At 31.2% G+C, this 60,948-nt stretch overlaps 3 protein-coding genes across 4 annotated transcripts; 1 reads left to right on the top strand and 2 right to left on the bottom strand.

Annotated features, from left to right (window-relative positions):
* Window positions 1–980: 980 nt before the first annotated feature.
* On the top strand, window positions 981–2,891 carry LOC134699072 (uncharacterized). The gene is made up of 2 exons (XM_063560759.1): window positions 981–1,602; window positions 2,500–2,891. The coding sequence occupies exons 1-2, from the start codon at window positions 1,053–1,055 to the stop codon at window positions 2,889–2,891; spliced, it is 942 nt and encodes a 313-aa protein (XP_063416829.1). The 5' UTR covers window positions 981–1,052.
* An 11,762-nt stretch (window positions 2,892–14,653) lies between these two features.
* LOC134698913 (mucin-2-like) lies at window positions 14,654–28,005 on the bottom strand. Its single transcript, XM_063560591.1, has 3 exons — window positions 27,907–28,005; window positions 19,151–19,324; window positions 14,654–17,572 (listed from the first exon to the last, which is right to left on the bottom strand). Exons 1-3 carry the CDS (start codon window positions 27,958–27,960, stop codon window positions 15,245–15,247), a joined length of 2,556 nt encoding a protein of 851 aa, XP_063416661.1. The 5' UTR covers window positions 27,961–28,005; the 3' UTR covers window positions 14,654–15,244.
* A 27,055-nt stretch (window positions 28,006–55,060) lies between these two features.
* LOC134698877 (uncharacterized) lies at window positions 55,061–60,274 on the bottom strand. 2 transcript variants are annotated; one of them, XM_063560553.1, is made up of 5 exons: window positions 60,182–60,274; window positions 57,349–57,665; window positions 57,101–57,154; window positions 56,726–56,800; window positions 55,061–56,347 (listed from the first exon to the last, which is right to left on the bottom strand). In XM_063560553.1, the coding sequence occupies exons 2-5, from the start codon at window positions 57,644–57,646 to the stop codon at window positions 55,629–55,631; spliced, it is 1,146 nt and encodes a 381-aa protein (XP_063416623.1). In that variant the 5' UTR covers window positions 57,647–57,665; window positions 60,182–60,274; the 3' UTR covers window positions 55,061–55,628. The 2 variants fall into 2 exon arrangements, with proteins under 2 accessions (XP_063416623.1, XP_063416622.1); XM_063560552.1 differs by lacking the exon at window positions 60,182–60,274 and adding an exon at window positions 57,931–58,155.
* Window positions 60,275–60,948: the final 674 nt, after the last annotated feature.

The following is a 60,948-nucleotide window of genomic DNA, read 5'->3' as shown; positions in this document are numbered from 1 at the left end:
AACTGGTGGAGGATCCACTACTGCTACTATGACTGCTTGAGTAACCGGAAGTCCAAGCAACAACGGCTAGAATGACTAGAATATAGCAAAGACTGTAACGCATCTTTTCTTTTTTTTCTTTGAAAAAAGTATCATATACGTGTCATTTATAAACGAGAAAATGACTCAAAGTCATATTTGCGTATTTTGTTGGTATTTAGCTAACCGTTCATAAGCAGTTCTTTTAACATCGTTTCTTTATTGATTTAAGGATATATCGGATTAAAGACATGTACAACACAGCTGTGGAGTGTATTGAAAACAGACTGCTTATAGCAGAATTGCGTTTTTTTGTTGATATAAATAGCTTTAAATAAATTATACTTCTGTTACGATTGACATTCTTTTAAATCATATTCTACTTTTACTACAAAAAAATTGTTCTTTACTTTTTCTTTCCATGGTGGAGATAAAGTTTAAACTGCACACATTTCTTCGTAAATCAGTTAAATTCAACTGTTGACTTTAATTAAACACTTTTTATTTCTTTTTCTTAGGAGGTAATCTCGATGATAAACATGATAAAGTAGATGGCGTCGTAAATGAAATACTAAGTGTTGATACATATCACAGAGTCCATGCATTGTTAATTGTTTTAGGCTGATTTTTTATTGTTTGGATATACGTTTCAGTATTTCATAAATTAGATGTAAGAATTTGAGTCGAGTCGGTGAACATAACTTAAATAGCTAAATGCCCCTCTAAATGTCAGTAAATTCAAGGCAGGGTTTAATATGTTATCGAAGATCCAACGCTCTCCTTTTATATATCGTGGTACAAACTTCTATATGCAGTAGATAACTGAATTCCTTTATAGACAAATATTTTGAAAAATGAACCTTGTACTTTGAGTTAAAAATGTTATCAATGCAGGCTTCTAAATATAAACATACTGATAAAACATTTTTACTACCTACCGATATGTTCATGACAGTTTTTTAGCTTGCGTACTCTCCGTTTCTGGTGCTTTTCTGCTTGATTCCAGTACATCATTACCACCTAAAAATGGACTAATGACTGATGGCCACTACGAAACACTATTTAGATTCTTTCTTGATGAAAGAAAAACGAGAATGCAGTTGCAACAATATGTGTTAAATTTTGATGCAAAATTTGATAAATTGGCACAGCAGTGCAATAGCTGTCACAGCATGTCCACTCAACCACCGATGATGAAGTCAAGGAATGAGACAGAGGAACTGGAATCAAAATATCAGCAGCTGACTTTGAAATTTGAATCTATGAAACTCAAATTAGAACAGGAGTTGGCCTCTACCCAAAACAAGACCTCGTTGTTGGAACAGGAAGTTATGAATCTTAAACAAGTTAAATCTATCGACCAAATTCAGACGTTAAGCAACGTTAAACAGAAGGTTCAAACCTTGACAGCCGATGTCCAATCCGTAATGGTTAGTAACCAGGCACGTATCCAGGACTTAATTGCAATGTATAATGACCAAAACGCAACTAAACAACGAATTATCGTACTGGAGAGCATTGCCAAATCACTGGAAAATAATCAGAGTCTTATAAATGCTAGAATGAAAGAAAATGACGAATATGGTTAGTTTGTCGATATTTATAACCATAATAATTCATACATGTCACTCATAATCATAAGGGATTCATTGTTTAAATGAGCTAATACCTATTCTTTCAATTTCAATATATTGAGATATTGTCTTATTTAATAATTATCGCAATCATAAGAAACAGTGGTTTGCATCTGCCCTAAGTCAGGACACTGATGTTCAGTGAATGTCGTTTGTTGATGTAGTTCATAAATGTTTCTCGTTTCTCGTTTTTTCTGTAATAGATTAGACCGTTGGTTTCCAGTTAGAATAGTTTTACGCTAGTATATTTTTAGGGGCCCTTTATAGCTTGCTGTTCGGTGAGAGCCAATGCTACGAGTTGAAGACCGATAATGGTTAACTATTACAAATTTTGACTTGGATGGAGAGTTGTTATCAAGTCTTGGCTGTTATTCTCAAATGCCTTCTATCTAATGATTACTTATAGTAATAATTTCAGGCAATGATTTATTTTTGCTGAGTGGATAGGATCAAATAAGCCCTAAATATACCTTGTCCTTGAGACTTTTACAGGAAAATTGGTTGCGTTAGGTAATGTAAAAAATGCAAGTCAGGTAAAGAGTCTTCAAAACATCATTGCCAGGGTTCTTATCCGTGTAGATAAGGCGGCAATCACCAGAAAAAGGATATTAGATTTATCCCCGATCGCCATGTTTCCGATGATAAAAAATAATTTTAGTACTTTTATAAAGGGTAACGTAAAAATCAGAATTTAGAATTCTAAAACATTTATTAAATAAATTAAAGTGTTTGTTTGATTCCATAGACAAACATTTTTAATATTTGAAAATAACGTTTTAGTTGAATTAGCTTATTAATTATTTGATTTTGAAAAAAGTAATAAACCTTGCAATATCCTCTTTTTCAGTTGGTTTTACAGGATTTGGTACAGGAAATGGAAAGAAATCACATGGTTACCAGCTTAAATTCCCTTCGATCATATCCTCATATGGCATAGCTAATGTGTCGTCGATTAAGAATACTGGTACCTTTATTTGTGAGAAGAAAGGACTTTATATAATTCTTGTTACAGTGATGATTTGTTCAGAAAGCAATTCCAGATTTGCAATTTATATAAACAATCGACAATTCGAATATTACGTAGGAAGTTCATCTGGTTCTACACAAAATTGTAATTCAGGGACAGGAGCTGTAGTTGTTGAACTTCATGTTGGTGATGCTATTAACGTTAGAAATGTTGATGGAAGCGTTGGTCTTTACGAAAATTGGTCATCATTTTCAGCATTTAGATTAAATTGAATTAACGTCGAAAAGACACTATTTTCATTGGTCTTTTTCTTTAATAATGCTATAAAAAAAATGTATTTTTAATAAAACCTTTACATGCGTTCAATTCTAAAAAGCAATGATCATGCAGATCGCAACATTTAAACACATATTTAACAAAGTAGACACAAAGAGACCAAGAACGATTGGCATAAGCCTATACTCTATGACAAGCTTCAAATTTAAAAAGCACTCGTAAAAAAATAACAAAAAATATAATGCTGTGGCAACCAATATTTTTGAACAGACCAACTCATTTTTGTAAAAAGAGTCTTTGACACTCCGATGTACAGCAACATTGCTAATTCATTTAAAATCTATGGACCAAAACATATGGGACAGGGCCTTGAAATTGTCGTCAAACTTATATGGACTAATAGATATGCAACTTTATAAAATATAAAAAAGAAGATGTGGTATGATTGCCAATGAGACAACTATCCACAAAAGACCAAAATGATACAAACATTAACAACTATAGGTCACCGTACGGCCTTCAACAATGAGAAAAGCCCATACCACATAGTCAGCTATAAAAGGTCCCGATAAGACAATGTAAATAATTCAAACGAGAAAACTAACGGCCTTATTTATGTAAAAAAAAAATGAACGAGCAACAAATATGTAACACATAAACAAACGACAACCACTGAATTACAGGCTCCTGATTTGGGACAGGCACATACATAAATAATGTGGCGGGGTTAAACATGTTAGCGGGATCCCAACCCTCCCACTAACCTGGGACAGTGGTATAACAGTACAACATAAGAAGCGAACAACGCTTGTATCATTTTAAAACTTCAAAAATGACATGGGTAAACAATTTCCACAGAGACTGTATAGATGTGTCATTTCAAAGAATATTAATATGTGATATGGACTGTTACAATAATTCTAAAATTTCACATGTGACAAAAGTAAGGTTATAACAACAAAGCCTTTACAGAAAAATATTACCAATGAATAGCAATGACCGATTTAAGAGATAGAAGGGGTACTCTTCCGTGTGAAAATATTGACGAATGATTCTAGTCCTATTCATTTCTAGGAATTTGATTGGCTAAAAGCGCCCTCGTGGAGACCGTGTATATTTGATATTAGGTTAGTAGGGGGGCGGGGCTTATCTCATACACGGTTAGTAGTGAAGTTACGTCCATTTATATTCCATATAAGGGAGTAGGGAGGCGGGGCTTATTTCATACACGGTTAGTAGTGGTGTTACGTCCCTTTATAAAAACAAAACGGTACTGAGAAAAAAATCGTAAAGGTTTCAACAGACAAAGAAATTGATGATTAAGATTGAAATAAATTCATATAACACATTTAACCCTGAAAAGTTGTTATTGTTGGTATCTGTTTTTGTAGGATCAATAGTAGTAGTTTCTTAATGCTAACAGTATTGAGGACTTGCTCATTTTGATAAATTTCACACGTTAAGATAGTCGGTAAGATAAATACGTTGCATAGTGTGCTAGTGACCTAATACGGTATATATGGGGTCAGCAAATTCCATATGGGGTGAGAGCGAATCCCCATATGGAATTTGCTGACCCCATATATACCGTATTAGGTCACTAGCACACTATGTAACTAATTTCTCCAGCAGACAATCTCTAAGAATTAGCTGTCCGAACGATGTCATAAATAGTAGTTTATCCAAGGAAGCATTATATAGATAACGCTGACTTCCCTTTGAATATTGGGATCACCATATGCAATAACGAACATACAAATCAGTGATAAATTGACGTGTCAATGTCTTATCCATTTTCGTTTGACAAAGTTTGATACATGTAAGAGGATGGTCTTAAACACGATATTTTTGCCTATGTCAGAATAGCAAACACATTATCGTATCCTACAATAGTATGCGCATGCATTTGGTAGTGTGCTGTACATTATCGGCATAATGTCATTGCTTAGATAATGTATAGCCGGTCTCGCATTTTGATGAAAAGAGCAACGTCCTGGAACAAGAATGTTTGATATACGTGGAAAACACTCGGTGTACACATATTTATAAAACATAGAGTGTCTGATTTCTTGTCAATATAATGGCATTTGATGCAACTGTAAGTAAGATGTTTAGCTAGCTATAGAACCAGGTTCAATCCACCATTTTCTACATAAGAAAATGCCTGTACAAATTCAAGAATGTGACAATTTTTATCCATTCGTTTGATGTTTTGAGCTTTTGATTTTGTCATTTGGTTAGGGACTTTTTGTTTTGAATTTCCCTTGGTGGTCAGTATATTTTTGATTTTCCTTTTTAAATATAACCTGATTACAAGACAACAGTTGTAATAAAAAGTTTTTCTAACTTTTTTCATTGGCAAATTTCTGTGTTTTAATGCACTTACTAAAGTAAAGACAATTCCGGCACAGCGTAGCTTCAGTCTCTCAATTCAAGAAATTAAATCCAGATACAATATTGAGTATCGGTCGTGTAATGAGAATTCATTGCATAATAACCTATCAATCTGATCAAACACGATTATTGTCTGGTGAAGATTTCAAAATATCTCACAACAATCACAGTAGACCTAATAATTGCTTCTGTTGAATTATAGAATACATTGCACCGATCAAATACAACATCGTTTTCGGAACCTCCATTTGTTTTTAAAACTTGAGAGTTCCTTGTTATCATTTTCTATACAAAACATTTGTTGTCGACTAACTAAGAAAGCATTATTTCTTTTTCTTTTTGCAGATATTGTGGATTAAACCTTGTTTTAAAGCCAGATAAACCTCTTAATTGTACGACAGTCTCATATAATTCTATTATATTGACAATTATGTTTGAGAAAATGAAACAGACATTATAGATACAAATGTCAAAAATAGGGTTACAGCAGTTAACATTGTTTTACAATCGTTTTTACTATTAAAACAAACAACTATGTCAACAACAAAAATTTACAACAACATTTCAGATAATAACTCTATAGACAAATCAAATAAGCATAAAAGAAAGAAAGGAATACAAAAACTGACCATAGCACAATGTATTATAAATACCAAAAGTAAATGACCAAAAACAGATTTTTTTATATTTTTTTTATATTCCCGCTTCCCGCATCCGGAAATGTAATCATGTCAATTTCCCGCATCTGATATGACCAACTGATGTAATACTCGGATCTTCTTTGCATGATATTGTTTTTGTCTTGGAATGTTTTTCATATTGCTTGTTCTTTTGATTGTTTTTAAATTTTTAAGCTATCGTGGTCATATTTTTGTCACATGTTTTTCCGATTTCGGAATAGTCGCTCCTTTTCGATTTTTATGCAGTTATTCGTTCTTCCAGATGATTCATGTTTTCGATTTGGAAGATATTGAAATTGTAGCATGAAATAACAAACATCATGATTCAAATTAAGAATTTTAATTTATGAAAATCTTTGTCTCTTGTATAGACGATATACCTCTCTATATGGTGTCCTTCTATCTGAAAAGATAAGTATAATTATGTGATACCAATTTTCTACATAATATCAAAGCAAACGTTTTAATAGCATAGCTCAAATAAATGACAATACACAAGTGTACATATATCAATACTAATGCAATGTGATCAAATAAGACGAACAGGAGAAAAGCTGAATAATAGTGTGTGTTACAGTGCTAGTTCACATATTAATCTCAACATTCGTTTCGGCAGGGTGATGAAAATATTACATCCTATGTATAAATAACGGGAAAATTTACCGTTCAAAAAATAATTCCAATCGAAAACTCGAAATGACAAAAGAACAAATTCATGATAGAAAAAAACAACACCTATTTAAAAAAAAAACACAAAAAAAACAAGCAGCTTTCCATTTACGTCACCTGTTATACAACAAAAGATAGTGAAACAAAACTTCAAACATGTCCTCATTCCATAAAACAAGTACAAAAAAGCATCAGAGAAAAAAAACAAAGGGGTGAATAAAATATCACAAAATACAAAAAAACATTATCGTAAGCTTTCAAAAAGGCTTCATATAGATTTTACATATTTATTGGTATTATTTCATCCAAATAGCCTGCGAAATTCTGTTATATACAAGAAACAGTATTTCAATAATCGGTAAATAGATAAGATACAAGAATGATTTATTTATTAGCATTGTAGATTTTTAAAGATTTATCAACTAACTTATTTTTCCTATATGCACATTGTTTAAAAATTGATGCTATAAATTAAATTAAAAGGATGCATACATAAATTATAACAAAAATACAAAAGGCGTCGAGCTGTTTAAACTTTCTTTCTTTTGTTACCAATTTTAAGCACATAAAATAAAATGTTCTAAAATGACCCTCTCCATATCATTTCAAGCACTGTTAAAAATATTGACTACTAATTGACCATCCTTAAACATTACATATAAGTACATGTAGTATTAAAAAAAAGCGCACATCAATTGACCTAATCAAATTCAAAAGGTATTACAGACTTTGTCAAATACATACACAAACATATTTGAAACAGTCCAGGAAACAAATACAAATATCGAACGAGTGACACAACTCACATTAACCTTCATAACAAGGTCCATTGATAGTCTTGTCCTTCCATAATCCATTTACACAGATGGTTTTATAACATGTGTTAAATAGCTTAACATAAAACATATTATCAATTTGTCCGTCTTTACACTCTCCAATCGGTAATCCTATGCCACCAAAGTTTAAAAACTTAAATGCATCTCCTATATCCGGAAACTTTGGAAACTTTGGTTCAGCAATGTCTTCTTTAGATCCGGGATTTTCAGTATGGGTACATTTTCCATCATGACAAACCGTATTAGAATATTCTTTCTTACATTTGCCATCTTTACATTCAAGGGAGACAAACCCCCTGTTTTCGTCGGTTTTACATTTTCCGTTTATACATATTGATGACAAACCACTCTTGTGGCTGAAGCTCATACCCGTCTCTTTGCCAGACGTATAAGCTACGACGAACAATAGAATCGCTGTAAAGAAACACACAATGTACTTCATTGCTTTGCCTATTTTAGCCAAATTATCTTTTTAAAATAATAACGTTCTCTTATAAAGAGAAAATCATACAACACAATCTGCGCAGTTTTTCAGAACTCAATAAACCGTCAATAAGGAAAAACATTTAACATTTTTAAAACATTATTGGTGTATTGATTTACGGATAAACAAAACGGCTGAATACTTCCATAATAACAGCTGTAGAACATAAAGAAGATAAACGAAATCGTCTTAAAGGTTAAACGCCACAGCAACTTGCACGTTCCAAAACATACTAATTGAGCCTTAATGGGAAATAGAGACAACCACCTGAGCTAGATAGATATCAAAATCGACAACGAGGTTTTTTTTTATATATACAACGGCTTGACTTCCCATAAGGGTATTGCGCGGTAGTAATAATAATACACTTTTAGTTTTCCTTCACACGCTATGCATACTCCATATACCACTTTTTTCTTGACAAAAACAATGTCTTACAAGAGGATAACGTAGACATACATGGTAGAACTTTGATAGGATTAAGCGAAATCAAATTCTACTACATTCATGTAAATGTTATACAAAGGTAAAAGGATTAGATACATGTAAAAACAAACAGTGTGTATTTATTTTCGCTAATGACGAAAAAAACATATAATGTATGACATATATGAATATGATAATGCATTATTCTATTACATCGTAATATCATTGCAGGAATATAGAACAATTTACTACAATTTTCCTACTAGATTGTTTTACATATCTGCAATAATTGTAATCAGTTATTGATATAAATGACAAAATTACAGGCAATATTATCCTTGTTTAACTGAATGCATAACTCCTGGGTGATGCATACCGTGTCTTTCCTTACGACACATTACATGTGGATTATACAAAATAACTTTAAAAGCAAGAAATGTTCACTGGGAAGCAGCAGTTTATCTAAATTATGAATTCATTGTTAACTAAACAAATGAAACGGATAAAGTTTGCAGAAAACATTTTTTTGATTTTAAAACTTTTGTTTGAAGTTTCAAATTCAGCAACAATGATAACAAAGGTGAGGTGTTTGTGAAAACATTGCACAGTGGACATGTGCATCTGCTTGCTGAAGAAAAAAAATATGGGGATGTTTCTTCTGTCAAGAACGTATATAATTATTAGTTATATACCCTTGCAATACATTGTATGATGCTTATCTGCTAATCGAATCGCAAAAAGAAAAATGTTTATACTTTTTGGCGTTCTGTACGTGTACAGTGTAGATAACATTGTCCATGTAAAATTATAATTTGAACTATGTCAGATGAAGCCATTATATTTTCTTGTTTTCAAACGTCCACATCTTTGTAATAGAAACAAAAATATATTTATAACCATCCTATTTTGAAATAGAAACAAGATAAGAATTTATCTTTTGTGCAAAATTTATTCCAGATAACTTTTTCTGGATTATTCCTACTCTACTATTGGACTGTTTGTTAAAGGTATGTTTGGACTGCTAACAGTCTGGTAGGTAGTTATAATTTGACTTGGACCTTTTTTTTTTTTATTATAATTTATTTTTTTTATTCATGGATTAACAGGCATTTACATAAATTATCTATAGTGGCACATAATAAAGCAAGCAAGAAAAAACTTGGACCTTCTTGATATATTGACTTATTTACGTAGATTTTTAGAAGTTGGAACATAATCTATATTATACTAAAAAAATCGGGTGATATTCTAAAACTGATGATTATACATTTTCCAATGTATCACTACCAACTGCAACATATTGTGCGGGATGTTAATAACAAGAAAAAGAATTAACATACAAGTTCTAGAATCGACATATGGTATTATATCGTATGTACTAAGGTGTTATGAATATGAAAATAAAGTTTATATAATGTTAATAAGATTTACTACACAAGAAGCGTAAAATATTGTTACAAGTTTAACCATCTTATTAAATGTTAAACGTAAAACTTTCATGAATACAATGTGTGCAATCTTTCCAGTCATATATCATAATCCTTTCTGTAAGTTGTGGATTTTTTAAATAATTATACTATTTCTACACATTATTCTTTAGTCAAAACTTCTATGACCGAACAACCATACAGAAATAAACATAGCCATACAAAAGTACAGTAAATATACCTTTCATCAAAACTTATTCTATTCTTTTCTCGATTGCATTATTCTTGATCTCCAAATTTCCTCCAAGGTAAATTTTACGCCGGAAAAAAAATATTACGTATTCACTCGAAATGAATAGCTGTATAGCTTAAATAAAGTCTGCACTTTTTCGTTTTTTTGCCATGGCGTTGTCAGTTTATTTTCGATTTATGAGTTTAACTGTCCCTTTGGTATCTTTCGTCCCTCTTATAAAATTACTATACAAAAATAGAAAGTTTGGTTCATTGTTTGATGAAACCATGTAGCCGTGGAACATAATAAGAATACTTTTCTTTAACTAATATGGTAAATATATAACTCTTTCCGGAATCGTTATTGAAACATGATTTTATTCCAATCTGAGTATGAATGAGCAATATCAAAGCAACCTTTCTGCACTTTGGTCGGGTTGTGATCTCTTTGACACAAGCCCCATTTTCACATTCCATTTAATTCTAAATTTCTTACCTACTTATTTATGACAACGTCCCCGGTATGACTGATCCTTCCATAACCCATTGATGCATACTGTTTTGTAGCACCTGTTAAACATGCTTTCGTAATACATATCCTCAATCTGTCCATCATGACACTCCCGAAAGCCTCCAAACCCATACCCTCCACTTATATCTCCGAAGTCTGATGAATCGAAACCACCTCCCATATAGTCCCACTTTGGTTCAGGTATGTCTTTCGTGGGTCCAGTATCACCAGTATGGGTACATTTGCCATTTTTACATTGAGTGCTGGAATATTCCTTGTTACAGTTCCCGTTCTTACAGTCTACAGACACATGGCCTCTATCAGATACCGTTTTACATTTTCCGTTGGTACAGCTAGTTGATATACCACTCTGGTGACTAAAGTTGATACTAGCACCGAAGGTATAAGCTAGAATTGGTAAAATCGCCAGGATATAAAACGCAATGTTTTTCATTGTCTTGACTATTTTCATAGAAATGAAAGTAACGTTATCGAAAAAATACGAAAAAAAATATAATGCAGTATATGTTTGATATGCGTTGTTTGTAGAAATTAAATTAAGCGTATATAAGTAGAACTTTCTATATTGTTTACATATTGATTTGTGGATAACAACTTTCGGATTAATCTTTCTGCACCACAGCTGGCTGTTAAAAGTGCAAATATTTAGCATAAAATCTGAGAAAAAAATCGTCTCAATTACGTTTTTTATTTTTCTATGGTATTAAGGCTTTAAAGGGACAGATTTTTTTCGGAGGATTAAAATGATAAATGATAAATAAATGCCTATGACTTATATACTAAGTTGTGTTTTTATGTTATTTAGGGTTCCTATGGGCAGAGTATTCGTTTTATCAATGTTTTTCTAGGCACGCGTAACATATTGTTCATGCATTGCATTTTATGCATGAGGATATTAAGCTTTCACATTAAAAAATGTTAAACCAGTATTTTTTATCTTTTTACTTGTACAAGAAAAAAGATTAAAAATACTGGTTTTACATTTTTTAATGTGAAAGCTTAATATGCTAGTATGGTAGCAAACAGTAAGTGTTTACAGTGTACACACGATGTGATACATTACAAAAAAGTAAAACCGTCATTAATTCAGCATCTAAGTTCTTGTTAAGAACAAATAATTGACCTATAATATATTACGGCAGAGAAAGAAATAATAACGAATTAATACGAAAACTTATCCAATTAATGCATATAAGCTCCATGAGCTTGTTTAGAAACTTTGCCTAGTGTATCGTATCCATCTTGATTTATATCAAAGGCAGGATTGCATCACTGTTTCTTTAGTAATATTTTACTGGAGGCAACGATTAAAACGTCTAAAATTCAGTCCAAACTTGATAAAACTTTTTTGTAACTTACTTATTTGCATTTATATAAAATAATAAAGCGGGATTTCCATGTAGGCGTTAGCGAAGTAAATGCCAACACAGCCTCTGATGGATACGTTCATCCGACGCGCTTTTCTGGTATACTTTCATGAGAACGCTCAAACCCTACAATTAGAAAGAGATGCGTAAATATGTTGGGAAGTTAAAAGCCATATGACCAAAGTTATCGAATGTCTTTTTTACCTGGATATAACAAAAATATCTAGCTCCAAAGTAAATTCAATAAGGGAATAACATCAAACGTTATCAGTCAACGGGACGAGTGTGCACCCACTGTCACGTTACCAAAATTTTGAATATCATTTCTGACTTATTTAAAATTTAAAAAATGAAGAATGTGTAAAAAAGACAACAACCCCACCATAGAGCAGACAACAGCCGAAGGTAACCAATAGGTAGAATGTATTCAAAGAAAAAAATATGCACATATAATTAATGAAAAGCTCTTTATACACGTAGTTGTTACCTGTAATGTCCAAGGGAAACAAACACCGAAGAGTAAACAACAATAAAGAAGTATGAACATTATAAAACCTTTGAATGACTTCACGAAAAGTAGCATTATTATACTTTACAATGTGTGATAGCGTCTCTGATGGGTCTTTTGTAGACGAAATGCGCGTCTGGCATAAATACAAAATTTAATCCTAGTATCTATAGTGAGTTTATTTTGTATAATTAAAAGACGAACTGAACATATATACTATCTCCCAACCACTTTATATCATTTATTTTGTTACAGTCCTAGATAAAGCCGACGATAGGAGACAACACCCGAAAGTTTATGAAATAGCTTAGTTGAAAGAGGGGTCTTTGGTTCTGGACAGAGTGAAGGAAGTGATTTTATTCAAGTATAAACAGGTACTACGACATGATGTAGTATTGCAACGTTGTTTAACTGTTATAATACTCATATACTATGAAGAAAAATTGAAATTTAGCGTTGAATGTTTTACAACAAACAAAATGCAAAAATTTAATTCATTAAGTATAGTTAAGATCACTTCTTTTATTTTGATTTCATGTTTCATAAATATGTACAAGTCTAACGCATGATGAAATGTTATACTATATAGTATAAGATTTGAAAAGGAAGAATCAAATTACTATGCCTGTCAATATTTTCTGTTGATGATGTATTTGGTATTGTCTTTTGGTCTGGTATTTCGAAGGGATAAAAAACAATACCCTTACTAGCAGTTTGGAACCAGATTAAACGGTTGTTCCTGCCTTACTGTAATGCTTTGAAACTCTGGAAGATTCATTCTGGGACACTACTATTTCGCGTCTCCCTGTTTATAACATTGCTCTATCAAATCTACTCCAAAGCTCAAATTGATGTTCCCACCAAATGACTGTGTCGATTGATTCACTATAACATTGGCTTAGACCACATGGGGACACCGAATAAAATATACACATTTATTTGATTAAAACCGACCTTATATGGTCTAGGAACACAGTTATCGTCCTTTGATTTCGTTTGTCTACAAATATAGTCCCTAGTGTGGACAGTGTGTTTCTTGCCTATTTTTTCATATCTCTTCCAAATTTATTTATTTATGTTTTATTCCTCAAAAAGCAAGTAGAGGTTGAACTTCCACTTTTAAAAAACATTGGGTCATGAATTTGAAAGTCAAGTAGTTTTTTTGTACAGCTGAAAATGGTGAAAAATTAGCATTTTGGAAGCTGTCAACAGATTTCAAGACCCCTAAATATTATGATTGTCCATATTTTGAGTAAGAGCTTATGACGTTTTCTATAATTGTCATATAATTTGTACTAAAAGAAGTACAACACACTGTAAAAATAATATTGAGAAAGCGTGGGTTGGATTTTTGTCCCATAGAAATGCACTAGGACATGACTGTAGTGTCGGACCTTACTATAGAAGCAGGATACAGAAACAGCATTAGAATTTTGTATATCACAGGAATATCTGTGAAATTGATTGATACTCTTATTTGTAGATAATAAGATTGATGGTTGCAGGTTAAACGTTGGAATACCAAAGATTGTATTATAAATGCTTTGTAAAGCTGTTTGGTGTATGATGTTTATCTGTCAATCTCTAACTTTTTGTGTCAACCCAATGACAAAAAAAGGAAACAGGAATGTGAAATTCTTATAAATTGAAAAGAAAAACTAGGAATATGTCAAAGAGACAACAAACCGACAAAAGAGCAGAAAACAGCTCAATAAGAATACTTGAATTTTTAAAATATAGTTTAACAATACCAACAATTTACTAAGTTAAGTAAATAAAAAAAAAACTTGCCTACTAGTATATCAAGAAAATGTCAGAAAATCGGATTAGTGTCTGTACAGTCCATCTGTAAAATAAATAAGGGGGAATGCCATGCATAAACATGAATTCCAAACAAAGCGTTACAAATGTGTCATTACGGTCATAAGGTTGATGACAAGCGTCTGCTATGCATGCCTCATTCCCATTGCGCATCGAGACGACAGTCAGACATTTACCCATGCATTTTCACAATAACCGGTGAGCTTCAATAGATGTACAATCAGTCTATGACGTGTCAAAGATATGGATTGACAACTGAAGGCATATTTGATAGCTATAGTATAGTTACTCTCTTTATTTTTTGGGTGAAATTAGAACTGACAGGTACCACATTTTGAAAGTAAAAACAAATACATACAAACAATAAAAAATCTAAAACTAAATGAATTTAAGTCTTTAATATTGGTTTCAAAATTCTATTTCAAATATTTTACTATACAATAAATTTAACTGTATTACTCCGTACACTTATAACAAATGTTACCTAGCTTATGTAGACTTGACTTTTGAGTTTCGAATTTTCAAACTGATGGCCGCCGTTGCCATGGAAACAGCAAAAATGTCAAAACATTTCAAGATGCTTAAAAATTGATGAAACTGAAAACAAATGTTGCCTACCAAATGTAGACATAATTTTTTACTCTAAAATTACCAAAATGGCCGCCGTAACCATGGAAACGGCAAAAATGTGAAATATATCAAAATCCTTTAAATTTAATGAAACTTTACACACAGGTTATGTGGCGTCATGGATACCGTAGAACAATGATTTGGGGTCCGTTTTGGTGACTTTTGTGTTAGCATCCTAACACAGGATTACTTGTTTATTTTGTATTCGTGTGATAAACACCATTTAAAAATTCTCACTTGAGTTTTTTTTAGATTAAACCAAAAGATCGGTTTTGTTCTAAATATGAGTAAATATGAAACGTGGTATCCTTCCGTAGTGTATTAAGATATAGTTCTATCCTTGCTTAAGTTTTATTGTTGTTTTCAGACAGATTTCTTAATACTTCTTCTTCCGATTGAAGGTCGATATATCTTCTTTCTAATAGTCGAAGTAAGCGTTTTTTCAAGCTTTTGAGGTTGGGGGCTTCTGTCGAAGAAGATTTTATTAGATATGCAGTTGACATTAGTGGCATCGCTTTCGTGGCGGATTCGGATTTAGCTGGTAAAGATATTTTTGTTGTTGGTTTAATTGAAATATTTGTTTTAGAATGTCCAATTGGTGACATGTCTGTTGGTTTTGATGTTGGAGAAGTTTTTGACGAAGTCTCAGTTGACAATGGCGTCATCGCTATCGTTGCAGATTCAGATTTAGTTGGTAAAACAATTTTAGTGGTTGGTTTAATCGAAATGTTTGTTTTCATTGGTGGCTTGTCTGATGTATTAAAAGGCTTTTCTTGTGTTTTCGACGGCTTCGTTGGTGGCATGTCTGAGGTTTTCGACGGTTTCATTGGTGGCATTTCTGGGGTTTTCGACAGCTTTCCTGGTGTTTTTGACGCTTTCATTGGTGGCATGTCTGATGTTTTCGATGGCCTCTTTGGTGGCATGTCTGATGTTTTCAAAAGCACCATTGGTGGATTCTTTGGTGTTTTTGTAGGCTTCATGGATAGTATGTCTGATGTCTTCGTAGGTTTCATTTGTGGCATGACTGATGTTTTCAAAGGCTTCTTTTGTGGCTTCTCTGATGTTTTCGTAGGCTTCAGTTGTGGCATGTCTGATGTCTTTGTAGGCTTCATTGGAGGCATGACTGTTGTTTTAGAAGGCTTCATTGTTGGCATGTCTGATGTTTTAGAAGGCTTCATTGTTGGCATGTCTGGTGTTTTAGAAGGCTTCATTGTTGGCATGTCTGATGTCTTCGTAGGCTTCATTGGTGACATGACTGATGTTTTAGAAGGCTTCATTGTTGGCATGTCTGATGTTTTAGAAGGCTTCATTGTTGGCATGTCTGATGTTTTCGACGGCTTCTTTGGTGGCATGTCTGATGTTTTTAAAGGCTCCATTGGTGGATTCTTTGGTGTTTGTGTAGGCTTCATGGATGGTATGTCTGATGTCTTCGTAGGTTTCATTTTTGGCATGCCTGTTGTTTTAGAAGGCTTCGTTAGTGGCATGTCTGGTGTTTTAGAAGGCTTCATTGTTGGTATGTCTGGTGTCTTTGTAGGTTTCATTGGTGGCTTGTCTGATGTTTTCAAAGGCTCCATTGGTGGCATGTCTGATGTTTTAGAAGGCTTCATTGTTGGCATGTCTGGTGTTTTAGAAGGCTTCATTGTTGGCATGTCTGATGTCTTCGTAGGCTTCATTGGTGACATGACTGATGTTTTAGAAGGCTTGATTGTTGGCATGTCTGATGTTTTAGAAGGCTTCATTGTTGGCATATCTGATGTCTTCGTAGGCTCCATTGGTGGCATGTCTGATGTTTTCAAAGGCTCCATTGGTGGCTTCTCTGGTGTTTTCGACGGCTTCATTGGTGGCATTTCTGATGTTTTCGAAGGCTTAACCGGTGGCATGTCTGATGTTTTCGAATGCACCATTGGTGGCATGTCTGTTTGTTTTGCTGTTGGAGAAGGCTTTGTCGCCGTCTCAGTTGACAAAGGTGGCAAAGCTTTCGTGACGGATTCAGATTTATTTGGTAAAGAATTTTTTATTGTTGGTTTAATTGGATTGTTTGATGACGAAGAAGTCACTGTAGCGATGTTTGTTGAAGCTAATTTGAGTGTATCTACAAGAGAATCAAAGTCTTTGTCATTTTTATTGTTTAATTCTTCAATGGGTTCTTCCGTTGATTTTATTCCTCCGTATTTTCCTTCGGAAGGTGTTTTTATATTTGCAGAAGATCCTGTGGGTAAGCTAATTGGTTTTGATGTTGGCTTAGGTTGTAATTGATTATTAGAAGAAATAATAGGCCTTGCGGTGTCTATTGGTGTTGAGGTTCCATATAGTTTCTTACTAGATGTATCTAGTGCAGGAGGCATTGTCAAGGGTGCATTTGATGATAAAGATCCTGATGGTACCTCTGGTAGCGAAGAAATATCAGCTGCTACAACGTTTTGTACATCTTTGTCAGATCCGTCTAGAGGTACAATTGTAGTAGAGCGCATACTATCAGTATCGGTAGGTGTTGCGGGCATTGGAGAATCATCACAATCGTAATAAATTATATCACAATCATAATTAATTGAACCTCTGTGTGTAGCAGTGAATGGAACATCTACGTTTCCCTCCGAAATTCTGTCGTTGTTTTTAAACATATACATCCTACTGTCTAGTTCCTTCTTTACAATCCCGAAAGGTTGGTCCATCTGTAAGAAATAATGAAAATGTAAACATAGTAACCGAATGCTGTCTCATGTCTTGCATCATATACCTGTCAATTTGCTACCAATTTTAGGTATTATTGTCATATAGCTCTACAACGGTTCCGGTACTTACACATCCTCGGATTTTAAATATTTGGCTTTGAGCGTTCCTCATGAAGGTAAATCAATAAAAGCGCTTCAGAAGCATTTAAATTATTAAATGTGTTGTCTTTAATTCTTTTAACAAGATTAATACATTAAGCTGTGGTGAGTTCTTCATTGAATTGTGCTAAACGAAACAGTGTTTTTATCTGATACTGTTACAACAATAATAAATTTTATAGCTTTTATGCAATTGTGACAGAGCTATAAATTTTAATAAAATTAACGGTACCAATTTTCGTTCACCAGATGCGCATTTCGGCAATACATGTCTCTTCAGTGATGCTCGTGGCCAAAATATTTGATATCCAAAGCTTATATAAATGATGAAGAGCTATAATCCAAAAGGTCTATAAGTATAGCCAAATCCGTGAAAGGAATCAGAGATTTAAGTGATGGAATCGAAAATTTGCCCTTATTTCAGTAAATTACATACTAGTATACTGTAAGCGCTGTAACCTTTACCATAAACGATGGGACTGACAAATCTATATGTATCTCGTTCACTTTAGAAAAACACTATCTGGATATAGGATGAAGTAGTATAAGTGACAATGAGACAAGTCTCAATCTAAGTCACAATTTATAAATTTAGTAAATCAATATAGGTCAAGGTACGGTCTTTAACACGGAGCCTGGGCTCACACCAACAGCAAGCTATAAAGGACTTAAAAAATATTAGTGCAAAGCCATTCAAACGGTAAAACCAATGGTCTTATCTATATAAAAAAAAACGAGAAACTAGAAATACTTATGAACCACACAAACAAACGACAGCTACAAAACAACAGATGCCTGACTTAGGACTGGTGCAAACAATTGCAGCGGGATTAAACGTGTATATGGAACCAATTTGAAACATTTTCGCTCATCTGAAACAATAGTGCAGCATCACAACATAGAAAGACACACTAAGAAATATACATTGAAATGTCTTAACTCAATCAAAAAACGTAGTCACACAAATTAACACACACTAAACGAATAAATTTGATCTATGATACAATGCAAACACAAAGTTAATTAAAATAAGGGATGAATAATTAAAGTAAAACCGAGTAAAATGTTAAATATTTCTGGCATTTATTTTCATGTATTGTTAATGTCTTGATAAGAAAAAACAGGGCTCGAGGGTACAAAACTTCAGCTAAAATTTACGCATTTTTTCATTACAAATTTTATTTGTTGCACTATTAGTTTTGGCCTCAGATGTCTTAAAAAATGTTTATAGCATTGAAAAAGCTCAAAATTTTCTCTTTTTGGAGCAAAACTAACACTTTTTTGCATTAAAATTGAAATATCTTTTCTGACTTCTCGGTGACTTATACTTTTTTTTTAATATAACACTTTTATTTATAAACAGCTAACAAGATTTGATTAGAAACTGACTAATCTGGTGTTGATTTTATATATACTCACTTGTACATAAGCTGGACGCTTGAATACAACAGATGCATAAAGCGAATTGTCTTTAACGTCACATGGTAGATTGAAGCTACATGATCCTGTGTAGTGGTGACTTCCTCTTTTACTAAAACCTGCGCGTCGTCCTGCGCATACAGAGGCAATCAATAACAACACTAGCAATTTCATCTGTAAGTAAATAATTGGTATATTACTTTATATGTCTTTTTGAGAAGTTGAAGTTAGGACTAAGGAGCTGAACATTTATATTCTGATTATTATTAAAATTAAAATCTTCTAATGTGGCATTTTTCTTATACCAGTGCCGTATTACACAAAATGCATCCTTATAAAACTACGAAAAAATATTTGTACAACCTTAATTGTTTCAAACTAAGTGAAGCATTAGCTTGTAAACCGCATTGCGAGGCAAAAAAAAATATATCAAAATTGTGAAGTCTATTTCTTTATTCTTGTTAGCAAAGAATGACTTCTGCAAAGCCAAATATTAAAGATTCTACAGTAACAACCAGTTGTGTTTGAGACTTTACACGTGGATAAGTACGTTAATTTCGCAACCAACGGGTAAATGGAACAACAATTTAACTTCAAAGAGGGGAGCCTAGGTGGTTCCTAAAAAATATTTCTAATTCCCAAATCATTAAGTTATTAAAATGAAATAAACTGTTTGAGCAGAGGAAAAAAAGTATTCTGTATACAGATTTCATCAATACCTTACAGTGTTCGATTTTAAACCCCAAAATAGTGTTTGAAAGCTTTGAAAAACGAAATAAAATTGTTCAGACAATAACAACATACCCTCGCCCTTTTCCCCTTGAAGTGCAGTAAATGGTTGCTCTCTAAGTAGATTTTAAAAGACAAAAAAAAAAAAAACCAGCTGCACCGAAAGAGAAGAATAAGAATAGAAAACTACAAGCTAAATCAAAATCAAACAAACAAAATTAAAACAAAGCAAATAGAAGCAATGAAACCTTGAAACAAACTAAAATGTCTAATAGTCAAGTCGTGATAAGACTAAATAATAAAGTTCAAACTAAAATGTCTAATAGTCAAAAGTCGTTATAAGACTAAATAACAAAGGCCAAACTAAAATGTCTAATAGTCAAGTCGTAATAAGACTAAATAATAAAGTTCAAACTAAAATGTATAATAGTCAAGTCGTTATAAGACTAAATAATAAAGGTCAAACTAAAATGTATAATAGTCAAGTCGTTATAAGACTAAATAAAAAGGTCAAACTAAAATGTCTAATAGTCAAGTCGTTATCAGGCTAAATAATAAAGGTCAAACTAAAATGTGTAATAGTCAAGTCGTTATAAGACTAAATAATAAAGGTCAAACTAAAATGTCTAATAGTCAAGTCGTTATAAGACTAAATAATAAAGGTCAAACTAAAATGTATAATAGTCAAGTCGTTATAAGACTAAATAATAAAGGCCAAACTAAAATGTCTAATAGTCAAGTCGTTATAAGACTAAATAAAAAGGTCAAACTAAAATGTCTAATAGTCAAGTCATTATAAGACTAAATAATAAAGGTCAAACTAAAATGTCTAATAGTCAAGTCGTTATAAGACTAAATGATAAAGGTCAAACGAAAATGTCTAATAGTCAAGTCGTGATAAGACTAAATAATAAAGGTCAAACTAAAATGTCTAATAGTCAAAAGTCGTTATAAATCTAAATAATAAAGGTCAAACTAAAATGTCTAATAGTCAAGTCGTTATAAGACTAAATAATAAATGTCAAACTAAAATGTGTAATAGTCAAGTCGTTATAAGACTAAATAATAAAGGTCAAACTAAAATGTATAATAGTCAAGTCGTTATAAGACTTAATAATAAAGGTCAAACTAAAATGTATAATAGTCAAGCCGTTATAAGACTAAATAATAAAGGTCAAACTAAAATGTCTTATAGTCAAGTCGTTATAAGATTAAATAATGAAGGTCAAACTAAAATGTCTAATAGTCAAGTCGTTATAAGACTAAATAAAAAGGTCAAACTAAAATGTCTAATAGTCAAGTCGTTATAAGACTAAATAATAAAGGTCAAACTAAAATGTGTAATAGTCAAGTCGTTATAAGACTAAATAATAAAGGTCAAACTAAAATGTATAATAGTCAAGTCGTTATAAGACTAAATAATAAAGGTCAAACTAAAATGTATAATAGTCAAGTCGTTATAAGACTAAATAATAAAGGCCAAACTAAAATGTCTAATAGTCAAGTCGTTATAAGACTTAATAAAAAGGTCAAACTAAAATGTCTAATAGTCAAGTCGTTATAGAACTAAATAATAAAGGCCAAACTAAAATGTCTAATAGTCAAGTCGTTATAAGACTTAATAATAAAGGTCAAACTAAAATGTCTAATAGTCAAGTCGTTATAAGACTAAATAATAAAGGTCAAACTAAAATGTCTAATAGCCAAGTCGTTATAAGACTAAATAATAAAGGTCAAACTAAAATGTCTAATAGTCAAGTCGTTATAAGACTAAATAATAAAGGTCAAACTAAAATGTCTAATAGTCAAGTCGTTATAAGACTTAATAATAAAGGTCAAACTAAAATGTCTAATAGTCAAGTCGTTATAAGACTAAATAATAAAGGTCAAACTAAAATGTCTAATAGCCAAGTCGTTATAAGACTAAATAACAAAGGCCAAACTAAAATGTCTAATAGTCAAGTCGTAATAAGACTAAATAATAAAGTTCAAACTAAAATGTATAATAGTCAAGTCGTTATAAGACTAAATAATAAAGGTCAAACTAAAATGTATAATAGTCAAGTCGTTATAAGACTAAATAAAAAGGTCAAACTAAAATGTATAATAGTCAAGTCGTTATAAGGCTAAATAATAAAGGTCAAACTAAAATGTGTAATAGTCAAGTCGTTATAAGACTAAATAATAAAGGTCAAACTAAAATGTATAATAGTCAAGTCGTTATAAGACTAAATAATAAAGGTCAAACTAAAATGTATAATAGTCAAGTCGTTATAAGACTAAATAATAAAGGCCAAACTAAAATGTCTAATAGTCAAGTCGTTATAAGACTAAATAAAAAGGTCAAACTAAAATGTCTAATAGTCAAGTCATTATAAGACTAAATAATAAAGGTCAAACTAAAATGTCTAATAGTCAAGTCGTTATAAGACTAAATGATAAAGGTCAAACTAAAATGTCTAATAGTCAAGTCGTGATAAGACTAAATAATAAAGGTCAAACTAAAATGTCTAATAGTCAAAAGTCGTTATAAATCTAAATAATAAAGGTCAAACTAAAATGTCTAATAGTCAAGTCGTTATAAGACTAAATAATAAAGGTCAAACTAAAATGTCTAATAGTCAAGTCGTTATAAGACTAAATAATAAAGGTCAAACTAAAATGTATAATAGTCGAGTCGTTATAAGACTTAATAATAAAGGTCAAACTAAAATGTATAATAGTCAAGCCGTTATAAGACTAAATAATAAAGGTCAAACTAAAATGTCTTATAGTCAAGTCGTTATAAGATTAAATAATGAAGGTCAAACTAAAATGTCTAATAGTCAAGTCGTTATAAGACTAAATAAAAAGGTCAAACTAAAATGTCTAATAGTCAAGTCGTTATAAGACTAAATAATAAAGGTCAAACTAAAATGTGTAATAGTCAAGTCGTTATAAGACTAAATAATAAAGGTCAAACTAAAATGTATAATAGTCAAGTCGTTATAAGACTAAATAATAAAGGTCAAACTAAAATGTATAATAGTCAAGTCGTTATAAGACTAAATAATAAAGGCCAAACTAAAATGTCTAATAGTCAAGTCGTTATAAGACTTAATAAAAAGGTCAAACTAAAATGTCTAATAGTCAAGTCGTTATAGAACTAAATAATAAAGGCCAAACTAAAATGTCTAATAGTCAAGTCGTTATAAGACTTAATAATAAAGGTCAAACTAAAATGTCTAATAGTCAAGTCGTTATAAGACTAAATAATAAAGGTCAAACTAAAATGTCTGATAGCCAAGTCGTTATAAGACTAAATAATAAAGGTCAAACTAAAATGTCTAATAGTCAAGTCGTTATAAGACTAAATAATAAAGGTCAAACTAAAATGTCTAATAGTCAAGTCGTTATAAGACTTAATAATAAAGGTCAAACTAAAATGTCTAATAGTCAAGTCGTTATAAGACTAAATAATAAAGGTCAAACTAAAATGTCTAATAGCCAAGTCGTTATAAGACTAAATAACAAAGGCCAAACTAAAATGTCTAATAGTCAAGTCGTAATAAGACTAAATAATAAAGTTCAAACTAAAATGTATAATAGTCAAGTCGTTATAAGACTAAATAATAAAGGTCAAACTAAAATGTATAATAGTCAAGTCGTTATAAGACTAAATAAAAAGGTCAAACTAAAATGTCTAATAGTCAAGTCGTTATAAGGCTAAATAATAAAGGTCAAACTAAAATGTGTAATAGTCAAGTCGTTATAAGACTAAATAATAAAGGTCAAACTAAAATGTATAATAGTCAAGTCGTTATAAGACTAAATAATAAAGGTCAAACTAAAATGTATAATAGTCAAGTCGTTATAAGACTAAATAATAAAGGCCAAACTAAAATGTCTAATAGTCAAGTCGTTATAAGACTAAATAAAAAGGTCAAACTAAAATGTCTAATAGTCAAGTCATTATAAGACTAAATAATAAAGGTCAAACTAAAATGTCTAATAGTCAAGTCGTTATAAGACTAAATGATAAAGGTCAAACTAAAATGTCTAATAGTCAAGTCGTGATAAGACTAAATAATAAAGGTCAAACTAAAATGTCTAATAGTCAAAAGTCGTTATAAATCTAAATAATAAAGGTCAAACTAAAATGTCTAATAGTCAAGTCGTTATAAGACTAAATAATAAAGGTCAAACTAAAATGTCTAATAGTCAAGTCGTTATAAGACTAAATAATAAAGGTCAAACTAAAATGTATAATAGTCAAGTCGTTATAAGACTTAATAATAAAGGTCAAACTAAAATGTATAATAGTCAAGCCGTTATAAGACTAAATAATAAAGGTCAAACTAAAATGTCTTATAGTCAAGTCGTTATAAGATTAAATAATGAAGGTCAAACTAAAATGTCTAATAGTCAAGTCGTTATAAGACTAAATAAAAAGGTCAAACTAAAATGTCTAATAGTCAAGTCGTTATAAGACTAAATAATAAAGGTCAAACTAAAATGTGTAATAGTCAAGTCCTTATAAGACTAAATAATAAAGGTCAAACTAAAATGTCTAATAGTCAAGTCGTTATAAGACTAAATAATAAAGGTCAAACTAAAATGTCTAATAGTCAAGTCGTTATAAGACTTAATGATAAAGGTCAAACTAAAATGTCTAATAGTCAAGTCGTTATAAGACTAAATAATAAAGGTCAAACTAAAATGTCTAATAGTCAAGTCGTTATAAGACTAAATAATAAAGGTCAAACTAAAATGTCTAATAGTCAAAAGTCGTTATAAAACTAAATAATAAAGGCCAAACTAAAATGTATAATAGTCAAGTCGTTATAAGACTAAATAAAAAGGTCAAACTAAAATGTATAATAGTCAAGTCGTTATAAGACTAAATAATAAAGGTCAAACTAAAATGTATAATAGTCAAGTCGTTATAAGACTAAATAATAAAGGCCAAACTAAAATGTCTAATAGTCAAGTCGTTATAAGACTTAATAAAAAGGTCAAACTAAAATGTCTAATAGTCAAGTCGTTATAGAACTAAATAATAAAGGCCAAACTAAAATGTCTAATAGTCAAGTCGTTATAAGACTTAATAATAAAGGTCAAACTAAAATGTCTAATAGTCAAGTCGTTATAAGACTAAATAACAAAGGTCAAACTAAAATGTCTAATAGTCAAAAGTCGTTATAAATCTAAATAATAAAGGTCAAACTAAAATGTCTAATAGTCAAGTCGTTATAAGACTAAATAATAAAGGTCAAACTAAAATGTCTAATAGTCAAGTCGTTATAAGACTAAATAATAAAGGTCAAACTAAGATGTATAATAGTCAAGTCGTTATAAGACTAAATAATAAAGGTCAAACTAAAATGTATAATAGTCAAGTCGTTATAAGACTAAATAATAAAGGTCAAACTAAAATGTGTAATAGTCAAAAGTCGTTATAAGACTAAATAATAAAGGTCAAACTAAAATGTCTAATAGTCAAGTCTTTATAAGACTAAATAATAAAGGTCAAACTAAAATGTCTAATAGCCAAGTCGTTATAAGACTAAATAATAAAGGTCAAACTGAAACACGTTAGATAAACATTTGAATGCGATAAGTTGAAAGTATTAAATAGAATGTAATTCGGGATTAAATGTGAGAAAAAATGTTTAGAATCCTCTGGATAATTTTATTGTGTACTTAGGTCTAGTGTAATACATGAAGATGCCGTTAATTCTTTTCAATATATTACATGTATCTTTTATACCGTGTAATTGAGAGAAATAAATGACTGTTTTCATTGTACTATTGACAAAGATGTTGACCCCTTATTCAACAAGTATTATACATGCCTAAAGGATACTTTCACATACATTTAATTGCTGTATAGGTCTTTTGGTGATAACATAAACGGTGTATCAAATTTTCTGCACGTCTTTTGATATAAGTCAGCAACCATTTGATTTTCGGGGGGGGGGGGGGGGGGGGGGCTATGTTTTAAAAAAAAAAAAAAAGTTTGTTTCCAGTTTTTGGAGAGAAAAAATAATTTGTTTTTGACTCTGCGAAAAAAAAATTGTTTGTTTCACCCTCAGCTGCCATTATATGTAATGCTAAAATTGAAAGAAAAAAAATTGTTTTCGACTTGTCGGCAAAAAAATAGATTGTTGTTTTTCGCAAAAGGCGAAAAAAAATCCATAGTACATTATTTTTAATAAAAAAAATAAAAATAAAAAATTGATGTTAAAACAAATTCATTTAAGACAAATGCAGTGATGGATTGAATGATGTTTGATAAACACCAACATCTCAATAGAACTCGTCGTTTCGCTTTGACTTCAAAATATGCAATATAAGTTGATAAAAAAGACCCCCCTTTTCTCTCTTATATTAGTTCGTTCCAAGGCACCAGGTTCCATATGCGAAATTTAGAAACAAGTCCCAAAAATACTCTCAAATAAAAGGAAAGGGGGGGGGGGGTTGGTGATAGTAACATAAAACCTGTAAATTGAGGTTTGAAAATGCATTTTATATTTGTTACCGGACGATGAACAATCAATTAATACACGAAAAATTAATACACGAAATGCGCCAGTTCGGGTTGTTGAACTTTTAATCAATCATTTTTATGATAAAACCACGCTATTTGAAGGGAAATTTACAATTTGTTGTATCAAATTGATAATTTGTTATATCAAATTGATAATTTGTTATATCAAATTGATAATTTGTTATATCAAATTGATAATTTGTTATATCAAATTGATAATTTGCTATATCAAATTGATAATTGTTATATCAAATTGATAATCTGTTATATCAAATTAACCATCTTTATATAAAATACATAATTTGTTATATTAAATTAACAATATGTTATATCAAATAAATAATTTGTTATATCAAAATTGAAAATCTGTTATATCAAATTGATAATTTGTTATATCAAAATAATATGTTTTTATATCAAATTAATAATTTGTTATATCAAATTAATAATTTGTTATATCAAATTAATAATTTGTTATATCAAATTAATAATTTGTTATATCAAATTAATAATTTGTTATATCAAATTAATAATGTTTTATATCATATTTATAGTTTTTTTTATATTAAATTGTAAAAAGTAGACTGGCATGGCCCTAAAAGGCTTCCGTAATAACAGAAGAATTCAGTAATTTTAACCACCCGACCAAATGGCAGAAAACAGACTAATAGATATAAGAAGATGTGGTATCAACCCTCCATTCAATGCTGAATACCCTTTTGTAAATAAATATGAAGGTTGTTATTATATCTTCTGCTCTTTTAAGATTTTATATTATTATTTTAATGTTAACTTAGTTCATTCGCATTGACATTTTCTCCATATTTTTTTTAGTATAAATAAGGTTTGAATATCTAGTGTTATAAGAAATTTTAATTAAAAGGTGGTAGGGAAACATACAAATAAACAAAATATTAATATAAATAAGTGAAAAGGTATTTTTCAAAATTCGTTTCGCAATGTTTTACATTTTTTTGAATTTCAAAAATCAATTATAGTAAAAAAAAATTAATAAATTAACTCTACTGCAGTATTTCTTTATCTAAAACAGAATGCCATACTTTTGTGTAACTCATACATTAGCACTTATGTATATTGTCACCTTTTTTTTTGCATTTGTACATGTATTTGTTTTCTTCCAAATTTAGTGAGCAACAATTTTATCTCATGGAGGTATGTTTTTTTGTTGTTGTCTAAGTCAGAAAGTTTTACTTGTTTTTATCAATTCTGTCAATCAAATTTTATTCTTCAATATTTAACACTATAAGAAATGGGGGAAATCTGGACTTAAAATATATCTTTTTGTTGTTTGCTTGACCAGAACAAATTGGGGAGCAGAATATCTCTTTACAATTTTTTTTAACCCCCCCCCCCCTTTTTTTTAAAGTTAAATTGCCGTTCCCCTTGTATTTTACTACATCGACAAATAAATTTTAATAAAAATATCATTAATAATTTATTTAAGACGATACAAATGAGAAAAAAAAGCAAATCTTACCTTAATAAGTCTTGTTAGGTGACATAAAAACGCACCTTCTGAACTAACCCTCATTCGATTTACTTCTTATATTAGTAAGATGTGAGAGTGCGATAAGTTTAAAGTATCATAGAAAATTTAATTCGGGATTTAATGTGAGGAAAACTATTTAGACCCCTCTGGATATTTTTATTGAGAGTTTAGATCTAGTGTATTACATGAAGATGTCTTTAATCCTATTGTTGTTATTTAGGTATCATTTATACTGTTTAATTTAAAGAAATAATAGACTATTGTCATTGTATCCTTGACAAGGATGGTAATCCCTTTAATAAACAAGCATTATACGGGTAGGAAAATAATACATAAAGGGTACTTTCACAAACACATAAAATTGCTAAATAGTACAAGTAAAATAAACAATTTGAAGATGAACCGTTGAAAAATTTTCGTAAATAAGATATAAAAAAACCTTATAAGGGATGAGGTATTATTATCACTGAGACAACAATCCGCCAAATACCGAAGGATACAGATAAAAAAAAAAATTGTAATGCTAAGTTTTAATTACTTGTTTTAAATGACACTCATTTGTATCTTTACATGTCGCGTAAAGATTATTTTATTTATAAAGGAAAATCAAGACAAATTTAATAGTTTGCTGTTTCGACCTGAACATATTCGTTCTACTATTGCAAACAAATGAGTATATTAAGTCTTCCGCGACTTCACAGGATGGGGCATCCTCTAGTTACAATAATAATAGTTGATGCAGGTAACACAAACAGGAAATACACAAGAAATGATCGAACTGAACGTGATTTATCTTTATCATCACATGTATATCATAGTAATCTATAGTAGGCATGGATGCAATCAAGAGTGGTACTGCGATCATGGTAAAAAAAAAAAAAATCCCCTGCTCTTTTCTAGAAATAAATCGTGATCGTCCATAAACCGCTTGCCACAATCGTCGATTACAAATATAACTTTGCGTCATCAACTAATCCTCGATTTATTTATAGGAGCGCTACAACTTGTAGAATCGAAACTATATGTTTCTATAAAACATTAACAACCTACAAAATGTATCAATAGTTGGAAGTTAAGTATGCGTATCCATGGTAATCAATCTTTTACAAAACTCAGGTTTTAAAATGAAATCTTACACATGTAAAGCGAAGTAACTCGTCTTACATATACTGTAAATTCAGAAAGTATTGCGAGGTCTCAATTTTCTTAATAATACGAATAATGCGACTGTGTGTGTATCGTAATTATAACGATGACTGAAGCATTGGACTGTATGCAGCTTTTCCTAAAATCGCATCGATCAATATTTCAGACGTATGCCCATTCTTCAAAAATCGCAAAAATAAATACACGCAATAATTTTTGAATTTACAGAAAATATTTTCGTCGTTGATTATTCCCTGCCTTTAAGTATCGCCTATACCTAGCGGATTTAAACCAATGACATTAAATTGTGTATTCAGAATTGCATCTCCGGGAAGAAATTAGAGCAAAGACTAGTCCCAGGGAATCAGGTGTCCTGGAAGAGAGAAATGATCTCAATTACCTGTCTAGTACAAATCAGTTATAAAGGCCGTGTATAACTGCATCACCATGTTATTGTCTTGAATATTCATAATGCTACTTACAGTGTGTATGCCATTGGAAGTTGAAATTTACTGTAATCTATGCCATTGGAAGTTGGCATACTGTAATCTATGCCGTTGGAAGTTGGCATATACTGTAATCTATGCCATTGGAAGTTGGCATATACTGTAATCTATGCCATTGGAAGTTGGCATATACTGTAATCTATACCATTGGAAGTTGACATATACTGTAATCTGTGCTATTGGAAGTTGGCATATACTATAATCTATACCATTAGTAGTTGGCATATACTGTTATTTGTGCCATTGGAAGTTGGCATATACTGTTATTTGTGCCATTTGAAGTTGGCATATACTGTTGAAGTTGGCAAATACTGTAATATATGCCATTTGAAGTTGGAATATACTGTTATTTGTGCCATTTGAAGTTGGCATATACTGTTGAAGTTGGCAAATACTGTAATCTATGCCATTTGAAGTTGGCATATACTGTAATCTATGACATTAGAAGTTGGCATATACTGTTGAAGTTGGCAAATACTGTAATATATGCCATTTGAAGTTGGAATATACTGTTATTTGTGCCATTTGAAGTTGGCATATACTGTTGAAGTTGGCAAATACTGTAATATATGCCATTTTAAGTTGGCATATACTGTAATCTATGCCATTTGAAGTTGGCATATACTGTTGAAGTTGGCAAGTACTGTAATATATGCCATTTGAAGTTGGCATATACTGTAATATATGCCATTAGAAGTTGGCATATACTGTAATCTATTATGTTTAAAATTAAATTTACAGTAGATCATGGTCAGGAGACTCTGAATCGAAAGCGACAATGGGCTACATCATACTTTTTAATCTTAGTAAAATAATTTGTGTTTCATTGACGTTTGAAGCATTAATTATCTTTTAAATTCAATTTCATTTTTTTTCCTAGTTATGATTGATATTTCAATTTACAAAAAATACAAACAAACAAAAACAAAACAAAATAATTGCTTGACCAAAATGAATGTCTGGTTTGAAAATGTAAAAAAACAATATTACTTCCACTACAACTTAAATGATCGATTTTATATATATATATATATATATATCTTTAGATGATACACAACAAGTTGATGTAAATACAGTTGATTTCTAAAACTGTTTCATTTTTAAAATGATAACATGTTGGCTTACGCACTTGGAACAGAAAAAGAACAGTTCAAAGAAATAAATGTTTGGTCTAATGCAACACCGACGTTTGGTAGCTTTACCATGCCTAATTCAAAAATCAACTTGGTAGCTTTACTTATTATGTACATTACACGATTTGAGAGATGAATCGATGCACAATTTGCACATGTTACACAATTCCAATGGTGGTCTAAAAACAGACATTTGAAAATTATGAAAAAGGCCACCAAAGAAGAGTATTCTGTATCAATAAAAAAACTGTTGGTGATTAAACAAAGTTTTATTTTTTTTAAATGGACCATTCTTAAGCATTAACATCAAAAGTCAAATCATCCCAGACGAGTACTCTCTCTCTCTCTCTTTTTCTTAATTTTATTTGTAATTATGTTAATTTCTTTTGAAGTGTTAAATTTATTGGTTGGTTTAAATCTGTAGTTGCACTTTTAGATGAACATATTCAACACCTAACTTACAAGCAGGTACATCTCTTTTACAAAGTTCTTACATAATTTCTTTTAATGTAATCCAGAACATAAAAAAATAAGTGGATGTGGTTTATGGTGAAATAAATACTTGGAATAAAATGTCCGTCTTCTAGACCAAACCATATACTATAACTTTTTATACGTATGTTCAGATGACTGATTTTGACACCTGTGTAATTGTTATGAATTTCAAACCTTGAAATATGTACATGTTCAAGTAGCTTTCCTTATGTTGCTTCAAATTAAAAATCACTTTGAAGTATCTAATCCCTAATTTTTGAATAAGTATAAATCAAAATTTTGTAAATTTTATTTAATTTGTGGTTTTATTTGACGTAAAAGTAGTTAAACATTCCACATCTGGCCACGCGACAGCCTTTGTTGTGGACAGCTATGATAAAACATTGATTCGTTTTTACTTTGATCGTTTTATGTTATACAAAACTGTCAATTGAATACAATGATAGGATTATGAACATATCAGGTGTGTTACATTTAGTAATGTTGTATGAAATAAAATAAAGTTTTACTTTATTAGTTTCTCAGCCCTGTACTTTTTTAATGTTAAAAGTATCAAACACAAAAGCAAACAAAGTAGCGCCGTACAATCAAAAAGATATATGAAATGGCCATGCCCACGAGCAAATAATCATCTAAAATTGAACATCGCAAAGAGAAAGCATATACTTAGTATATAGCATTCTAATATCGTTAAAACTTCAATGCAGATACACCATAAGGGCGTCAGCCCGGATTTGGTGTATCATTTACAACAAGCTAATATTATCCATTCGGAATTATAGATTTTCAATAATTTAGGGTGGTCTTGCAGCGATTTGACCATTTGATATTGAAAAGCATGATAAGCAGAATATTTGATTTCATTTTAATCATCTTAAATTGAACATTGCCAAGAGAAAGCATATACTAGAACTTAGTATATAGCATTCTAATATCGTTAAAACTTCAATGTAGATACACCATAAGGGCGTCAGCCCGGATTTGGTGTATCATTTACAACAAGCTAATATTATCCATTCAGAATTATAGATTTTCAACAATTTAGGGTGGTCTTGCAGCGATTTGACTATTTGGTATTAAAAAGCATGATTTTTGTGCAAATAGTCAAAGAAGACACACATGGCGAAGGAAAAGAGTCAAACTCGTAACCAGTACATCGACAGGATATACATCTCCTGTTTAACATTCTAAAACATGATACCTGTATACTTTTCATTTTTTTTTTGTTGTGTTGCTTTTAAATGGTTGTTTACTCAACAGTCACTGTTTAGGTAAATTTAATGCAGTTGTCCTAGAACAACAATGATTAAGATAAATAAAGGGCAGTGAACTTATATAATCTATGAACGGCAATAAAACGACTTCTTTAAAATTAGGTGAAGTGTTACCTAATTACATGTACCAAGCAGTGATATTCTGGAATTAAAGTAGTCTATTCTATGATCGGCAATAAAATAACATCTTTGACCTGTTATCGTTACCTAATGACGTGTACCAAGCGGTGACATTTTGAAATTCTAAGAGTTTTAAAATAACTTAACCTAATATCGGCAATAAAACGTAAAATCTTTAAAATACTAAAAATTCAAAACGGAAAGTCTCTGATCCAATGACAAAATCAGAAGCTCAAACCAATCAAACGAATGGATAACTACTGTCATATTGCAGACTTGCTAAAGGCATTTTCTTATTTAGAAAATGATGGATTGAATCTGGCTTAATAGCTAGCTAAACCTCTCACTTGTATTCCATTATATTGACAACGATGAAATTACATCTTTGAATTGTTACAGTAACCTAAATACATTTATCAAGCAGTGATATTTTGAAATTACAGTAACCTATTCTACGATCGGCAATGCAACTTTTTTGAATTGTTAACTTATTACATGTATCAAGCAGGGATATTTTGATATTCTAAGAGTAACTTATCCTAAGATCGGCAATACACTTACATCTTTGAATTTTTACAGTAACCTAATCACATGCAACAAGCCTTGATATTTTGGAATTAAAATAACATATTCTACGAACGGCAATACTTATAGATTATCGGTGGTCATCTCAACGAGATTGATTTTCTTTAACCGGTAACTATGATAAACTGTTTATCGCTATTTTAACTATGACGTTGTTAGTTTTATTGATAACGCACGTGCTCCCTTAGTTTCTAGCGATAAATTTTCCTATCACTCGACTCCGCTGAGAAAGGAAATCAGCAGTCATTCATATAATAGGAAAATTTCGAAAAATAGCGATAAAATGACTTCTTTGAAATGTTACCTACATGTAATTACATGTACCAAGCAGCGATATTTTGGAATTAAAGTAACTTATCCTACGAACGACAATAAAATTACGTGTTTTTTTAAATTGTTATATATATGCATCACGGTACCAACCAGTGATATCTTTCAATTAAAAGATGTAGACTGCAAACCATTCATCGTCCAATTTAAAGACTGTAAATACGCGCGCCAGTACATTAAATATTTTATTTGACATATTAATACATTAATCGACAAAGATTACGATTTTTTATGGGGAAATTTGAGTAATTATATGAGTCAAAGTTTTAGACCAAATACTACAAGTAGTAAACAAGTCTATTTAACACCTGTAAATTTTATCACTTTGGTTTGTGGATTTTTTTTCAAAAGGGATTAGCATTCAGTGGAAAGATACCCAGCTGGTTAAAGATGTATTGAAGACATGTAAATTAATATTTAACTATTTTTCTATACTTTGTGGTTGACACGGGGCGGTTAAGACACAAACTGAGTCAAGACGAATATCGTAAAAACATTCGGTTGTATGAAGAAACTATTTGAAAATTTCTAAACATCTTATGTGTTTACTATATAATAAACGTAATAATGTTATCTGCATTTATATTCCATTTTAAAGTACATCAAATGTTGAAAATTGTTTTGCTGCGAAAAAGAGAATACTCTACTACGCCTACACAAATGTACATGTATAAATCTATGGAAGCTTTGGAAGGTCTATGCTTTTTAAAATTGAAATTTCCCAAATTTCGCTGTTATAGATAACATTTTCTCAGTTAATTTCTGAAATTTTACAAAAGATTTTATACTTTTTTTAGCTTTTAATGAATAAACCTTTATGAAAAGTTGGTTGCAAGGTTTGGTTTATATCTTTGAATCTCTTTTTAGATTTGATGCTTTCAGACATTTAGCATATCATGTATGGCTTACCTTTAACTTGTTTTATAGCTGTTAAATGTGCCTGATGAAAGCATCTAGTGCGCTCTAAAATTACTTATTATCAAATAGTATATCAATTCATGGAGAATCGTTTTTTTCTAAACGTGTTTGGTAGTACTATTATGGTGCTTTGCAACAGGCTACATACGGAACTTGGGCTATTGCACGGGTTCTTCGATGTACAAATGGCTAAACAACATCCATACACGTTATAGCTGTCGGACTTACATCATGGTGGCCACTACTTATATACCCGTATTAAGCATATTTGGTACATCTATCAAGGACACCGATAACATTGCTGATCCATCTAACATGTCGTAAGGCCCTGAAGTGATGTACATGGCCTTGCAACCTGAAAGTTAAGCATGGTATCTTTATTGTTTATCAATCGCTTTTGATCTAATTAATGTTTATAATCATTATTTAGATTGATATTTGTCAGCGGTTTCCTCGTCTTCTTTAGCATATGATAAAATATTCAATAAAGAAGTGGTACCATTACATGACTGTCAGTACTATAACGACTCAATGGTGTCTCATTGGCAATCATACCACATCTTAGTGTTTTATATATAAGGAAGTAAGACAACAGGCCACGACACCATGCAATCCTTTCTACAGCTTCAGTTATTCTTTGCAAAAGCGCCAATTCCAAGTCACGACTCTATGTATACAGCCCGTAACAGAGAAGTGATCGAATTGATGTTTCTTTACCGTCAAAATTAGCTACGTTATCGACAAACTTAATTGAGTAGTGACCGAACTATTGATACTTTAACATTAAAAAGATTGACAATGCTGACAATAATCAAGTTTAATACCGATAATATTAAAAATAATTCTAATAATATGAAACAAAATATGTCCATGCACCATTTCGATTGGGCGAAACATAGTCATTTCTTCAAAGTCAGAACAGAAAATATCTGTACTTTATCAAATACATGTACATGTTGATATTTACTTAATATTAAATAGGTAACAATTATTGCTGAAAGCCTGTTCAGGGTTTCTTGTGTATGATTATATGATTTTTCACATGCCTGAACTCATTGGCGATAATGTAAGGTGCTCTATTAGAAAAAAAATGGATTTCTAGTTCGGGTTTGAAAAAGAAATTTCGCCTTTTCTTGAGACTGTTTTGTACATTCAGTTTAACAGATATGATCCAATAGAAATTTTCACATGGAACCTTCGGTAAATAGGAAAATGAAAAGATATGGGGTAATTTACGAAGAGACCACACTCCGTCCATGAGAAAAACGGAGGGATTTTATAAATCTAGAGGTCTCAACAAGGCTTTCAAGAAGGGTGGAATCTTACTCCTTCTGAAAAGTTTGAAATCGCCCCAACATGTACATACGTTTGGGCATCAAGAGATTCTGGTTTCTCTTTTTGTGTGTCATAAACATTCAATTCGGATTTGAATTTAATTTAGTGAAATTTTTCCGTACATAAATCGAAAAACATTTTAAGAACGCAACAGATCGAAGTACAATTTTAAGTAGTACATAGATGTGCAATTAGACCCTGTTCACACTAGCATTTTTGTTTTATCGATCTAATTTGAATCGATCTAAATAAAACCAGTAAGCGTTCACATTATCTTTAATCATATCGATCTCTATCGGTCTAATCTGAACCACTGCGTTCACACTACAATTAAAAACGCAATCGGTCTAACCTTTTTGCCCGTAAAACTGTAAACAATGTGCATAAATAGAACTGAATTATCAAATGTATGTGTTGATACACTGATACCCACACTTGGAAAAGAAAAATGTATAAACTTATTGTTTCTCTTGAATCACAAGTTAAAACTTTGATACTGGTGTTATTGCAGTTTTCTTTAATTTTGAAAAAAAATAACTGTAGCAATACAACGAAGTTATACAACACGACGCCGGAAATACTAGGGTTCCTGCAATGAAAAAAAATCAACATAATAAAAAAAAGACCCAGATTTCGCAAATCTATGCTATGACGAAGACAACATCTTTATAGTTTGTTTTAAAGGTCTTTTAACAGAGAAATATGGGTTAAACAACTAACCTCTGAGATAGTTTTGCCACTATACATGCGACGTTATTTTCGATTCAATCGTACTAGTTTAAACCGATCAATGCGTTCACATTAAAAGTAAGATCGGTTTACTTAAGATCGATTCAAACTAAACTACCTCTTTTGGTGTTTTAGTTTAGACCGATTTAAGATCGATTCAATGCGTTCACATTAGCCCTTAAACCGATCTAAAGTGAACCGGTCTAGATTAAATCGATAAAAATGTCCTAGTGTGAACGGGGTCTAATTCAGCTTCCTGTACATGTTCATGAAGTTCTAAATTTTGAATGTTGATTTTCTTTAAAAAAAAAAACAACATTTTTTTTTAATGTTGTTTTTTTTTAAATAAAAAAATCTTAAAATTTCTTTAATTCGAGAATTTTTCTTTAGTTACAAATGTAGCTCCATGTCTGATGGTGAAATAAAAATGAATGTCTCAGAAAGTGGTGAATTAGTTTTTATAAATGACAGATGAATCGGGCCAAGCTAATAGTAACTTACAGTAAACAGACTACTGTAACATTGACGCACTCGTCGAACTGTTTAAAAGATTTGTGTTTATGACAAAAATTTATATACAACTTCATTTATAAATTAATCTGAATTTCATAGCGCGTCGTCACAATAATGAAAGTTATAAAAAAAATCTATAACCAGCAGATCTATACTTTTATAATTTTGTCTATTTATTATAAAATGGTCCTAACTATAGAATACATTTAGATAGTTTACCATAGAAATATTAAACGAAAGTTTCGACAATTTTAAACAGAAGAGATTTGAAAATAAATTTAACATAAAATAAACACTGAAATTATTTTGATACCTCGAAGGTGTATAAATAAACCAACAATCTCAATCTTTAAAAGTGTTTTCATTACACTAACCGACGAGTTCATGTTTACAGTAGAAACAGTGGATGTGATTTTTTTCTATGGTCGGGTTGTTGTCTCTTTGATACATTCCCCATTTCCATTCTCAATTTTATTATCTTTGTAGTCATGAATATTTATCGCTTATACTAAATTGATAAAGATTTTATCGAGGCCGCACCAACTGTTTCTACAGCTAAGATCAGTAACATGTAACATGATTTCGTCGATTCGCACGACAAAGCCATTGTTTATGACAGAACACACATTCTAGATTAGGTATTTTTGTTTCTGTCAGTTCGAAAGTATTATATCATTTCAACTCCTTTGTATTTTATAATATGTGTCATGAACAAAGACATATGTTCGATTGAATAATGATATCCTCGTAACAAATGATAGAAATTTCGGAGATCCCGTATTTGATCCTTTACCGTTAAAATGAAAATGCCAATGACAGAGGTTGATTGTAAAAAATGTTTTACTGTGTTGAAAAAAACTCGACTTAAACAATAAAAACTTACACGTTGGACATGAAATATTTCGTCGATGAGGAAAATTAAATTATTTCACTTCTTAAATAAGTTTGTCGATAACGTAACTTATTCTGACGGTAAAGAAACGCGAATTCGATCACTTCTCTGTTACGGGCTGTATATTGACGAAAGCTAATCGTTTAAAACGTGAGCTTATACAGAGGATAAACTTTTCGTTCATCCGTTTTTAGAACAGGTCTGTAAAAATGTTATGTATCCTAATCTGAAAAAAGTTTTAAGTTTTTAGCTTCACATTTCATTGTTTATGAGCATTGTTTTGTTGTTATATTTCTGCAACTGACGCAGTTCATTATGAATTGTATAATCTCAAATTACATAATGCGTCATATATTGGATTTGATCGTTCATGGAAATCATAACGATTTTAAGCCAGAAGACGGTAAAATTTAGGAAAAAGAAAAAAAATGTCTTGTTTTATTAAATGTATCTACCGTTAAATCAACTGTAATCTAGAATCAATTCCAGCCTGGATTATTGCAGAGATCTAACGCTTATTGGTATAATTTTATGCTGAGATTGGGTATTTAGTAATATTTATTTTTTGTATGATAAATAGTTGAACATTTTTATAATTTTTTTGATAGAGCAACCAAGTTTTCGGCGAAGGTTCATCTATGCAATTGGTCGAAATAATTGTCTCTAAACTTGTATAAAACAAAATCAACATATTTTACTTTTTTTTGTAGGTAAAACAGTAACACAGAATGAGTAGCTTCTTGTAGGTGACAATTAATGATTAATGTTTGTCTGAGTAACAAAAAAACACACCTGAAAAAAAAGATATTTTGGTAAATCTTAATGATGACCTTTTGTTCGTTTGGGTGATTTTTACTTATTTTCTTTTTGTATTATTTTCTCATCTATCATAACAGCTTATGTCACGATAAATGCATAGTAATTTACCTGTAAACAACCGTGGGAATATTTTTAACACATGACCAGTTTATTTCCTTATATGGACTAAATACCGCCTATTTTCTTGATACGTCATATGTTTACAACTATTTTTCGAACTTGTAATATTCACTTCCTTTATTTATAGACTTCAGTGCATTTTAAAGCAAAAATGAAAAAATAAGAAGAAGCAATGCACCCTTTGAAATTATTTTTGAAAATAATACTAAAATATCAATATAATAGTATATGCATGAATAAAGTTTATATTCAATTTATGTTTAAAAATTTACTTATTTGAAAGTTGTGGCGGCGCCGTTGCACCTAGTTGAACTGTGCATACTTTAGTTATTTTTACTTGCCGTTAAAACCACACTATCAAGGAGTTTATATGAAATGCACCAAGTACTGCATAGTATGTTCTATAAATGTAACTTGTATTTACAAGAAAACCATAAAACTTTGCATTTATATAATAAAAAGTAAAAACACAAAAATACCGAACTCCGAGGAAAATTCAAAAAGTAAAAAAACAATCAAAAGGCAAAATCAAAAGTCCAAACACATCAAACGAATGGGTAACAACTGTCATATTCCTGACTTGGTACAGGCATTTTCTAATGTAGAAAATGGTGGATTGAACCTGGTTTTATAGCTAGCTAAACCTCTCACTTATATGGCAGTCGCATCAAATTCCATTAAATTGTCAACGATGCATGAACAAAACAAACATACTCAAAGAGTAAAAATGTCAAAAATAGGGGTACAACAGTCAATATTGTGTTATCATCTTAATATCTCTACATAAACAACAAATGTAACAAAGAAGCACAAAAAGGCATACATTAATTTAACATTCTCATTTTGCTTTTCTTATACGGCTGAATTTATCTATGTAAAGTCTACCCATAATGATAGAAGGTTTCATTACTGGTTTAAAAATGCGCGTTTGAAATTCGCACAGGTAGACATAAAAATAATTTTGTCGTATGACGGCATACATAAATGAAGACTTACGTAAAGTTGATATAACAAAAACAGACTTAACAGTAAAAGTTATAATAATAAATAAAATAATGGTGTGGTTCAAAGTATGACGGGATACATAAGAACAGTTTCACGTCAAATACGGCTGAATTTATCTATGTAAAGTCTACCCATAAATGATAGAAGGTTTTCATTACTGGTGTAAAATAGCGCGTTTGAAATTCGCACAGGTAGACATAAAAATAATTTTGTCGTATGTCGGCATACATAAATACAGACTCACGTAAAGTAGATATACCAAAAACCAGTATTCTTATAATAAAGTATTCTTCCTGTGGGCCAAAATCTCCTGTGTTAAAAAAAGGAGCACGAAATATCTAAAATATGATATAAAATGACATCCACTTAATAAAAATTTACAATAACAATGTAAATGTACAAATGCTTTTCTTGTTAAGGAAAAGAAACATGTTAAGTTGGTGTATGTACAATTGCATATGATTGTCCATTTTGACCATTTCAAATCCCCTATATTACAAGAAAACCCTTGAAGTATTATAAAAATTCACTTTCCAACATCTTTTTTTTTTAAATCTGAGAATGCACAATTGGTATTGGTTTGTGTGAAGTAATTTAAGAGAGCTCTTCCGACCACGTTAAGTCCCGTTTATATGTGTTCCCTATATGAAACAATATTATACTTCCGTGTCCCTCCTTACGGTATACCCTAACAGTTCGCGAAATCATCTTTAATACATGTAGGTGCAAACTTCACTTTCTGTTAAGTAGCTATTTATGGAATATGTTTGCCTTTCGTGTCATCTATTAAAGGTGTATTATCGTGTACTTGGCTGGGGACTATTGTAAGCCCAAATAACGACTGTTCTTCAAATCAATTTTTATTACTTGACCATGCTACTGCACTGGCTGACGACAACTAACGTAATCATTAATAGCTAAAATATGTTCCACCTATTCCGACATAAGAGAAAACTTGTGTGAGGCACCAGAAGACCCAACGTATGCGGTCTTGATCGTAGCGGCTTATATGGGTCACCAAAAAACCAAACTATGTTCGGTCATACAGGAACCCAAAAATTGTGTAACTAACACTATAAAAGCACTACAACTTGATTTCTCGAAATATGGTTAAGCCCATCTCATGTTTGAGCCTGTCCGAAGTTATGAGCCTCTTGTTTTTGTTAGACTTGTATGTCTTTTTTTTCATTCCTATTCATTTATATATGAATTGGAGTTTATTATGACGTCCTTTTTCAATGAACTAGACAGTACACATTTCTATTTAGTGGCCAGCTGAAACTCACCAACGAGTGCGGGATTTTCTCGTTGTGTCGGTTTAATACCCATTGATTGGCCTCCGCTGTTTTTTGTTCTTTGGTCGGGTTGTTGTCTCTGTGACATATTCCCCATTTCAATTTTCAATTTTATTCATGTACAGATTCAGCAGATCGATTGGCAATTCAATAATAATCTCTAATAAATTATCACTGAACTAGTTGTTTTTTATATGGTCGGGTTGTTGTCTCTTTGACACATTCCCCATTTTCATTCTCAATTTTATTCATGTACAGATTCAACAGATCGATTGGCAATTCAATAATAATCTCAAATAAATTATCACTGAGCTAGTTGTTTTTTATATGGTCGGGTTGTTGTCTCTTTGACACATTCCCCATTTCCATTCTCAATTTTATAGTATATATATTTGTTTAGGGGCCAGCTAAAGGACGCGTCCGGGTGCGGGAATTTCACGCTACATTGAAGACATGTTGGTGACCTTCTGCTGTTGTTTTTTCTATGTTCGGGTTGTTGTCTCTTTGACACATTCCCCATTTCCATTCTCAATTTTATGTGTTCAAGGCGACGCTGTTTTCGGACTAATTTATTGTTTTGATGTAGTATCTTTTTTTTTTAAGGTTTTGTACTCAATTGTCAACTTCTGTAATAAAAGATGATATTTTGGGGCATCATTTTATCTTGAGTGTGATGTCATGCTCTACAATGATCGAGGACAAAACTTTAAAATATATATATATTACATTGCAAATTCTTACACAACACAGTTAATGTTGTATTTAAAAAATGATTTTTTAGACCATGCAGTTTTCATCACATTAATACAAAAATAAAACAAATTTTATTTCTGTTTGCCATTATGGTATAAACAGTGATCGGTTCTTGTAACAATAAACTCGGCAGTAATTTATTTATTAAGTATACTTATTTTCTAGTAATCATTAAACAATCTAAAAATAATTTAAATAGTTTGATGAAATAGATAAAAAAAAAATGTTTCGTAAATTGTTTGTACATTCGACATAAGTATAAAAATTGTAAGGTTGCATAACCACAGAGAACACGTGCACGTGAAAGTTTGAAGGTTTTTATTTCTTAAGCCCCCATCAGGGGTATGTGAATATAAACAGTAATAAAAAGCAATTAAATATATAAATATATACAAAACTTTGAGATAATAGAATAACATGGTTACATATGCAATGGAGTATAAACTTTGTATAAAGTACACTATGTTCAGCAAGAAGTTTCAACTGATCCGCTATTCCATCTAAAGCTTCGCACCGAAATCGGAATCCAGTTAACATTTCAAAAGGAAAATCCGAAAAGTGCAGGCAAAAGTTTAGTTTTATAGACTTCGTATGTAAAAGGTCATAATATTGTTTATTTAAATAGAAGAATAAATTAAGTTTACTTAAAATTATATACATGAAATTATATAAAGCAGGATATCAAGATATATTTCTTTCGGGTACATGTGATTTTCTTTTGAACCAAAATGCTTCCATTGGTTAACCATTTATATTTAAACTTTGGTCTACACTTAGGTGTTTCGGATGACAGTTTGTACTTCAGAGAAGAGAAAAACAAATAATTTGTATTAACAGATACACTAAGTTTGTTAATTTTTGTTTGTAATTTAAATGTGTTACGTGTTTGCAAAATGTTTAATGACTTTGAAAACAAACCTTTCCAAATTTAGATTATATTAATACATCATAGCTTTTACAGATGAATGCATTTCTTTTTATTAAATTGACATCTGAATCGTTAATTGATAAAGTTTTTTAAACCAATATAACTTATACAATTATCACTAAAACTTATGTGGTATGACGTTGGATCTGTTTATTATTATTTTTATCCAAGTTTAAAAGAAGGACGAAAGATACCAGAGGGACAGTCGAATGCATAAATCGAAAATGAACTGACAACGCCTGGCTAAAAATGAAAGAATAAAACACATGACACAACATAGAAAACAAAAGAATAATCAACCCGAACCCCCAAACCTTTATTTGAAAATAATGCCGAAAAAAAATCCCCTTTATCATTTGCAGTAACTAATATCTGACACGAGGTGAATGTTTATATACTGATATATCTTTGCTAATCATATGCGAAAAGTTAAATGAATTAATGCGGTTTTAGACTGTATGTCAATTATTAAAATTCGCTACAATCCTAAAATCTGACCTTAACTAAAACAAAACGAATGTGACATTGGCAACCAAAACGTAACAGTTCAAATGCAGTATCAACTAAACAAATATGACACAATTTGTCCGTATTGAATTGCATTTATGGAGCACTTACGTACGAAAGATTTCGTACCTAAATTAGTTCACACTATACCCTCAAGTTGTACAAAACATGTCAAACTTCATGTCTTCTCTCTCTATAAACTTGACGTCGGTAAATACATGTATCTGTTACACAAACAGTAGGTTAGATTTCTTCTCTGACGTTTTGGTGAATTGCACTGCAATAAATATCCACCTTCGTTCCTGACATATTCAAGTAAAAAATCTGATTAGACGAAAAAAGCAAAAACAATTATGTGCAACAATTGGCATAGTGCCTTATATATCTGTATTGGTGAAACTTGGTATCTAACACTTTTATTTACAGGGTAATTTATACTGACTTTTGAATATTAATCGTTTTAAACTTTTAATTAATTAACCCTATGGCTATGTTGAATATCTTATTTCATTATTTTTGCATATATTTATTCGATATCAGCTTAATGAATTGAGGTAAACACAATGAAAGTTGTTTAAATGTCTGTCCTTCGAAAAGTCAATCTTTAACATTTTTTGCTTGTAATCAATTTCAAATTTAATTTTCAATTGATAAAAAATATTAAAATGAAAAGAAGGCGTAGAGATTTAACAAACATTACTGATAGTTTATTTTTTTTAATTTATCTCTTTCCACTTTGCTCTGATTTCCTCCCCGTTAGTATAACCAGCATAGTAGTCAGCACTTATGCGTTAAAATCAATTATCCTTAATTTTACAATTGTATATTATTATAATTCTATATAAATTGTTTACACAACTTTGAATTTTTCGAAATACTTGGAATTCCCACATTAGAAATAATTGCTGTATTTAGAATATTTTGGGGGGAATTTTTGGACCTCAAATCCCGTCAACCTCGTTCTTTATTTGGCCTGTCGAGTTTCACTACTGCGTCTTTTATAGACGAAACGCGCATATGACGTATACTATGTCTGGTATTGACAATGAATTTAGTGACCGACCAGAATTGACAGAAAAGACAAAACGATACCACTTTATAGATATAGTGAATACGTACACGTGAGTCCTCATCTGACTTGGTATAATGTGTCTTGACTTGTTGTTCCATGTGTACTATTATTTGTCTGTTTGTCTTTTTATTTTTTTAGACATGACGTTGTCAGTTTATTTTCGATTTATGTGTTTGTCTGTTCCTCTGGTATCTTTCAAACCTCTCCTTGGAAACAATTCTGATTTTTACTCTGACACAGATTCGACATTTGACCCCCTTTTCATTGTTTGACATAGTCATTGATATCAGTCTATGGATTCAAGACCGTGATACTTAATGACACTTGATTCAGGAAACGCTTTTGGAATCAAGTTACAGATGGTGCTTGTGCGCTGTAGAAATGATATACCCTGTCGATCTGATGTCAATCTGTTTGGACATCATACGTTTCGGAGTTGCTTCACCTTGGTACCTGAAAACATGATGCTTAAGGGTTGAGGTGAACAAATCTTTGGTATATATTACGGATTTGTACGCTCTTTTGACACAGATATATACATATATACTACATGTGTAATATGTCGATCCTTTTTTCAGACATTTACATCATACTTAGCTTGTAACAACTTTTCGCAGATAAACAGTAAAATTGATCTACGGATTTCTGTTAACATGATAATTAAGGTCTTTCCTTTTTCTATAAGGAAAGACCTTACTGTATTTCTTCTGTTTATTATTATTCTTTTTCCGCCAAACTTTGACGAAGTTAGCAGCCTAAACCGTAAGACGTGTCGCTTTCATGTTCTCACTTTGTATCGGTGTCATGAATACCTATCCGGAACTCACCCTGTTAGTCGAAATATTTTGTCGGTTCGGAGTAATCCCTCCGAAACCAAAAAACCTTGTTATCGTTCCAACACCGTAACCGTAATAGATAGAAAAAAAACGAAGGGTGAAATTTGTTCAGGACCAGACCCCGGTTCTTCGTTACATTTGATTCGAAAAGATTCAACGACTCATTGGTAGGGTTATGCCCCTTTGAAAATTAACCGGTGTCGGTGGACCACCAAAACTCAGAAACCGTAAATCGTAGAGACCTAGGATCTTCACCATTCATCAACAATTCATGAGACTTTCAAAAATACCTCAAGGTCAAATGTGTATGTTGACCTTGACCTTTGACCTAACACCTTGTTATCAGAACAACTCAAAAACCATTATACTTACAGAAGTTTTAAATAGTGGAAAATGTTTGGGTCATTACGGCACAACTTTGTTACATTTTGACCGAAGAGATTTGACCTTTTTTTAAGGGGCATAACACCTGTTTTAGGTTTCTGGAAAGACAAAATCATCTTTTACTATATAACCAAAGGTCCTAGACCCATGGGGTCTTCGGCAATGACATTGGGGACTAATGACCTTGACAAAAGTCAAAAGGTCAAAGGTCAAGGTCATGTCCCATATAGCGAATTTGGTGTTTTTAACCTTATTTAAAGGTTTTTCAGTGTGTTTTAAAGCTTTTCAATACATTCTACGTCTATTTGAACATGTATTTTACATTACAAAAGGAAAGACCTCTCAATTGTTCAAGAACAATTGACAGTTTAATATATATTTTTTTTTCTTTTTCAACATTTGCTAAACTTTTGGGTTTGAAATGTCTTGATTGTCCACTAGAAATTACCAGATTATAGCAAGAAATTTACAGATTCAAACAGCATTACTTGAGCTTTCTAATCAAACTTGACCATAGGCGAAATTCCTACATACCTAGGCATATATAAAGGTGTAAAGTGCCTATGAACATTACAAAAAAAGAAAACCAAAAAAAGAAATAGTTTATACTTAGAATACATATTTGTTTCTTCTTAACAATGTTCGTTATTTTGGGATTCTGATGTTGGTGGCATCTCTTTTAATGATTCTGTAGTTTGTTTTTAACTTTGATAAATAATATACTGGGAACAACTTAAAGGTTGACACAGCTTCCATTATATGGTTTTATGTTGTTGGATACTATGGTGCCATCTTATGTCTTTTGTTGTTTTTGTTGTTTTTGTTGTTTTGTTGTTGTCTCATTGACGCATTACACACACCTCCGTTTATTTATCTTGGTTTTATAGAATTCCATGTTCACTTTTTTATCAACTTTATATGTCTTTTGAAACTGAAAAATGATTACATTCACATAAAACTCTCCATAATATTGAATATTTTATTGAGCTTCGAAGTACATAAGTTAAAAAATGTTCTTAGAACTATAGGTGGTGGTTTGGTTGCTGTTGCTAAAAACAGTCAAGAAACATGGTTTAATTGTGTGTCCCTGGTCAACGAGGATGCTTACTATACTGCCTTTAGTGAGCTATTAACAGTTGTATTTGATCGGTGTACATTGTATCTATAAGCAGTTTTAAAAGAGACCGAGTTTAGCTTTGAGACTTGAAATGCAAATATTCTAGTAGTCACAATATGAACGAGAAAGTGTTATCTTTGACACATTATTTTTATTTTCAGATACTTTAGGGAAATTTGAATTATGACAAAGCAATTTTATAAATAATAGACTTTATTTAAAGAGAAGAGTAGAAAACTCCCTGAAAGAAATCCCTTGCCTTGGAAACAACGAAGACTGTATTTATTTTAACGAGGAAATGCTATTTATGGTAATATCAAATATGATGTGAGATAACCTTTGTCAAAATATGCTTGTAATTTAAGTTATTTTAATCCAAGGCAACTGTACTATAACAATCAGAAATAAATATGGTATTTCCAACTTTTTAAGTTTACCAGTACTCTTAAAGTGACTTACTATCAATTTTCGGGACAAGAAATCACTAATGAATTTATCTTTTTAAAAATCGTACAAAAATAATGTAGGGTTAAGATTTGTTTCTCAAATTAGCGAAAATTTACTCTTTTATGTTCATTTAAACGTAAAAATTGTAAAGAGTAGTTTCATGCCCGAATTAATTTTGCGGTTTCAATTATTATTTTGTGTTCTTTATTTGCGTGTCGGACAATTTAAACAGTGAATTTACATAAAGCGATTAATTCTGTTTTAATCTTTGTACTAATGCGGCCTCTCTATGATTGATCGAATTTCTCTTGCACCTAATTTACTTCTGCAAACAGTATCGAAGAACAATTCTTTTGACAACTCTTTTGATCCCTGAATAACCACATGAAAGACCCGAAACTGTCCTATTAGAATTATAAGACCTATTTTAGTTGTACTTTAGCACTATTTCACCTCGTTCAATGTAACCAGGGTACCGTGAAGTGTCCCTACTACTGAACTATTTGCTTGTAGTATTTAAATCACAAGTAAAGTGCAAACTTCTTGACTGTTCATGTATGTTTAGTAACAAAATGAGACAGGGTTGAATATAAATGAACTTGCAACAAATTGCAGTTTACTGTTGACAATTTACATCAGCGCACTCTATACGAAGCTGTATTTATTATTGAAACGTGCACATACTTGTCCTTAGCTATCAAATAAACGGATTCCGATACTTATGGCTTTACAATTCATTTCTTCGGTGAACCAACCATATTTGCAATTCCTAGCTTTTATAAATTCATCTGAAAACTGAAAAAAAACGTACGGCCTGAAGCTTTTGTTTTTAATATACTTTCATTCGTAGACATTTCTTCCTTGATTTAAATGCTATCGTTGTATAACAATACGGATATGAAAAGAATAAGTGAGAAAAGTGTGGGAAAATCGTGAATTCTAAAATGACACACATAATAACAACAAAAGGTCACCGGAAGGCCTTCAACAATGAGCAAAACCCATACAGCATTGGCATATATGTACACTGATTCTCGTCGTTTGGTCTCAGGTGGAAACAAAAATGCTCTTTTTGGCAATCATGCAACATAAACAAAAATATATCCTTATTGTGATATTATATATCTACATGTAAATGCAAGAGAAAGTGGAACGTGACAGAAGACAACCAAAGATGATGTTGCAGAAATTGAACAGGCATGTGGACAAGTCTTAATGGTTTCTTTTTAGATTTCAAGCCTCTCCCCTTTTTTATCACGATAATATAAAGGACATACAGTTTAAATCAATAAAGGAAAACACTGAACTCTATAATTGCGGTATAATTGATGATAGATAAAGACATAGACAAAACAATAAGAAATAATACATTCACAGAAACAATCGAAAAGAGAATTCATGATCAGCTGTCGGTATAATAAGCGTTCCGTCGAAGCCTCGCTCTGGACGTGCATGAAATATTTATCACTAAATGTTATGCAAACAAAATGCAACCAATTATTCGAAACCACGAATTCCCACTAGCCATCCTATCACTATATCTATTAAGATACATGTTTATATATTTTTGCATATGCAACACATTTTCAACCGTTTCATTAGATTTGTGAGTATGTCTTAAATCTGAATTAGATGTGCTTGGAAATTTGAGACACGAGCGGTGAAAGCCCGGCACACAAAACAAAAGATGAACATATCAATTTAAAGTAAATGGATTGAAATTCATCAGCCAATTATTTGCAAATATTAGCCCACAAATGTGGGTTTCCGAATTTTAGAAGGAAATGTGAGTAAATATGTACTCGATCAACATGCGTCAGTATATGGTTTGGATCCATTAAAACGTTTAATCCCGCTGCAAATGTTTGCACCTGTCCTAAGTCAGGAATCTGATGTACAGTAGTTGTCGTTTGTTTATGTAATATATACGTGTTTCTCGTTTCTCGTTTTGTTTATATAGATTAGACCATTGGTTTTCCCGTTTGAATGGTTTTACACTAATAATTTTGAGGCCCTTTATAGCTTGTTGTTCGGTGTGAGCCAAGGCTCCGTGTTGAAGGCCGTACTTTAACCTATAATGGTTTACTTTTTAAATTGTTATTTGGATAGAGAGTTGTCTCATTGGCACTCACACCACATCTTCCTATATCTATGATATGACGATACGGCCATGATATGACGATACGGCAGTTTTATGCCTTTATTCTATATTCGTCAGTATACGGCCATGATATGACGATACGGCAGCTTTATTCCTTTATTCTATATTTTGCTATAAACAACTTTTTCAGGGTAAATATGGCTGCTACCTTCTTACTTAGTGTGTCGTAATGTATTTATTCTCATTTTGTACATTTCTAAAATTCAGGATGTAAAATTGTGTACAACATGAAAGATTGACATGTCTGTAGTACATAATTTTACATATTTGATCAGATGTACTAGACGTTGAATAAATTATTATTTTGATAAACTGACACATATTTTATTATGATAAAAATGTATATCTTGTTTATTATAACATCATTCAATAGTTCTCACAGCAGTTTGAATATGTGAATTGTGCAGTACATGTATGTCTTTGTCCCATTAATTAAGGTAACACGATACCGAATGGCATATCTCCCGATTTCCAAACTTTTTGGCATACGCGTTCTTTGCACCGAGTTACATCGAAATATGTAATAAAAAATGGGTGTCACCATTTTTGTTTTCTTGGTATTTTTATTGGAAAACGTCGATTTGGGCGACAAATTTACTTAGGTATATAGGGGAAATGCCTGTTTTTCGGCTAACCTTTTTAGATTTTCCAATGGATGGCTATGTTCTCATATACGGAGAACAACAAAAAACTAACATAATATTCAGAATTACAAACTGAATTCATACATGTATAGAAAATCATATGTCACCATCCTTGTTTTTGAGATAAATGGCTTCAAAATTGATTGATACCCTTAGAATTTGACCGAAAACGTGTGACGTTATTGAATACAGAATGTAACGTTGTTCTCCTCAGAGATATGAGAAATGGAAATCACAAAATATGTCGGGATCTGAAGGGTGTTTATTTTATTTTCGTTTACCCTGTCATGTTTCCGTAAATTTCCTAGTGATATGAGATTCTACTGATATAATTTATTTCGTCCTGCACATAGAAATTTCACTAACATGATTTTAACATTAATCTCGTCTGATTTTTACACTTTTTACGTGTGATTCATTTGAATTACTGAGTTTTTAACTCCATCCTTAATGACAATGGTGGTGTCATTGCTTCATCCATGCAGAAAAATAGTACTTTAAAAATTTGATTCAGTTAACAGTGATATAATTGCTCTGTTTTTGATGGTTGTTTAACGTTCAGTGGCAAATAGTTCATGCTTAAAAAATAAAATAACAAAACTCAAAGAAAAATTCAAAACTTATATGCTTGAATTGCTACGTACATTTGTACATTAGTATAGTGTACTTTGCGTGGTGTAAATGTGTGAGTTGCTTGCTCAGCAAGTCGGACAAACATTGCAAACTGTATGCAAAATTTCACTATTAGTTCAACAGTCTGTCATTTGTGGAAAATTATTTTATAAAACAAATCTTGAGATCATCATATGCATTCGTTGTAAGTAAAACAAACTGCGAAACATTAAAGCTCAAGCTTGAAATTCCACATGTAGGAGATGTTACCGGAGTCTGTACTCTGCGGGCCTTTATAATTTATCAAAATGCCTAATCAAGCAACCTGTCATGAACAAAAAAATAATATGAAAATCCAGACGATATGCGCATCTTTAAAAACAGGTACACAATTTAAACCTGAAGCAAAAAGACTATCAAGTGTGGGATTGACGGTCGAATTTACACGGGTGAAACAATATAATGTTGCGTGCTCTATTAGTTTCAAGTGGCGATTTTGAATTGTAGGATTGATTGCTGGTAACTTTACGTCTAGTGGCAAATATTTAATGCATGTTCAAGACGCAGTAAACAATAAATGATACATCCCGCACAGCGAAATGGACGCCTCACTTTGGAAGCATTTTACTCCCGGTCGGAAGAAGACCAAGTGACCATATTTTTATCCCTATTCACCCTAGGCCTTGGGGTGTAAATTGTAGTATATAAACAAAATATAAAATCATGTGCAATATACATTGTCAGAATTATAAAAGGTTTTTACACTCGCTACGAAACATGTGGAAAGCTCGGCGAGTCTCGCTTTCCATCGTGTTTCTACAGCTCATACTAATACATTTTATACTAATATTACAATATACATACATGTATATGATTTTTTTTATATAGTATATTTATCCACATAAAAAAATGCATAGTTCTTTTTTACATGTATATAGATCTACATGGAAGTTGCATGCTTGTTCTAAAAACTCCTTCTGATACTGTAAAACTCCTCGGGCTTTTCCCGACGATAAGGCAGCAACCATTTGAGGGGGAGGGGGGAGGTCGGGGGCTATGGATTTTTTTGTTGCTTCCAGTTTTTGTGGCAACTTGAGGATGGCTTTAATCAGACTGTAACGGGACCTGCTTTTTTCATTTTATTTTTGCCGAATTAAGTTCCCATGTATTTTTCCGTCTACGTTAACTTTTTCAAGCTTCATTCCGATGTTGCTGTCTATCCCGTGTACTCTTCCCGTGTAGACTTGTTCTATAGGATTACAAATCTAGCACTTTATTTTCAAAATATTTCCGAAACTATATCTGATTTACTCTGTACAGAACAATGAATTTCAGATACTTTTTATACTGGAACATAGAGAAAGATATTCGGCAAAATAACCAAGTAAACCTCTTTTTTAATAATCCATACAAACAAACTATTTTTGTTTGAGTTGCAAAGTCTGCTTGTATTGTGCATTATCGCCTAGTTCTATCCGTATTCTCATCAAAGTATTGTTGGAAGAATTTTGTAAAATATTGAATGACTGGAGAATTTCAGCAAAAGTATCATAAGTCATAGGTTATTGGGACTTGAAAATGCTTTTTTTTTTATCCCTCCTCCTTTATTTCCAATATTCCCATTTTTTGGTTTTCTATCAATCTCAATATGAACATACATTTAGTATGTTATGAACATTCAAGTAAGGAGCCTGTAATTCAGGGGTTGTTGTTTGTTTATGTGTTACATAGTTGTTTTTCGTTCATTTTTTGGTATATAAATAAGGCCGCTAGGATTCTGGTTTGAATTGTTTTACATTGTCAGTTCGGGGCCTTTTAAAGCTGAGTATGCCGTATGGGCTTTGTTCGTTGTTGAAGGTCGGACAGTAACCTATAGTTGTTAATATCTGTGTCATATTGGTCTCTTGTGGAGAGTTGTCTCAACATGGCAATCATACCACATCTTCTTTTTTTAGTAATCAATGAATTTTGTAAAAGATTTAATGACTGGAGAATTTCAGAAAAGGTATCAAAATTTCACATGAATATTTTTAGCGATTATCTGTTTATTATGAACATTCATTACTATATAAATATAGTGTGTTTACTTTCAATTCTAAGTTTACTAATCGATCCATAGTGGTCATTAATATAGTATACAGACCCTCTCTATTTAATAAACTCTGTGACTGCCGTCGATAGAAAACTTGAAAATGATAGCAGATAGAATTCTGAAAATACACTTTATTCTTTGTATATATGTATGTTCAAAGTATACAAACAAACGCAAACCGGAAGTCTAATCTGACTTAAAATTTCGTCCAATGACGGGACAATATCCGGATGCCTTTTTCTCGTTTTTCTCCAAAAATAACTCAATCTGAATAATCATATGAATGGATGACAAATGGCACTATGCACTGTACCTATAAGACAAAGAGGCGTGTTGATTAATTTATTGTGGAAAGAAGAGAAGCGACACCCAAAATGAAGTCTTCTCGTTTAATAGTATAGAAGTTCTCATCTTGCTTGGTTCCAAATTTCAAGTTTATACTTCCAATAATAAAAAAAGTATTTAGCATTTTCATTTCTGCCAGGACATTGTCAGGTTGTCAGGACATTAGTCATTTCTGCCAGGACATTGTCAGGTTGTCAGGACATTAGTCAAACTCCCTACAGTAATCGTTTCCGTTCCGGGACTATTTTCCTTTACTCCATCAAGTATCCAACCATTAAAAATGTCACATAAATACCCAATATTTTTTATAATGTTATCACTTAGTGATTGCAAAACCTGATGCATTGGCTTGAATGTGTGAACGTTATTCGATAACGTCAGGAACGATAACTCGTGGCGTAACGTCATTCGGTATCGTGTTACCTTAAAAGATACAATATCAACTGTTCTGATCATAGCTCATTCTATGAAAGTTATTACATATTTTGTTCTTGGTCTTTCATTCTTATCAATTCATTCGCATATAGATATAATGTAAGATTTGTAATCACTAAAAATGTTGTTTTTTTCTTTTATTCTTATTACATTTTTAGCATATAGATAAATCTTAAAATTGCACCCGGTGTTGTTATCCCTTTGAAGTTACTGTAAACTATCGCCATCACGTGCTTGTCCGTTATCAGACGTGTGTTTTCGACATGAATAACTTTACAACATTTCTTTTACGAATTTTTACCTATTCGTACTACCATGGTCACGAGCCAGTACTACAAGCGTCAAATGTTTATTCATAAGGGCACATGATAACACTATTTCACTGGAAGTTTGTATTGCCTAAATATTTTGTTTTATGTATTTAATGTTCGTAATCCTGTTTGGTTGATTATCAGTACACAAGTCCCGTTAATTTTCGTTCTTATTTGCTAATGTCCAGTCCATTCTACATTTTGTATGTGAGATATTAACGGGAAAATGATTGATTGAAATCACTTATGAAATGATCAAATGAAAAAACGGAGAGTTTTAAGTATTGGTGGATCTTTTTAATAATATAAACATTAACTTACTCCATATCATTTGATCTCTGGTTGACAGTTGTCCCATTCGCAATTATACCACATCTCGTTATTTTTATATTGTATTAATATGCTGAATATCAATTACATGGTTTTTGTTCTGTTCAATGTATCATCTTGACAGATAATATGATTTGTATGAGTGCGTTTATCTTCTTTCTTATTTCATTATTAAAAGTTACAATATCCGTTTAAGTTTGTATAGAATAGGGAATGGATCATGAAATGAGCCAAAGAGACAGCAATCGGTTCAAAAAGCAGAAACCGAAACAAGCCACCGGTTGTTTCTATGTATACATGTCACACCACCAATTAAAAGTCCCTATCTGTTAACCAAATTTTGCAATTTTCACAGCTTTCTAAATATTTTACCTCAAGTTTAGCTTCATAGAAACTAGGTATATCCTGAAGTGTACAGATTTTATCTTCATAGAAACCAAGTAAATGTATATCCTAAATTGTACAGATGTCACCTTTCTGCATGCCAATTTTCAACATACATTCAAATTCATATAAGAAAGAAGAGAGCGCCCGAAAGGAGGTACAAATGTACCACTAAAAATAACCCCTAGTTTTCTGGAAATCTGAAATCAGTATACCATGGAGCGCATTAATCCTCAATTTTAAATGTAAACTCCTAGACAGGCTCAAAATGGTATTAATATATTTCTCTTTCAACAAAAGTTTCATTTCTGCAAATTTGTTGGTTAGTTTAGGTGAACAATGACATCAAATGCACTATTTTTCGTCCGAGTAGGCCTACTTTCACGTTCTAAATTTGAGGGAGTAATTGGTGGTATGAGACCTATAAAGACCATCAGTTTAAAGAATATTATAAGTTGTGTGTCATCCAGGATGATAAGTTGTTTTCCTTTAATATTTGTTCGTTTCTATGACTAATAAACACTTTGTTTTCATTTTCTTTCCCATTCAAAGTAACCACAGACAAAGTATTCTTTTCATATTTTATTTTTCTCTTGTTACAAGCTGGTCACAGACCACAATAAGAAAATATTTATAAAAATATACAGAGGATTTCTCAAACTAATGAACCATAAAATGACGACCAGCGCCCGGTCCAACAAAATAAATTACTACAAATTCTGTACAGTAACAAAAATAGAATAAATAAATATTGTCATTAAATGATATAAATAAGCGATGGTAACAAAATGGTAAAATTAAAAATACCTTAAAAATTGGTATCCAACATGAAAACAAATAATGAAGGGGATAACTTGCAACTGTTCAATTATTCTTGAATCATGAAGAAATAATGAAGCATAGAAAAAAATGTAAGTCAACGGTCTAAGACCGTCTTCAATATGATGACTGGCATCTGGGGTAATTGTTTCACACAGTTTTCATTTCACTCTTTCAAACACAAACACAAAAAAGCACACATTACCTCATACTATCGTACTTTGTAAAGTCTTGATTATATAAAACAGCATGGCTGTATACTTTTATATTAAAGATCCCGTAAAGAAAATTGTTCATGGAGAAAAAAAACTTCGAAAGTCAACAAATAAGGTAGCCATCGTTGATATAACTACTTGCTCTATTTGCTGTGTTGTTGGGTTGACGGCGGTATGGTTGGTATCGTGGTTGGCAGTACAATTGAGACATTTTCTCCCGTTCTAAGTCTATTTTATACGATGACACATCGTCATATTGCAGTTCTGGATACGAATCGAAATTGTTTGATAAATACTGATACGGTAATACCTGTTCTTGATACGATAAATTGTTTAGCACCATTGCATTACTGTAAGCACAACTTTTATAATTGTCCTGAGGCTCAGTTTTAATTGCAAAAACATTTTCGGTCCTGTTACACACTGGATTCTGTTCGAAAGACGTTCTCGTCTGCAAGCACTGTAATGTTTTGTTTGATTGTGAAGCACCGTAAGCGTTGATCAAACCATAGAAGTCTGTTTGACCTTGAGTAGAGGATGATTTCATCATCTGCATGATAGCACCAAAGTTAAATCTATAAGTATGACGTTTTCCGGACACTTTGTTCAATATGAATTTATCATAGTAAAATCTCAATGCTCTGCTCATGTTATCGTAGCTCATTGTCGGTTTGTTTTTACGTTGTCCCCATCGCCTAGCAACAGCATCTGGATCTACCATTCGGAATTCACCGTCAGTACCTTCCCATCGGATACAATCAACACATTCGTCATCGGTAAGCAGTTCCAACAAAAACTGCCATAGTTTTATTTGACCTCCACCTGTAAGCAAAAACATAATTATTATAACTTAAAAGAATATTAATTTGATTTTGCTATAAAAGTATCCCTCCTTTTTAAAGGCAAAGATGTTTGTGGATGTTTATAAATGACGTTTTGTTAAATATTACTTTTTAATATATTCATGTCGAAATGGAGTAAGTAGGCGCCTTTTTTTTTTATGGTATATGTATATAAATATAAACAATGGACAAAAAATTATAATCGGTTTCTTTTATTCAAGTCGTGTTAAAGTGTTTCATTTTCAAATGTTCGTGTCGTGTAAAATGCTTGGGTAAAATGTGGCATACACTTTCGGGTAACAATTTGCTTATGTAGATAAGACATACTTGTGATTATAAAGATGTATAAAATACTTACAATTAATGTGATTCATCAACTTCTTCAAATAAATCTTAAACATAGTTTCTTTCTCGTCAACAGCAGAGACTGTCTCTGTAAAACAAATATTAAAATACGTGAATCATATTGTTTTAAATAACTTAATGTTCAAAAATATTATTTAGTTTTTAGAATTTTACGGTTTTCATATATTAAGATGTATAATATCTAAATCACAGGAACTTTTTATTTTCATTCTTCTCATATATATAAACCATATATCAAAGATGTATCATATTTCAATTTTCATTTACTTATTATCCTAATTATTTTTGTATGTAAATTTTTTACCCGGCGTACACAACTTACAATTACAAGAGCAAGTCAAATTGTAAAAAGATTGATTTAACCTACCTTTGAAATCCTGAATATTTGTCGAGCTGTTTTCTTTTATTTCTTGGAATACATCTGCAAGTATAAATAAGCAAACTATCAATACATGGAAATAAAGAAAAATAAAATGAATTGTTTAAATGCCTTAAAAGGTAGCTGTATAAAATTTGTATAAAATGTTTAAAAGCAATTTGTTAATGTCATGTCATTCTTAAAGTGTTTTATCATCGTTATTGAAATTGTGATATGTAGATAAATGTAACATGTACCTGTATATGAGCTATCTGTATCTGTGCACTGATCTGAGATGTACTCGATAACTTCACTTAATCTAGGACTGTATGTTCGCCTTTGTTCAGTATCACATTTATCTCCCTTCTTTTGACAAAGCGGCAGTTTCGAATTATTGTTTTCGTATAAAGTCTGCACATCTAAAGTCGGCACAATATTTTCCAAGTCTGGCACAATTTGTTCAATATTTAATCCTTCAAATCCTTGTTCTTCTTCCAAACCGAAAAAATTATAATCACTTCCTCTGCATTCAGGGGATGAATTGATAAATGCCATTTTTATTAAGTTTTAAAATCTAAAATAAAAATAAGTAAATCTATGTAAAACAAATGTTGCATGGAACTTCGAGATAATATTTTGTCAAATGTCGCTACTAAATGAGTTTAAGTTTACACTAAGTTTGTATTTAAATGATTATAACATGTTTAAAAATTAAATGTAAATTTAAACCCAAATGTTAAATTTTGATGCAAAATTGAATAAAAAAATAATAAATATGACATGAAATGTCAATCAACAGAAGGAAAAAATCAATCATTTTATTTTCCAAGTTATCTTACCATATATCTCAAGATAAACTGTTATAAAAGATGTTTAGTTGTACTAGCTTGCCTTAAGGCTCAATAATTAATCACTCATTGATGGGTGCCCAAGTTCATTTTATTCTTATTTTTCCCGACTCATTATATATGCATAAATTTGATTGGATGACCGCAAAATGCAATCAGCCAATCAGATAACAACGTGTGAATTTTGATGGATCGATGTGAACGTATACTACCGTCCTTCACTAAATTTGATTTCAAACCGTGACACTTTTTTATATTCTTCGTTTTGATTATAGTATTTGTTGTAATCTGAGAGGAATTCTAATTGTGTTCTTTTGACCCTTTTGCAATAAACATGATAAAATTTATTATAAAAAATAAATTTATAATTTAAGAATTATGATCACGCATAAAAAAAAAAACTATTAGCAAATATATATATATTCTACATTTTGATGATATGGATATTCTGTTTTCAATTCAACTTAAATGTAGTTGCTTTCAGTTGTAATTTTTCTGCCTTTCAAAGTCCCTTAATAAAGTTTATATAATCATTAAATTAATGTATACAGGGTTTTTGTCCTACTTATTTAGTCATACTTTCAGTCCCCTCTATTTTGTTTCTTTTTGGGGGGGGGGAAGTTATCATTGTTTGTTATTGTTATTATTATAATTATTTTCCTTATAAGAAAACAAACATAAAACAATATTGGTCATAGCGATACAGTTACAAAACAAACATAAGCAAAACTCAGCAATTATTATTATTATCATAATTAAGTTACGTAGACCCATGATCAAACTACTACAACATAGTTAAAATCATTATTAATAAATTGAATCTATTTATGATTATTTCTGAAACACTAATTTTTATATCGAGATAAAACACTATACTAAGATTTCATTACATTCTCAAAATGGTAAATATTTTTTTTATTTTTGGATTCGCACTGGATGTCCTAGATGTAAGGTCGTATATAGGACACAAATCATGTTTCCTAATCGGGAAGTGAAAATATACATTTTTATGAAGAAATACAGAAGCCCAAAGGTATATCACCGATTTCAGATTATCTATTACATAGACAGTTCTAGATCTATCCACTGAAATTTTAGTTATCAATATATAAACAATTGTTATCCTATGTTATTGAATATTGGACCTTCATTAGGTAATCAGATACAACGTTAAAGCTAGTTCAACTACATTGTTTATACTAAATATGCCTTAAACTACGTACTGCTATAAAACATTAAAACATTTAGATCATTTTAATTTTCCTATTAGACATTTTAAAACAAGAGAATTTTGAGAGCGAGGTACATTGTACCTTCCTCTGATTTATATTTATTTATTTAGATTTAATGCACGTTTACATCCCCATGGCTTGTTGTATAAAGCAACCGTTTATTGTGCAACTGTGCTATCTTTATTAAAGATAAATCAAATTTAAACATTATTCAAGTTACAAGATATTCAACATGCCTTAAAAAAATTGAGGAGATATTTATATTGAAAATTCTCTTCTTGTTCGCGCATGAACTATAAAAATAGGAGTTTATATCTTCTATATGAACATATTAAAAATGCCAATCATTATAAACGACAAAACAAAATATTATTATAGTTACACTATTCAAAATGCCTTAAAAGGTCGATAGACTGCATTACAATAAATAAAATCTGTTCTTGCACATGCATGGTTTACAAAACAGTTATTAATGTATTCTTTATGAAAATATTAAAAGGGACAGAGTTCATCACTTTCTACTTATTTATTTGCTTTCAACAGTAATAATTGCAGGTCTTTATCAATCTTACTTATTTAACAGTAAATCTTCAGAAAACATTCGGCCGTTGTTTAGCACGGCTATCTGTCCTATAGTTTGGTATGTTTAAATGTGTAAATAATTCAGTTTCTAATTACAAAGCAGACTATGCATATAACTGCAAAACTGAGTTTGTCTTCAAACAAATTATTTTCAATTATCTGAGTCATGTATTAGACCCCGAAATTATCCAAAACTAAATAGGAGCGTACGTTAACCACATGGACGTAAGCATGTATGAGGCATAAATTCAACAAGAAAAACATGAAAAAGTGAAAAAAAGAATTTGACAGAAAAACTACCGTATATGCAAAATGACTATCGTAATAGAATTACGGTTCTTTAACCATAGTTAACTGCAAATGTGCATTTTAATTAAATGTCTTCGTTTTCGTATCTCACAAGTATTTTGTTTATAAACACATCCTACCTGTATTCTGTATTTGTCAACTATCATGTTATGAATGAAACTTTTTACTACGTCACGTGTCTTTAAATACCTGTGATAGTAATGAGTCACAACGTCCCACGGGTTAACCATTCATAAAATATAGTGTACCCTATACCATAATATGGTCCACTGCGCAACTTTGATATTTTGATTGGACAGTGATTGTTATCTTGTCTATATTTGAGTTTGTAGGTAAGTATAATTAGATTTAAATACCTGAGATATGATTTCTCCTGCCACTTAGTCTAATTTATCTTTTGAGAGAATATAGGACAGAAAACACCAATATTGACATTATCCTTCCCTTATTAATTTTCGTTGTAAATATAGATAGACATACTATGAGAGGTATTAGTACATTTTCCTTAACATGACAATGCGGTTTTTTATATGTTTTTTTGTGTTTCTTTTTTTTTTGTTGTTGCGATAATTGTTTTTTTTTAAGTTCTGCAGTAGTAGAAACGAAAATTACTTAATATACATGATGGTCTTGAAACTGCACTAGTCTCTCATATTTGTCGAGATTCAAATAAATATTGCACTAAATTGTAATATGCTATATAAATTGTCCTAATTTTTTATATGTTCGTCGAGCATCTGCCCTTGATGACTTTCGCATCTGGATGACTAGTTTGAATACTTTCCCAGTTGCAAAAGCCACGATGACAATATTTTATATGTTGTGTGGATACATATCATGTAAGTAAGTGTAAGCGTTATTTGTATATATTTATTTGGTCGAATGT

The sequence above is a fragment of the Mytilus trossulus genome, unplaced genomic scaffold (assembly GCF_036588685.1).
Source record: "Mytilus trossulus isolate FHL-02 unplaced genomic scaffold, PNRI_Mtr1.1.1.hap1 h1tg000024l__unscaffolded, whole genome shotgun sequence".
Taxonomy (NCBI): Eukaryota; Metazoa; Mollusca; class Bivalvia; order Mytilida; family Mytilidae; genus Mytilus; species Mytilus trossulus.
The sequence above is the reverse complement of the archived record's forward strand: the minus strand, read 5'-3'. Positions and strand labels throughout refer to the sequence as shown.

Excerpts from the sequence above, each read along its gene's own strand:
- LOC134698877 (XM_063560553.1), bottom strand. The coding sequence starts at position 57,646 with ATGGCATTTATCAATTCATCCCCTGAATGCAGAGGAAGTGATTATAAT. Across the intron at positions 56,801-57,100 it reads AAATATTCAGGATTTCAAAG|AGACAGTCTCTGCTGTTGAC; the intron begins GTAGGTTAAATC and ends TTTGTTTTACAG. Across the intron at positions 56,348-56,725 it reads GTTGATGAATCACATTAATT|GTGGAGGTCAAATAAAACTA; the intron begins GTAAGTATTTTA and ends TTTTGCTTACAG.
- LOC134698913 (XM_063560591.1), bottom strand. The coding sequence starts at position 27,960 with ATGAGGGTTAGTTCAGAAGGTGCGTTTTTATGTCACCTAACAAGACTT. Across the intron at positions 19,325-27,906 it reads ACCTAACAAGACTTATTAAG|ATGAAATTGCTAGTGTTGTT; the intron begins GTAAGATTTGCT and ends ATTTACTTACAG. Across the intron at positions 17,573-19,150 it reads AGCGTCCAGCTTATGTACAA|ATGGACCAACCTTTCGGGAT; the intron begins GTGAGTATATAT and ends TATTTCTTACAG.
- LOC134699072 (XM_063560759.1), top strand. The coding sequence starts at position 1,053 with ATGACTGATGGCCACTACGAAACACTATTTAGATTCTTTCTTGATGAA. Across the intron at positions 1,603-2,499 it reads GAAAGAAAATGACGAATATG|TTGGTTTTACAGGATTTGGT; the intron begins GTTAGTTTGTCG and ends CCTCTTTTTCAG.